We start from the raw sequence: 72,089 nt of genomic DNA on the forward strand, positions 1-72,089 counted from the left end.
TTGCATGTACCATTTTAATTATGTGATGCTTATATGTTCTTTGTATTGTCATTGATGCATGTCATGTATGCATGTGATGTCCATTACACTATATTATGAATGAAATGAAATGTCATGTGTGAAATGTTATGTCTTACCATGTAAAGTTATGTGATGGATTACGTGAAGTTTTTCATGTATACATGATGCATATATGAAATATGTTATGAGCAAAAGGAGAAAGGAAATGAAATATGTTATGTTATGAATTAAAATCATGGAACCTCATGCTTGTATGTATGTCACATGCATCGGGATACCTCCCTATTATGTTATACTAGTACGATGCGTATCTTCGATACTTGTAGTTGTCATGATATCATGCGGGCCTTTTCTTTTCTAATGCGTTCGGTGACGTGCAATGTGCTGTGTCCGATCAAGAGAATACGTATACGAGCACGCCTGGTGGGTCCATGTGTGCGTATGTGAGCCGTGTGTGGAGAAGCACCATGCATCCAACCCTGCCTAGAACTAAAAAGTGCCCAAGGTCATGTTACGTGTTTTAAATGATATGTCTCGTTCATGTTTTGTGTGTGATTGCGTTACTAACCCATATAGTGGGGTGACTTACTGAGTATTTCTTAAAATACTCAAGCCACGTGTTACCTTATATTTTTTAGGTAAAGTTAAAGTTAAAGCTCCAATGCATGGATAACGATAAATGCTGCAAAAGTCATGGAAGTGAGGATAGATCATGATAGAGAAGTAGTATTGAATTTAATTAGTAGATATTAGGTGTTTTTAATGCAATTTGTTTTATGTTAAAAAAACAATGTTATTTTAATTGTTATTTTGAATTGAATAGGTAAGTCCATGACTTTATTTTAAAAATATTTATTATGAATTTTCGCATATATAATTAAAACATGCGTGGGGTGACGTAACTAATTAACCTAAAAGAATTAGAAGTGTTACATTATCCTTCAACTCTTCTATCCTTCAACACTTCTATTCATTAGTCTGTAATGTCTTGTTAAGTCATTTCAATCCTTTATTTATGTCATTTCTTTGGAGAGAAACCTTGAGGAATGGAAATTGGTTTGGAATTTTAGACTTCAGTTGCATATTTCGCAAATTGTGTAAGTGATTTCCTTATTTACTTCATTTTGTTGATGTTAAAAAATTATCATTGTGATTGCATACACGAACATGTTTTTAGCACGACTTTGTGAAATGACTTGAGAGGTGTAGGATAAGTAGGAGCCGAAAGGCGAAAGTGAAATGTCACTACTTTTAACGTTATTTTACTTATTCCGTGAATCGGAAGCGGGGCACTGCCCCTCTTTTTGGACCCAATGCCTACCTCGGTGGGCGATCCGGGCGGAAGACATTGTCAGTTGGGGAGTTTGGCTGGGGCGGCCCATCTGTTAAAAGATAATGCAGGTGTTCTAAGATGAGATCAACGAGAATAGAACTCTCGTGTGGAACAAAAGGGTAAAAGCTCGTTTGATTCTGATTTTTAGTACGAATACAAACCATAAAAGCGTGTCCTATCGATCCTTTAGACCTTCGAAATTTGAAGCTAGAGGTGTCAGAAAAGTTACCACAGGGATAACTAGCTTGTGGCAGCCAAGCGTTCATAGCGACATTGCTTTTTTATCCTTCGATGTCGGCTCTTCCTATCATTGTGAAGCAGAATTCACCAAGTGTTGGATTGTTCACCCACCAATAGGGAATGTGAGCTGGGTTTAGACCGTCGTGAGACAGGTTAGTTTTACCCTACTGATGACAGTGTCGCAATAGTAATTCAACCTAGTACGAGATGAACCGTTGATTTGCCCAATTGGTCATCGCGCTTGGTTGAAAAGCCAGTGGCGCGAAGCTATTGTGCGCTGGATTATGACTGAACGCCTCTAAGTCAGAATCTGGGCTAGAAGTGATGCATGCGCCCATTGCTTGATTGCCGACTAGCAGTAGGGGCCTTTTGGCCCCAAAGGCATGTGTCGTTGGCTAAGCCCTTGTGACGGATGAGTCTCAAGGGCCGCCTTGTAACGTAATTCCCACTGAGCGATGGGTAGAATCCTTTGCAGACGACTTAAATATGCGACAGGGTATTGTAAATGGCAGAGTGGCCTTGCTGCCATGATCCATTGAGATTCAGCCCTTCGTCCCTCCCCACACAATAAACCAATTTATTTATTTGAAGTGTCATGGAGGTTGTAGGCAAAGTAATGATTTTGCATGTTAAGTGTTGATGGATTGGACATGCTCCAAATCAAGGCCATCTATGCTATGTGTGATACATGCCGTACCAACACCTCATGCACCCTTACACACCCATAATGTCCACCCACCCCTCCAACGCAAACACACCTACAAGAATATCAAAAGTGTTAGATGTTACCTCCATAAAAAAGCATCAGACTCAATACCTATGAAGCGTGATACACGTATAAAGCCTTGAAGGTTAGCCTTTAAACAATTCATCACACCTAACATCTGTGGAAAGTACGAACATGTATAAAGCCTTGGACTATTAAAAATATCATCAAACCCAATACCCGTGAAAAGTGAATGTACATTTATAATGTTTTATTGTTGTGTTTTATTTTTTTGGGAACTAAGAAATGAGTGATGCCCGTAAAATTTATTTTTTTTTTTTTTATCTTTTGGTCATTTAAAACAAAAAAAAAAATGAAGAGTTTTGATGCTAGAGCAAGTACATTACACCAAGACACCCACCATGACGTTGTTTTTACACCCATCACCCATTAATTGTGAAAGTACATGTGTAGTGGTTATTAATTGTAAACTGCATTCTTTTCAAAAGTTTAGACCACCAATGAAGTCACATGTGGATGATCTCCCGTAAATTTTAATTGTATCAGTGCTCCACGCTTTTGGCAGTGAGTGAAGAGAGCGAGAAAAATCTTGTCAGTGACCATGTCTAGGAAGAAATAATTAATATGAACATTGAAATAAAATGCTAGAAGGGAAATGGAGGGACATTGGGGAACAAGCTTCTTATGCTACTAAAAAAAACAAACTTATGAAACTATCTACGTCCCAACCGTTCCAAATCTCTTATATTTCAAGAGACAAAAAGAATTGCGAAAACAATCTTAGCAAATAGACTAAAACAAAAATGGTGAATCAACAACTAAAAGATAGAATTGGAACCTCGTTTCTAAACTCGTGATTCGAATATCAACAAGCCAAAAAACTAGAAATGGAAAAGGGCGCTACAATAGGAAAGTTAAAAGCTCTCATTAGTAAAAGACTACAATAGAAAAGTTAAAAGCTCTCATCAGATACGAACCTATGGTTTGGGTTCTGCTAATCTCCGAGGCTGAGCTTCAGTTTTAAGCTTGAATTTCGACTATTTCAACGCTTTCCTTTTTTTTTTTTTTTTTTTTTTTTTTTTTTTTTTTGCATTTGCATTTGCTTCTAGTTTTTGGACCTATTTCCTGTCGATTTTGGCTAAGTTTTAATTATTCTTGCATAGTAATTTACTAGAACATTAGCCAACTTTTATATTTAGTTTTTTTTTTTTTTTTGTAATTATCTATATTTCTCTAATCCCAAAATTGAAAATACAGTCAACTATTAGAGTGATGTATCATAATTTTGATATCAAAGTTCTAATCCAAAGATCTAAATTCCTATAACATAGAGGTCTACTCCATAGTCAATTTCTAATCTTAGATTAACATCATATTAATACATGCTTAATTCTTGAAATTTTATTTTTTAGTTTAAAACATACGCTATTCGATATGGGATCTAAAAAAAATGCATGGGATTTACACCGTTGACGAAGAAGAAGGTTTGAGAACAAGACTTTACTGCACTGGGGTCCTTTCATGTCGATCTATTCTCCCTTGTGTTGAAATATTGTGGCTCGTGACCCACACATGGCCAGTCAACTATTCTAAATCTTGCGACAAATGATTTTGTGATAAATGGAAATGTAAAATATTTACATAAATATGAGAATCAGTATTTGGTTTACACACCCTTGAAAAGAATGCTTCATTCTCCTCAAACCAATGAGGGATCTCAGTAGATAATATCTACTAGTGTTGGGAGGCTTGGGTTGAAAGTATCATTAGCTTACCAATCAATGATAAGAACTTCGTAGATTTAAACATTTCAAAGTTAAGTCATGGAAGAAAACTACCATCGTGGATATCAATTGAACTCACTAGAGTTTTAGAAGTGTGAAAACATGATTTTTAAAACTTCAAATTTTGAGAATGTATCAAAGTTCCAGTTAGTTCTCTTACACGCCACGTCACAAAACCAAGTTGATTGAAAATTTCTACTAGGGAGAAGAACAAACATCGTTATAAGTTACGCTTCATTCCCATCACTAGAAGAAGGGCTTGACGACCTCCGACCTTGTGGTTAACAGCCACACGCTCTAACCAACTGACCTATTCCAGCCAATCATTTGTTACAATCCAAGTCCACCACTAGTTGATATTGAATGGTTTCGTTCGTTACGTATCGCTGTCAGCCTCACAATTTTAAACCGTATCTAATAAGGAGAGGTTTTTAGACCCTTGTAAGAAATGTTTCTTCACCTCTCCAATCGACGTGTGATCTACTTATCCAACCCTTCTGAGAGCCAAGCGTCCTCACTCGCATATCGCTTAGTGATTAGTTCTGATATCATTTGTAATAGTCCAAGCGCACTGCCCATTAGATATTGGCATCAGCCTCACAGTTTACACACCCATATAAAGAATGTTTCATACCCTCTCAAACCAATGCGGGAGTGGATAATATCTACTATCGTTGTGGGCTTGGGTCAAAAGCATCATTAGTTTATCAAATGATAATAAGATAAGAAATTTGTAGATTTTAACTTTTCAAAGTGATATGGAATCAACCGAAGGGAAAGTATGGAACCTCGTTTCTAAACTCGTGATTTGAATATCAAATGTATAATAAGAAATTTGTAGATTTTAACTTTTCAAAGTGATATGGAATCAACCGAAGGGAAAGTATGGAACCTCGTTTCTAAACTCGTGATTCGAATATTAAATGATAATAAGAAATTTGTAGATTTTAACTTTTCGAAGTGATATGGAATCAACAGAAGGGAAAGTATGGAACCTTGTTTCTAAACTCGTGATTCGAATCACTCCACAAGAGTTTTGATCAATACCGCTTGAATAACTCTAGCATGCTCTCATCAAAGCATTTTTTTTTTTAATTCCAAAATGTGATGTCTAGAAAACAAGGCTTATAGAGCCTTTACAAAAAAGAAATTCTATTATTTTTTTAATTAAAAAATGTCTCTAATCAAAGAAAAGAAGGCTTATATAGCCTTTACAGTAACGAAGACTTATATAGCCTTTACAGAAAAGAAGTTAATGGTGGGTTACAATCTAACCTTTAAAGACTTATATAGCCTTTACAGAAAAGTTAATGGTGGGTTACAATCTAACCTTTAACTCCTGTATTAAAAATTAGTTTAAATATGACCAACAAATATTTAAATTATAATTAAATGGTGCAAGGAATGAAACACATAAATATTGCTTATTAGTCAAATATTTAAATTATAATTAAATGGTGCACTAAACTAGTTCCTAAATTACTAGTCACATAAATTCCGTGGAGTTCATTAAATGCAACTTAAAATGTATTTAATGCATCTCTTTCTTGACGCTCAATTTTGCACAACATTATAAGAGAGGTCTCCAACGATTTCTAGACTTTCCTTTGATGAGCTCACCATCGCTTGAATATAAGTGAACAAGGTTTGTTGTAGCTTCTTGGCTCTCGTCCTTGTAATTGGACCTTGAGGTATGGAAATTCCTTGGTCGTGGTTCATATCATTCTCCCTCTCTTGAGAAGGATTCATCCTCGAATCCCAGCCATCACCTACATCAAAAGGACTCAAATCAACAACATTAAAAGTTGCACTAACACCATACATACCTGGTAAATCAATTTTATAAGCATTGTCATTGATACGCTCAAGAACTTGAAAAGGTCCATCTCCTCATGGTAAAAGCTTAGATTTTCTTTGAGTAGAAAATCTTTCTTTTCGGAAATGCACCCAAACCCAATCTCCTAGCTTGAAGATAACAATCTTGCGTCCTTTATTAATTTGGGTGGCAACCTTGGAATTTTGCTTCACAATTTGTTCTTTTACTTGCTTGTGTAGTTTATAAACAAACTCAACCTTGAAATTTGCATCGAAATTCACAAACTCTTATGACGGCATAGGTAACAAGTCAATGGGGGGTTAAAGGATTAAAGCCATAAACAATTTCAAAAGGTGTGCATTTAGTAGTGGTATGAACAACCCTATTGTATGCAAATTCTATAAATGACAAACAATCCTCTTAAGTCTTAAGATTCTTATCAATAATAGCCCTAAGCTCAGTAGTCATTGTTCCGTTAACAACTTCAGTTTGAGGATGACAAGTAGTTGAATATACTGGCTCACTTCCTAACTTACCCAATAAAACATGCCAAAAATGGCTTCAAAATTTTACATGGCGAATATGCAACTCATCCCCAATATACATGCGAATTTGATGATAACCCAATTTTAAATTAATCTTAGTAAAAAGACGGCATCCATGCAACTCATCAAGCATATCATCTAATCTAGGAATTTGATGCCTATACTTTATAGTTATCTTGTTTATAGCCCTACAATCAACACACATACGCTAAGAACCATCTTTCTTAGGTACAAGAATAACTGGAACAAAACAAGGACTCAAACATTCACGTACATACCCTTTAGCAAGGAGTTCACTTACTTGCCTTTGTATCTCTTCGGCCTCCTTTGGATTAGTCCTGTTGGTTGGTTTGGAATGGGCTCGCTAGGAATGAAGTCAATCTTGTGTTCAATCCCTCTAAGTGGTGGAAAACTACTAGGCATCTCCTCGAAAAAGAAATCTTCAAACTCTTGCAAAAGCACAACAAAATCACTAGGCAAAGAAGGATTCAGTGTGTTAGTAAAGTTACAAGACCCTTTGCACATAAGTACAAGAATAGTCTGGTTAGAGAGCAAAACATTCCTAGCCTCACTTGATCTAACATACAAGCTTATAGATTTGACTTTTCTCTCTTTTTTTTTTTTTTTTTTTTTCTCTCTAGGCTGGGTCCTACTCTTGCTTTTCACTTAAGCTCTTTTTTTCACTTGATTCTTTTTCAATCTTTGCTTTTGCATCCGCCTCTTGCATTTTCTTTTCAAGTTTGCAATGATCAATAAGTACATCTTTTGGAGACAATGGAAAAAAAGTAGTTTTTCTACCCTTGTGAGTAAAAGAGTATCGATTTGCATACCCATCATACATTACCCGACGATCAAATTGCCAAGCCTCCCCAGTAGTAAATCTCCAACATGCATGGATACAACATCACATAAAATATCATCAACATATTTTCCAATATTAAAAGAAACAAGAGCTTGTTGAGTTACCCGTACTTCCCTACGATCACTCAACCATTGAAGCTTGTAGGATCTTGGATGTGGTTGTGTCTTTAAATTAAATCTTGTGACTAGAATGGAACTCACAACATTGGTGCAACTACCGCTATCAATGACAACACTACAAGGTACTGATTGAACAAGGCACCGAGTTTGAAATAAGTTCTCTCATTGGTCTAAGCCGTCCTCCTTAATGTGGGTGTTTAGAGCTCGTCGAGTAACCATAGATATATGTGTAGGGTCCTCTTCACTAAACTCCTCACTCTCATCATTTTCCTCATTTATGTAGTCATGTGCCTCGTCATCTATAACAATTTCTCCCTCCTTAATGGTCATAATTCTTGTATTTGGGCAATCTCTACTCTAGTGTCTACCCCTTGACATCTCCAACACTTTAGATCCCTATTTCGAACATTAGACTTTTCTATTTTTTCTTTCACTGTTCTAGAATTCTCACCTTTCTCAAATTTAGCATGAGGCTCCTCATGAATCTCTTGATTTCTATGCTTATAATCAATGTTCTTACTATCCTTTTTTCATGTAGAAGTAGAATTGGAATATGTTTTTGTAATACCGAAAAAAGATAAATAGAAATAGAAAAAGAAAAAAAAAAGGAAAAGTCAGGGGAAAATATGTAAATTTGCCCCTCCAACCACCTAAGTGGTCCAAATGAAACCCCATACAGAGTACTGCAAAAGAGAAATAGTGAGAGAAAGGGGTTGAGAGAACCTAGAGAGAGGAGAAAGGATGAACCGCGGGAAGACTCACCAAAAACTACCGTCGCAATCTATTACGGTGAAGATCATGATGCAAGGAGGTGAAGATCATGATGGAGTGAGACTTTCTTGGAATGGAAAAAAGAATGTGGGTGGCCGGAGTCCCATTTTTCATCCAGAAATCGAAAAACCCGCCAGGTAAGGATCTTGAACGTTTTCTTAGATCTACGGTTTTCCTTTGTGAATCAAGATCTGAAATCTTGATATATTCATCTAGGAACAACTCTACGCATGATCTGTGAAGAAGTTTGGCCGAGATCTCAACCTAAAGGCGGAGGTCCGAGAGTCATCTGAGAACGGTGAGTGAAATTCCGACGTTCTGAACTCGTCTAGTAGTCAAGCAAAAAATTACAAAAAAACAAAATACTAGGATGTAGCCCGTAACACGATCTAGAACTTTGCCGAAGGAATCATATCGATCCGATCTACGGATCAAAAGATATGAAAATCGGAAAAGGGGACTGTGTTTCGGTTTTCAGAGGACAGAGAAGAAAGAAGAAGAAAAAAAGGGGGGCGGCCGGCGAGCGGCAACAGGCGCCAGACATGCGTCGACCATCGACTGGAGCAACGCAGCTCCAGCGAGGCGTCGACACGTGTCGCCTGCAAGCCGGGCCAAACCACAAACGCGAGCCGAGCTGACCAGAGCGACTGACCCGTGACTACGCGGAAGCGGGCGCGCATGCAGCCTGTGACTAGCGCCTTCCCGCGCGCGTGACCACGCACTCCCAGTGCGCTGCTGGCGCGTGAGCGCGCGTGGAACGGCCAATTTGGCCCGGTTGCTTTCTGTTTGCCTGATTTTTGTCCCCATTCCAGTTCTAATACTTTTTTTACATGAATAGGGATCTAATTTAAAGAAATCAGTATTTTTGGACACCTCACGGGCAAAGAAACACTAGCAAAAAGGGCACGCGTCAACCAGGTAAGTCACCACCCGGTATTTAGGAAGAAATACTTATAGGATTCGCTTGGATTGCATGCATGCTAATATTTTTACTTCAGATTAGCTCTCCATGTAAATTGTTAGTCAGAGTATTTGATATGATTGTATTGGGTGAATTACATGAGTGTTGTTGTATGCTTCATGCTTCCGCTGTATGTATGCATGCATTTAATTTATGTTGCAATTGTGTATTCCGTGTTCCGGATGCTTGATGGACGAATTCGCCCCATTGAGCGTGAATTTCGTGCTCTGGGTGCTTGATGAAGGTCATCGCCTCGTTGAGCCGGTATGCCTAGTTTGCATGATTATATAGTATGATGTTAGAAGACGATTGCATGCACACTATGTTAATTTCTAGGGCCCATTTCTATGATAAACTTAGGGAATTATTGTTAGGAGCGATATGTCGCTCCAGCCAGATTTAATTTTCCCCTAGGAACTTAGCGGTTTACCACGGCAAGAAGGTACCTCGGAGTGTTCATAGATTGCTAGCGTGAGAATGGTATCTATAGCTTCGTGGGAGGACCAAGGGACCCTGACCAGTCCTTATTACTCTTAGCCATTTCGCATGGGAAATGTGTCCCCACATCGTACAACCCATTAGCTGCATGGGAACGGGTTGGGTCGCGCCCCCCATAGGGGGGACTTTATGGGCGTAGGGGTATTCAGCACACCCCTAGGCTAGATACCATGTAGTCCTAGATAGCCATGTAGAAGTAGCACCTCATAGAGAGATACCGACCACATTAGCTTGGCATAAGGAACCTCTAGGCGTTTAATGAAAGGACGATGAGCCGCTGAAACCCAAGAGGCAAGCCCCAAGGGACTAAGATTCGAACCAGATGTCCTAGAACCGAAGTAGGAAACCGTGGGAATTCTGTTAAATTAAGATGCGAATAGAGCCTACAAGTAGGTGACTTACTGAGTATAATTTTTATACTCATTATTTTCTACTTTTTTTTGTCAGGTGTCGGTCGAGGTGGAGGAACGTTCAAGAGCTGTGCGGTCACAGAGGGGGTCGTTCTGGAGCGTCAGTCCCTTTTCGGTCTTTTGGAGTCTTTTGCGAATTCATTTTAATTTTGTATTTGTAATTCCTTTTATATTTGTATTTTAACAAAACTTTTCTAGATTTTGTTTTAATTAAATGGTATTTTTACCTTTCATTTTTTTTGCGATTTCATCTTTTTAGTCACGATTCGATTTTTCGAAGCCTCAAAAATCGAGTCGTGACAGTTTTAGAAGAATACTGTTGAGACCTTCGTTGGATTTGCCTCTCGATCTTAATTACAATGTGCAACAACTCCTCGATATCAGAATAAGTCTGTAAATCAGTCTTGTCTGCAATCTCTGTGTTTAACCCATTAAGAAATCGCGCCATGAGAGTTTCGATGTCCTCATCGAGATCAAGTCGATCCATCAATGTATCCATCTCCTTGTAATAATCCTCCACAGATTTGCGTCCTTGTTCAATGCTTGAAGCTTTTGCACCATGTCTCATTAAAAATAATGTGGAACAAAACACTTCCGCATGAACTCTTTGAACTCGTACCATGAATTAATTGGTGCTTCAAGATTTCTTCTCCTACTTGACATCTAACCGTACCTTCTTTTCATCACTACAATTATGACAATTGAACACCGACTCCACCGTTTTCTCCCATTCAAGGTACTCCTCTGGATCGATTTTGCCATAAAACTTGGGAAGTTTTAATTTGATTCTCCCCACGTTACGATCAATTCTATTGTCATAAAGAACTCATTGTGGTAAATTATGATACCTTCTTCCACGGACTCTCCCTTGCATCAAGCCACGACCAACCGCATGTGGATTATGCTCGTGTTGTTCAGAATTATCTTCCTCATATTGATCAGTAGATTGGGCAGGTAGTGGAATCCTCTCTTGAGCTTGATTTTGAATTTAAAATCTACTTATTTGATTGGTCAACTCTTCTATTCCTCAAATTAGTCTTTCCATGGTTCGTTGTTGTGCTTCTCTCAATCGTGCATCAATAATGTTAGGATTGTCGTCTGGATTTACCATGCTACAAAAGAAAGTTAAAAGAAAAAAAAAAAAAAAAAAGGATCTCACAAGTGCTCCCTCACGTGTGTTCACACGTAAATGTAGTTCACTCGTGCTTAGCACTCAACACTCGAATCAATGTATTATTCCCTTACAATCTCACCCTCACAATTGAGCACAAACAAATCACACTCCAAAAAAAATTGGGATGTGAGACAAGTTATGTTATAGAGGTGAGTGCAATTCAAAGTGAATACACACCACGCTCAACACATAAACAAGGGTATTAGGGGAGCAATCCAATAACATATTAGAGTTACATATACTAATAAAGAGGAAAAAAAAACATTTAACATCAATAAGCTTTCTTTTTTTTTTTTTTTTTTTTTTATTCCGTAATATTGGCAAAAATGTAATAAATTTACCGAAAATTGATTTAGAAGATCTTAAAGAAGAACAAAGTGTTGATAAGATCCAGATCTAACGCTTTATAAAATATGTCAACATGAATTAAAGCACAAAAATAATATTTTTATTTTGTTATTTTTTGTGCTTTATATTTTTTTTAGACAGAATGTGAACATACTATACAAATTGAATATATATATGGAATCAACCTAAGGGAAAGTATGGAACGGATTACCTTGATGATCAAGATCAAGAGTAAAAAAAACTTGTTTCTCAACTCATGATTCGAATCACTTCATAAGAGGTTTGATCAATACCACTTGATTGACACTAGCATAGCATGCAAATTCTAACCACTTGAATTTGCAAAGAAAATCTTAGTTCTCACCAATGCTAAAAAAAAAAAAAGAAATTCTATTCTTTTTTTATTCCAAAAATGTGATGTCTCTAATCAAACGAGAGAAGGCTTTATATAAGCCTTACAACGTTAATGTATGTGACACATAACTCCCAAATTAAATTGGCTAGTAAATGAGAAATACCATGACCTCTATATTAAAATGACTAATTAATGGTGGAAGATTGTAACCTATGTGGGTTACCATGTAACTTAATTCCTATATTAAAAACTAGCTTAAATATAACAAATAATCCAAGCCCACCACTAGTTTATTTTGTCTGCTTTCGTTCATTAAGTATTGCTATCAGTCTCACGATTTTAAACTGCATCTGATAGGAAGAGGTTTTCAGACCCTTGTAAGAAATGTTTCTTCACCTCTCCAATCAATGTGGGATCTCACTATCCACACATTCTGAGTGCCAAGCATACTCACGGGTACATCGCCTAGTGACTAGCTCTAATATCATTGGTAAAAGTCCAAGTGCACTGCTAGCAGACATTGTCCATTTTGGCCCATTATGTATTGTCGTCAGCCTCAAAGTTTTAAAATGCGACTATTAGGGAGAGGCTTCAGTACCTTTATTAGGATTGTTTCGTTCCTCTCTCCAATCGCTAGTATATATTATCTATTTTAATCTATTACGTATCGTCGTCAGCCTCACAATTTTAAAATGCGTCTACTAGGGAGACGTTTACACACCCTCTTTCTACTATCGTTCAGGGCTTGGGTTGAAAGCATAATTAATTATCCAAAAATGATAAGAACTTCCTAGAATTTAACTTTTCAAAGTTAAGAAATAGAACTTGATGGATATCAATTGATCTCACTAGAGTTTTAGAAGTGTCAAAATATGATTTTTAAAACATCAAATTTTGAAAATATCTAGAAGTTCTATTACACGCCATGTCACGAGCCCAACTTCATTAAAAAAAATTTGTATGCTTCATTCCCATCGCTAGAAGGAGGGCTTGAACCTTGTCACACGCTCTAACCAACTGAGCTATTCCAGCCAATCATTTGTTACAATCCAAGACCACCATTAGTTGATATTGTCTGCTTTCGTTCGTTACGTATCGCTGTCACCCTCATGGTTTTAAACCGCATCTACTAAGGAGAGGTTTTCAAACCCTTGTAAGAAATGTTTCTTCACCTCTCCAATCGATGTGGGATCTCACAATCCACTCTTCTGAGGGCCAAGCGTCCTCACTGGCGCATCGCCTGGTGACTAGCTCTGATATCATTCGTAAAAGTCCAAGCGCACTACTAGCAAACATTGTTCATTTTTTCAAAATAGGTATTGCCATCAGCCTCACAGTTTTACAAGTCTATTAGGGAGAGGTTTTCGCACCCTTATTAGGATTGTTTCATTCCTCTCTCCAACAGTTAGTACATATTATCTATTTTAATCCATTACGTATGGTTGTCGGCCTCACAGTTTTAAAACGTGTCTATTATGGAGATATTTACACACCCATGTACGGAATGCTAAACTCCCCAATCAAACCAATTCGGGAACACACCAATAGCAGTCAGGATGGCCGAGTGGTCTAAGGGGCCAGACTCAAGTTTTGGTCCTCGTAAGAGGGCGTGGTTTCTCAAATCCCACTTCTGACATTTCATATTATTGTGAGGCAAAATACGAGCCGAAGTAGATAAAATCTACTACTATTGTGGGCTTTAGGTCGAAAGCATCATTGTTTATCAATGATAAGAACTTCCTACCATGGTGGATATCAAATGACAAGCCAGTGTTTTCTGAAAGTGAAAAAATGATTTTTTGAGAATATCTGTAAGTTCAAGTTAGTTCATCACAAACCGAAGTTGATTGAAAATTTATACCAGAGAGAAGGCACCAACACCCATTATGATAAGGTATGCTTCCTTTGCATCGCTAGAAGGAGGGCCTGAACCTCCAACCTTGTGGTTAACCACATGCCCTAACCAACTAAACTATTCCAGCCAATCATTTGTTACAATCCAAGACCACCATTAGTTGATATTGTCTGCTTTCGTTCGTTACGTATCGCTGTCACCCTCATGGTTTTAAACTGCATCTACTAAGGAGCGGTTTTCAGACCCTTGTAAGAAATGTTTCTTCACCTCTCCAATCGATGTGGGATCTCAAAATCCACCCCTTCTGAGGGCCAAGCGTCCTCACTAGCGCATCGCCTGGTGACTATCTCTGATATCATTCGTAAAAGTCCAAGCGCACTGCTAGCAGACATTCTCCATTTTTTCCCATTAGGTATTGTCGTCAGCCTCACAGTTTTAAAACGCGCCTATTAGAAGGTAGTTTTCGCCGCTTGTTAGGATTGTTTCGTTCCTCTCTCCAACAATTAGTAGATATTATCTATTTTAATTTGTGATGTATCGTCGTCAGCCTCATAGTTTTAAAACGCGTCTACTATGGAGATATTTACACACTCATATACGGAATGCTAAACTCCCCTCTCAAACCAATCCAAGAACACATCATTAGCAGTCAAGATGGTTGAGTGGTGTAAGGCACCAGACTCAAGTTTTGGTTCTCATAAGAGGGCGTGGGTTTAAATCCTGTGGGTTTAAATCCCACTTCTGGCATCTCATATTATTGTGAGGCAAAATTGTCCATTTTTTCCCATTAGGTATTGCCGTCAGCCTCACAGTTTTAAACTATTAGAGAGAGGTTTTCGCGGCTTGTGTTACGATTGTTTAGTTCCTCTCTCCAACAATTAGTAGATATTAGAGAGAGGTTTTCGCGGGTTGTGATAGGATTGTTTCCTTCCTCCCTCCAACAAACAATTAGTAGATATTAGAGAGAGGTTTTAGCCGCTTGTGATAGTATTGTTTCGTTCCTCTCTCCAACAAACAATGAGTAGATATTAGAGAGAGGAGACAATTAGTAGATATTAGAGAGAGGTGTTCGCCCCCTTGTGTTTCCTCTCTCCAACAATTAGTAGATATTAGAGAGAGGCGACAATAAGTAGATATTAAAGAGAGATTTTAGCAGCTTGTGTAAGGATTGTTTTGGTTCCTCTCTCCAACAATTAGTAGATATTAGAGAGAGGTTTCAGCCGCTTGTGTTAGGATTGTTTCCTTCCTCTCTCCAACAATTAGTAGATATTAGAGAGAGGTTTTAGCCGCTTGTGTTAGGATTGTTTCGTTCCTCTCTCCAACAATTTAGTAGATATTAGAGAGAGGTTTTAGCTTCTTGTGTTAGGATTGTTTGGTTCCTCTCTCCAATAATTTGTATATATTATCTATTTTAATCCGTAACATATCTTCGTCAGCCTCACAATTTTAAAACATGTCTACAATGGAGACATTTACACACTCATATACAGAATGCTAAACTCCCCTCTCAAACCAATTTAGGAACACATCATTAGTAGTCAGGATGGCCGAGTGGTCTAAGGTGCCAGACTCAAAAGGAAAGAATGTGAGTTGTTTGAAAGAAAAACAAGAGTCCCGAAAAAAATAGAGAAAAGATAATGAAATTGAAAAAAAAAAAAAAAAAGGAAAGAATGTGAGTTGTTTGGCTAGAGTTGGAGAGGTTAGAAGGGCAATGTTCTCACAAAAAAATCATCATTGTACTTGTGTACAAGGAAGGATGTTTAGTCTCTAACGATAACAATTTGTCTTTTCCTAGTATGTTTCAATCTCTTTTACAGGAATTTGATGACGTATTCCAAGATGAAGTTCCTAAAGGACTACCTCCCATTAGAGGTATTGAACATAAAATAGAGTTCATTCGAGGGGCAGTCATTCCTAATAGGCCAGCTTATAGAGCCAACCCAACTGAGACTAAAGAAATTCATAGGTCAGTAGAGGAGCTCATGGAGAAGGGCTATATACGAGAGAGTTTAAGCCCATGTTCTGTACCAGTCTTATTGGTCCCAAAGAAAGATGGAACGTGGCGCATGTGCGTGGATTGTAGAGCCATCAACAAAATCACAGTGTGGCAACACTACTTATGGCCTAGAGAATTTGTGATCTACTCTGATCATGAAAGCTTGAAGTATATTAAGGGTCAAAGCAAACTGAACCGTAGGCATGCAAAGTGGATGAAGTTTATTGAAACATTTTCGTATGTCATCAAATATAAGCAAGGTAAGGATAATGTGGTAGCTGATGCATTATCTAGAAGGTACAATCTTTTTACTTCTGTTAGTGCAAAAATTCTTGGATTTGAGCATATTAAAGAATTATATCGAGATGACCAAGACTTTGGAATTATTTATGCATCGTGTCTTACAAAAACAGCTGTGGATGATTATTATGTATTTCATGAATTCTTATTTAAGAAAAGTAAGCTTTGTATTCCTAAATGTTGTATCAGAGATTTGCTCGTAAAAGAAGCACATGGTGGTGGCTTAATGGGACATTTTGGGATTAATAAAACTTATAATATGTTGCATGAACACTTCTTTTGGCCGAAAATGAAGCATGATGTTCATAAATTTTGTAGTCAATGTTTTAAATGCAAAGAAGCTAAGTCTAGATCACGACCAAATGGATTGTACACTCCTTTGAATGTACCTAACGAACCTTGGACTAATATACCTATGGATTTTGTTCTTGGTTTACTGCACACTAAACAGGGTAAAGATAGTATTTTTGTTGTGGTAGGCAGATTTAGTAAAATGGCTCGTTTTATTGCATGCAACAAGATGGATGATGCAAAACATGTTGTTGACTTATTCTTTATGAAGGAGTAAGATTACATGGAAGCCCTAGAATAATTGTCAATGATAGGGATGTTAAATTTTTAAGTCATTTTTGGAAAATATTGTCGGGTAAAATGTGTACCAAGTTGTTGTCTTGAACTACATGTCATACTCATATTGGTGGGTAAACTAAGGTGGTTAATAGAATTTTAGGGGCATTGCTTAGGGCTATTATTTCTAAGAATGTTAAGTCTTGGGACGAATGTTTGCGAATTGTAGAGTTTGCATATAATAGAACAATTCATACTACCACTCATTGTTCTTCTTTTGAATTTGTTTATGGATTTAATCCACTTATGCTTCTTAATTTGCTCCATATTTCTTCTAATATTTTTGTGAGTGAAGCAGCCACAAGTCAGACAGATTTGATAAAAACATTGCACAAAAAGGTGAAAGAGCAAAATTTGAAATAAAATTTCAAAGTTGTTTCAAGAATTAACAAAGGACGGAAGGAAATCATTTTTCAATCTAATGACTTGGTTTGGGTACATTTTTGCAAGGAATGATTCCTATCTCAAATGAAAATAAAGTTACATCCAAGAGGGGATGACCCTTATCAAGTCCTTGGAAGAATTAATAACAATGCATATAAAATTGATCTTTCCATAGAATTACCAGTATATTCTACTTTCAATGTCACTGACTTGAGTCTTTTTGTTGTAGGGGATGATTTTTCTGATTTGAGGATGAATACTTATGAAGAGGGGGAAGATAATAAGGATCATAGTGTTCCAAATGTTCAAATTGAACCTATTACACGATCCAAGGCTAAAAAGATTCAACAAACATTCATTCTCATCTACAAAATTGGATAGGCTTGGTTCAACCATCATTTCATGTTTTACAAGATTTGATTGAGGAATGACAATTTGGAACTTCATGAGTGATTATTGTTGGGTTTTATGTCCTAAAACTCATAGTTTGTAAACAAAAACATATTCTATTTTCAATAAAGTTATTATTGTTGTTTATTCAGTAAAGATTGTTATTGAATAAAGTGACCTTTACGATCATTAATCTAAATCCAATAAACTAAGAACACTCTGGCTATAGTATGATTACTTGAACTATATGTAGAGACATAAGAGTGGATCAAGTTCAAGTATATAGTCAAAATGATCTATAGTATAAGGATAAGGCTGAGTACTTTATTCTGGGGACACTATGGATGCGGCCCACTTTTGTATATGATATAAACAATGTGATCACTAAATTGTACATGTGGAGACATGTGAGTGGGGGCGTCCTATGCAATGAGTATTGCATAAGATCGGACCATGAAGAAAACCACTATCACTTTATAATATCGTTTACTATTGAGACTGATTTTCTTTTCATTCGATAACCTAGGTAACTCGGTTTTAATCCTGAGCTAACCATGAACTCCTGTTTATTCGGAATTATCCTTAGATTGACATGGGTGAGAGTGACTCTAGTTCGCCGACTCAATAGGCCTCCCATTTCAGGGGTAAGACTGGGTGAATGGCTGGGGACGTCGGGTGCAAGATGGAATTCACTCCTACCCACTCTTAAGGATAGAAGAGAGGTAGTTCCCTTAAGCACTGACTCTAGGTCTTGAACAAGGGGCCCCACCCTTTCATTGGCCTAAGAGGGATTCAGTTTACTGGTTGGACTACAAACCAATTGTTCATTAGAGGATCAGTGAGACATAAGGAACAAAAAGTAACTTTAGGGGTAAAACTCAACATCTTGACCCATGTTTATTATGTTGATCAATGAATCTTGACCCAATTCAATTTAGTGGGATCTTTCATTCACTTTTTTTTTTCCATTAAGAACGTTTTATAAACCTCTTAGACTTCCGAATTTGGAGTATCCTACTTTCACGCAATTTACACAACAAGCAATCGATATTTGTAGTGTAGTTCTATTTGTAGTAGCGGTCCTTGTATATCGTATTAACAATCGAAAGATGATCAAAAGAAAAATCTCTATTTGACCAGGTTTCTTCCTTTACCTATGAATTTCATTGGATATTTAATTGAACCATTGGGGTATGGGAGAAGAAGAAAGGGAAGAAGAAGAGAGAGGCCAATGAGGGAAGGAATGAACTATTATAACCTTTGAACGGAGTAAATATTTACAAGCCTAAAACAATAGGGAAAGTTGTGTCAAATCTCAAGAACACAAAAGGGAAAATGATATCAAATCTAAAAACCTAAAAACCTAAAAAGCAAGATGTTCTAACAAGTAACTTGAACAGCGAGCCGATTACGTTTCTTGCAACCAGTTGTCCCAAGATTCTTTTCTGAAACATTAATGGAGCATTTCCCTTTGTCCAAGACATGCGTGTAATTTCAATCAAAATTCTAACAAACTCATCAGAAAAACCCAAAACCCAAAACCCACAGTGTCATCCATTAGAAAAAAATCCAAATCTATTTAACAAAAACAGAGTTATACCTTCTTGATGACTAATAAGACAGTGGAGGACTAGCAGGAACCCTTCTAGAAATTATCACAAGTGCCATGGGGTTCCAAAAGCTCACAAATTTGATACCAGAGATGGTTCGATCATGGCATGATAGCTCCAACGTGCTTCCAGCATAAGGCATTGCACATACCTTTTTCACCCTCGTTGTTTAGATATCTATATCCAATGGCGTCCCACCAAACTTTTCGAATAAAATCAGTGTGTTCTCTTCCCCATAATTCAGGTAAGATCTTGGGATATGGTACCTGAAAGTTTAAAAAAAACAAGATATTCACTTAAGCTAAAAGTTGTAGGATGTTGAATAGATAGTTCAAAATCTAAGAACTCCTCAAGAACATACCATCTTTGAATAGGTTTTCCACCGTTAGTGGCACACTTGCCATCAGGGTAAGCCCCACGGAAGTCACAATTTGAAGAGCAGCCATTCTCATTTGAAAGATAACTTGGCCAATACCTTCCAATGCTTAGTCCATTAACCCAAGCATGGCCCTTCCCCATGCCCATCAAATCCATTATCATTGCGTCACTTCCGCTTGGAGTTTGGAAAGTAAACATACAAAAAAAAAAAAAAAAAAAAAGAACCAATCATAAATTTACGAACATTTCAAATTATTATACTAAGAAGAACACTTCAAAACTGAAGCGATTCAGTACCTTATACCAAATGAAAATTTTAATCAATGGGAGATTGCCACAGTCCCAGGGCTCCCTTTATTGACAATTGGGATTGAAAAATTCGAACTTTTCACCATCCAAACCAACCTTGTAATACAAATCATCGCTTGAAAAATTCATTATTGTTTCTCCATCAATTCAACTGGTCCATGAACTCCTACATCAGAATTCTCAAAGTGTGCTCCATAATTTTGTTCATCAATTCAAAATCTCAAGTTGGTATGGAAGAGTTTGAGAAGGGTTGTTTTCAAATTTCATTCAACTTTTCATGTACTTGCAATCAAACTATGGCACTTAGTAGAGAAATTTGGTTGTATCCATACAATAGATCGTTGATTTTCTTCTCAAATAAGAAACTATATTTGTCCTTTTGAGCATGTTGTGATCTTGGAATTGAATTATGAAGCAAGTTATCATGTCATTTGATGAACATAAATGATCTAAGAGTAGTGAGTTTATAAATATGCCTCCTGTTCAAAAATGCATGGAAGTATGTAGCCACTAGTCTTAACACAATGGAAGCTGAAGGTAGGATTATTCTAATGAGTATGATTAAGATTAATTAAGTGAGATTTGAGAAATGATAAAACCAAAAAAAAGTTTACCGGGTGATGTACCAGGTTTCTCCCTTATTGTTGTTTGAGTACGCCTCCTCCCTTATTGTTGTTTGAGTGTTTAAGGCACCCGTCTCAAATTTGGGGTCTAAGGACCAAAAAAAAAGTTTACCTAGTGATGTAAAAAAGTTTACCTAGTGATGTACCAGGTTTCTCCCTTATTGTTGTTTGAGTACGCCTCCTCCCTTATTGTTGTTTGAGTGTTTAAGGCACCAGTCTCAAATTTGGGGTCTAAGGCACTCGTCTCAAATTCTGGTTAAGAGGGCGTGAGTTTATATCCCATTTTTTACAACTTTATATAGTTGTGAGGCTGATGCTGAGCCAAAGTTTCACGTTAGACGCCTTCTCTCTTATTGTTGTTTGAGTGTTTAAGGCACCCGTCTCAAATTCTGGTTTAGAGGGCGTGAGTTTATATCCCATTTTTGACAATTTTATATAATTGTGAGGTTGATGCTGAGCTAAAGTGGATAATATCTACTTGCGTTAGGTGATTGGGTTGAAAGAATCATTATCTCGAAGTTCCAGTTAGTTCTCTTACACACGTCACAAACCCAAGTTGATTCAAAATTTCTACTAGGAAGAAGCAAAGGAGGGCTTAAACCTCTAACCTTGTGGTTAACAACCACACGCTCTAACCAACTGAGTTATTCCAAGCAATCATTTGTTATAGTCCAAGCCTACCACTAGTTGATATTGTCCGCTTTCGTTTGTTACGTATTGCCGTCAGCCTCATGGTTTTAAACCACATGTACTAGGGAGAGGTGTTCAAACCCTTGTAAGAAATGTTTCTTCCCCTCACCGGTAGATGGAGGATCTCACAATCCACCCCTTCTGAGGGCCTCCAGTAGATGTGGGATCTCATAATCCACCCCTTCTGAGGGCCTAGCGTCCTCACTCGCACATCGTCTGGTGACTAGCTCTAATATCATTTGTAAAAGTCCAAGCTCACTACTAATAAACATTGTTCAGTTTGGCCCATTAGGTATTTCCATCGGCCTCACAGTTTTAAAACCTGTCTATTAGGAAAAGGTTTCCGCACCTTTACAAGGATTCTCCGTTCCTCTCTCCAACAACTAGTGGATATTGTCTATTTTAATCCGTTACGTATCGCCATCAGACTCAAAGTTTTAAAATGCGTCTATTAGAGAGACGTTTACACACCCTTATAAGGAATGCTTCATTCCCCTCTCAAACCAATGTGAAATCTCACACTAAGCAGTCAAGATGGCTGAGTGGTCTAAGATGCTAGACTTAAGTTTGGTCCTTGTAAGAGGGTGTGGTTTCATATCCCACTTTTGACAATGCATATTATTGTGAACTAATTTTTCGCAGATGGCTAAGTGGTCTAAGGCGCTAGACTTAAGATTGGTCCTCGAGGGTGTGGTTTCATATCCCACTTTTGACAACTCATATTATTGTGAACTAATTTTTGCAATGCGAATCTATGGACGGTGTATCTCATCTCTTGGGTGAACTAATTTTTAATTCCTCAGAATTAGTCAGTTTGCGTTGTCACAATAGTGAATAGGTTGGCACAGTAGTAGGTTCGATCTAAGTTGTTGAATAGTGCTACTGAGGTGTAGAGGAAATACGAGGTGGTCGGGCTTTAGTGACATTGTTCACCCTGTTAATGGACTTGTAAGCTATCTTAAATTTTCTTAGGCATAGTGGAGATTTACATAGTTTTTAGGGTATCTAAGTAGTTTAAATCACATCTCAATTTCTACGTCGCTCGGGACTAGCTTTTTAAGGCCAATCCAATTTCTACGTCGCTCTTTCCTATTTTTCAATGAAATTTGGTGAAAAAATTTGTTGTTGAAGGGAGATTTGCTGCTGAAAAAAAATTAGAAAAATTAATTCTAGTGGAGGTCCTATAAAAATGATTTAAGGTTATTTTTATCTTAAAAAAATGTACTCCATAAAATTCTACCGATAGAATCAATGATTTTTCTTGATTATTATCTCATTAAATTCATCTAGATGTGCACTATACTTTGGGTGAAGGCATCAACTAAGGTTAGAATCGAGCTTGATGATATGAAAATTGGAAATTGAAGGAAAATGACACCTCCGACCTCCATTTGTGAAAATGAAGGTTGAATAACCAGTGTTGGTTGAATTGAATCGGATCAGTTGGACTATTTTTATCTATTTTGATTCACTTTGACATCTTTGTTTTACCATTTTTTTGAGTTAAATGCAACTATTATACTTTTTATTTTAAAAACTAATCAGAAGATTTTGAAAAATTTATAAGAGGAAAATATTTTGAATCAAACTTAGATTGCGGTAACTATTTGGATTTCTCCATTTCAATATTGCTTATGGATTAAACACATTTATGAATTGATATTTAATTTAATATCTGTTATATGGTTGAATGGATGAATTTAATGTGTTAAAGCATGTTAAATGGCAAAGGGTTTATATAAAGTTAATTGAAGTTTTATACTTGAGTTATATTTATAAATTAGACTTGAAAATTCATTTATTTAAGCATGTTTGTAACTATTAACATATATAGTTGAACTAATATAGTTGAACTAATTAGAATTGTAAGCATGTTATTTAAGCATGTTAGTGATTGAATGATACTTGATATATAGTTGAACTAATTGATATTGATTTGATAAAGTACATCAGTGCTTATAAATAAGTGAAATATCAATGTTCGATTGAATGATAGCATGAGATCCCACATCATTAGAGAGGGGAACAAAGCTGTAAGGACCGGGCTGACTCGATGACTCTAAAAGATGGGTAAATTTTTCGTGAAATAAAACAAAAGAAGTTAAAACATTATATATACATTATATCAAAATAAAGTTTGTACATAAGTATTTAAAACACAACATACTAGTTAAAACACAAAATAACTAACGAACACAAAACATTTTAAGACAAAAGGGTTGAGGACGACGGGTGAGATTAGTATATGGCACCTGCTCCCGACCTCAACTAGCTCCTTATTACCTGAAAAAAAAAAAAAAAAAAAAAAAGGAGAATAAGGAATGAGTACAAAGACTTAATAAGTAGCCTACTTGTAGGCTCTTAATCGTGTACTTGATAGGTTAGGGTACCACATTATTTGTTCTTGTCTTGTTCTTGTTTTTGTTTTTGTTCTTGTTCTTGTTCTTGTTGTAAGTACTTATGCCATCTACTTCTTGTTCTTTACTTCTTGATTATCCTTTAAGGGCCTTAGTACCATGGTTCTTGGTTTTTGTCCTCAGAACTAGGATATCGATCCATGTTCTAGTCCTTGATCTTTCTCTTATTCTTGGTACTTTCTTGGTTCTTGATTCGTTCTCCAAGACACTCCCCCTAGGATTTACGGCACTAGCCATGCACTTGACAATCCTATGTCCAAGGCTTCATGTGTTCTAAGTGACATAGCCTTAACCTACGTCCAAGGCTTCATGTGCTCCAAGCGACGTAGTCTTACCCACATCATAGGGCTTACCCTTTGATACGGTCTTCTAACCTATGCCCAAGGCTTCATGCGTTCCAAGCGGCATAGTAAAAAAATCTACATCCAAGGCATCTTGCGTTCCAAGCGATGCAGTCTAATCCACAATTAAGGGCTTGCCCTATAATACAGTCTAAATACCTATGCTCAAGGCTTCATGCGTTCCAAGCAGCGTAGTCTAAGTCATGAGCATGCTGTACCGTGGGAGATCTTAGGTGGTTCTTGATTCTTGGTTAAGGTAACTTACTCTCTTCTTGTTCCCCCGTGACCTTAGACTACTCCCCATGATGGACCATAAAGGTCACATGGTCGGTGCATACATGAACATTGCATCCTGCAAATCTTTTGGGTACCCATAACATGGTGCAGGACATCTCATCTAGGTAAAGGAAACTTGAGGCCAAACATGACATCCTACAAAGGAAACATGGTGCAAGGCATCCCACCTAGAAGAGGAATTCTTAGGCCTCTAAAAGTACCGCTTGGTGGGAGGTCACAGGTCACTATGTATATGATTAGAGTATTACGTAGAGTTTCTGAGTTTGGGGACCTTGGTCCCTCGTCCTTGAGTCAACCTAGTAAAGCTTGTGTGATGTTGTTCTTGGTTCTCAATCTTGTAAGTTTTTAAGGTCCATAATTTCTTGAGGTGTAAGTTGCAACTTTCATTTGTAACCATATGAACCCATCTTAGCGTGAGTCGTTCTAGAAGGTCATAGATTCCTAGGAGTTTTTTGGAGGGTTCTAGAAGAGTCTTGATTCTTGTGGTGCTTCTTGGGTCCTGACTTGGTTTAGGTTCCAAACTTGCTCCAATCAACTTGAAATCTCAAACATATCTTCATGTCCTTGAGAATAAATCTTATAAGAATTATCAAATCATTTGAAGCACGTATAGACCTTGAATTATCATAAGTAGTCCTAGGGGCATTTTAGTCATTTACCCCTAATTCTTGGTTTTGCTACTGAACAAGCTCCAATAGTTTTCAAACTTGACCACATCATCAAGCATCATAAAATAAGATCTAGTTAAGTGTTTCATAATATTTGGAGGTCATCTAGGTCATGAACCCGAGGTAGATATCCTTAGGGGCATTATGGTCATTTTGTACCGTTTCTTGGTTTACCTACTTATCCTTATCCAATGACTACCAAATTTCATATATAACCTCGACATGCTATAATATGCTAAGCATTAAAGTTTCATAGGTAGCAGAGTTCATTTAGTCAGTTATTTTAGTGTTACCTAATTTTCGAGCAATTTGATTGGTTTAAGGCCTTAACTCATGCTCCTTTGAGTTTTTCTTTCATATATCCTTAATTCATACTTTGTTTAAGGTTCATATGGAAATCCAAGTAATTCCTACAAGTATTTCTTAACAAAAAGTTCAAGGTGGCTACTTACCTCATCGTTGACGTTCAGGACCTTCGTTCTTGAGCTTCCGATATCTGAATTACCTCAAATTTCCTTACACAAACTCCTTATTGTGTCTAGTTTCTGGAACCATAAAGATTTTTGAGAGCCAGCCTGGAAGGGAGTTAAAATTGAGAAAGACAAAGGGAATATTGAGTTTTGGGTCGACATGGCCGGTTCAACTGAACCGGCCATGTCATCGTCTTCTTCCTCTAGACGAGAAGAAGACGCGCATGACATATAGCACCCCCGTCTGAAACTGAACCTCCGTAGCTCCAATCACGTAATTTTTCTCCTCTATTTCTTCACGAAACTTAAAGATGGTGTTACAAGGAAGAGCTAGGAATTGATTTCATACATTCTCGTGGATTGTAGCCTAAGATATTTGCTTCCAAAGTTCGTCTAAAATATGATTTGTCGCCGAAGCAAAAACAGAGGATTTGTTATTGGGTATCCGATTCTAGGGGTTTCAAGACTCGATTTGTTCATGAAACCTCTTTCTTATTCTTTCCTCAAGCAACATGAATTGGTTTGGAGGAACGAAGTTGAGTGTGTGTTCGCAATTTTGGAGAATCGTCCTCGGTCTACAAATTAGCCAAAACGCCAGAAAATCGATCTCTTGGGTAGCTTGTTTTACGATGTTTCAGCTCTCGATTCCTTCATTAAAGTTACTCAACTTCTTCCTCTGAAACTAAAAGAATCCTTAATTTTAAGGAAAATGGACCATAGATAGGAATTCGAAACTTACCACCGATTTGAGCCCAAAACGGATTTTCTTCAATTGGGCACGTTCCTGAGGTTATTTCTCTTTGTGGTCTTCTATGGAAACATTCCTTGAAGGTGTAGAAACTTATTGGGATCGTCCTAGCTCGATGGATTCTTGTGTATCCTCGGATTGGAATTTTGAGTTTTCCTTGAAGCTCTTTAGTGGCGGATTGGATTGGGGGACGGGTTTCTAGTCACTTTCAGCACTCAATTCCTTCATAGAACTTGTGGTTAATCTTGTTTAGAAACTATAGGAACAGGTTCGAAAGGAAATGGTGGGGAATTGCTCCAAAATTTGGAAGAAATCCAAGAGTAGGAGACCTAAAATCTAAACGCTTATTGATTACGATTGGGAGCTCGACCTTGCTCGATTCTTGTTTCAAACTATTCCTCAACTTCAAACTTTATAGGGGAAGCTTAAATCGAGATTGAGAGCTCCCAAAGCGTTGTTAATTAGAGGTTGGATTTTCTGGAAAACCAATCGGAAATATCATCTCCGATCAGCGAGCTACCGACCTTGGTTTTGAATCCTAGTCGTTGGATGTGATGATCTATGAGTGTTCTAGAATTATCCAATTTTGGAGGAGATCCAACGGCTAAGAGTCAATATTCGATGGATTTTGTGCAGGTGGTCATTGTTGATAATCTGATTCTTGCCCGAATGACAGTTTCGTAATTATCCATATCTTGAAGGGTAAATTAAAGTATCCTAGCTATGATTCATGGTTATAGGCTTCGTAACCAAGTTATAATGTAGGTTCTTTTAAGGGTTAGTTAAATAATCTTTAATATGAATTTGTCTTGAAGGGAAAGAGATGACATAGTATCGTGTAGCTGATAAAGGCACTAAATCACTTCCCATATAATTATATTGATAGGTTAAATACATGTTATTCGTAAAGGGTAATAGTTAAACTTTAATAGTAAACATTGTTAATGTATAGTATACATATTTGTATCAAAAGAGCTTGTTGAGCTAGGGGCGTGCCCGAGGTGCATGTAATATCCAGTGCTATCAAGTTGTTATACAAAAACACCTCATTTTTAGGGCCTTCAAGACTTACATTTCTATATGATTTCGGTTGTCCCTTCCTTCTAATGGGTTTTGAATATAAAAAATAGTTTGTTAGTCTAACCTAAATAAATATTATGAACTAAATACAACAAATAAGAGTATCGTTCTTGTCTCAATTGTTTTCATGTTATTCGATTAAAAATTGAATGTGTATCAATATGTTAATATTTGGTATATAGAGTCGCTATTTGACATACAATCTATCTTCTATTTTTTTATAGATAGAAAACATCTCATTTTATAGAGATATAATTTATTACCTCCAAGAAGTTCCTTATCTTATCGATCGATCTCCGTAGTCAAGAAGTTCCTTCGAGCTATTCTCCTAAGATTCATGCAAATTGTTACCTCCATCGAGCAGTCCGGCGACCTTATCAAGGTTTTTGGTCGTTTTAAGGTCCATGAGGAGACAATTTTTGTTATGAAGACAAAAAGGAGGAGAAACACCTCTTACTCACATATGTGGAGTGGCTCACACAGACGAAAAGGAATGATGTGGTTGACTCTTTTTTTTCAAGTACGAGGGGATGTGGTAGCCATAACGAGAAAAAAAAAAGGTCTTGGGTCTGGTCATAGACATGGATGTGGACGTGGTGGCAGAGGAGGCTGTGACAATAGCTCACAAACCCACGATAATTCCAACCCTGAGAAGGACAATAGTATGATCAAGTGTTACTCTCGTGGAAAATATGGGAACTATGCAGTAGAGTGCCGCAAGAAGAAGCGCGATGTGGAGGGAAATCTCACACTCACCGGGATCAAGAGCTTGCACTGATGTTAGTTGAGAAGATGCCTAACCTGTTGATGCTCAACGAAGAGAAGGTTATTGTAAACCTTCTCAAAAAAGGAGAAGACCAAGTGAAGACCAACATGTGATACCTTGACAATGGAGCAAACAACCACTTGACCGGAGATCAAACAAAGTTCAAGGAGCTTGATGAGAAGTCATTGGAAATGTGAAGTTTGGCGATGGATCAATTGTACTGATATAAGGCAAATGATCCATCTTGTTGCAGTGCAAGAATGGTGACCAATGTTTACTGACCATGGTATATACTATATCCCAAACTTGAAGAGTAACATTATTAGTCTTAGTTAGAGGACGAAAGGAGGAAGCAGAGGGGAGCTAGTTAGCTTGTCCCTTAAGATGTTCGACAGAAATGGAACTGATGGTGTTAATATAACACATGCAGAAGCAATTTGGATCTTTGGCAGTTTAAGTACATCAATTATAATAAATTGGCTAGCATGTTGAAAAGCATTAAAATCAATGAGTTTGAATATTAACATGTTGTAGTTTAAATCCTTTTTCCTCACGAACCAGTTTCGAACCACCACTAGTTTCTTCCCTACTATTCTCCGGCCTTAGAACGAGATTGTGGAATCCAGTGAGTGACTAATTTTAAAAGAAATTTAGTAGATGTAAAGAGAGTTTTGAGAGAATTTCTCAAAGTTTTCAAGAACCCTTATACATGTACCTTGATCACTCTATTTATAGAGTGATATTTGCTTCTTCATGCAAATTTGCGATCACCAACACTCAAAATTCCACTCAATTTGTGGGATTACGTGGCAAGCATGCAAGTTTGAATTAACCAAATGTTGACACTCAAAATTCCACTCAAATTTTTGGAGTTTATTTGGCAAACATGCAAGCTTGGTTAAACCAAATTTTGAAACATGCAAGTTTGATCAAACAAAATTTTGACACTCAAAATTCCACTCAAATTCGTGGGATTATGTGGCAAACATGCAAGTTTGTTAAACCATATATTGACACTCAATATTTCACTAACTCAAACATGGATTAAGTGAAGTCAACATTTTGACTTTTTCTATTTTAATTCAACAATTAATTTGAATAATTAATTTCAAATCAAAATAATATTAAAGAATTAACTAAACAATTTAATTAATATTTAACATTAAATCAAATGCCAATCTCAATCAATTTCGGCACATATTGATTATGAATCCCTATTCATAATTAAAATATTTAAATCTTATTTAAATATCTCAAATTCTCTCATTTTGTTTAATTCATAATTAAATCAAAATACGGTTAAACATATCGAATATATTTAGCGCATATTTCCTAATTTGAGTTCGAATACTTCAAACTCACTCGTCACACTGTTCTAAGGTTTAGTACGATATGAGCTAGCAGGAGGACCTAATGGACCTACAGATCATGGGCTCCAACGATTCAGGAATAACCGGCAAAACTCATTAACCTTTTAACCAACATTCGTTAACTACTAGGACACTCCACTATTAGTAGTTGCACTTCCCTCACTATAGATATATTTTTGTCCATTAGATATAACCATGATTAGTAAGTCGATCCTTCACCAGTTGTTCGTAACTAGAGTTGGGTCAATTTACCGTTTTTACCCTTAAAGTTACTTCTTGTTCCTGAAGTCCCACTGATCCTCTAATGAACAATTGATTTGTGGTCCAACCAACAAACCGAATCCCTCTTGGGCCAATGAGAGGGTGGGGCCTGTTGTTCAAGACCTAGAGTCAGTACTTAAGGGAACAACCTCTCTACTGTCCCTAAAAGCGGGTAGGAGTGAATTCCATCTTGCACCCTATGTCCCTAGCTATTCACCCAGTCTTACCCTTGAAATGGGAGGCTTATTGAGTCGGCGAACTCGGGCCACTCTCACCCATGCAAATCTAAGGATAATTCTGAATAAACAGGAGTTTATAGTTAGCTCAAAATTAAGGTCGAGTTACCTAAGTCATCGAGTGAAAAAATTAGTCTCAACAGTAAACGACATTATAAAGTGAGAGTGATTTTCTTCATGGTCCGATCTTATGCAATACTCATTGCATAAGACGCCCCCACTCCCATGTCTCCACATATACAATTTAGTGATCATATTGTTTATATCATATACAAAAGTGGGCCGCATCCATAGTGTCCCCAGGATAAGGTACTTAGTCTTATCCCTATACTATAGATCATTTTGACTATATACTTGACCTTGATCCACTCTTATGTCTCTACATATAGTTCAAGTAATCATACTTAGCCAGAGTATTCTTAGTTTGTTGGATTTAGATTAATGATCGTAAAATTCACGTTATTCAATAACAATCTTTACTGAATAAACATCAATAATAACATTATTGAAAATAGAATATGTTTTTATTTCCAAACTATGTGTTTTAGGACATAAAACCCAACAAAGTTGGAATAGACTCATAATGGAGATGACGAGATGCATGCTTCATGAGAAGGATCTTCCAAGACGTTTTTGGGGAAAAGCAGCAGACATTGTTGTGTGCTTGGAAAATCGAATTTCATCAAAAGCTGTAGAGAACCTGATACCATTTGAAGTTTGGTAAAGTTCCTTAGAGTATTTGGGTGTCTTTGCTTTACTTACATTCCACAGGTCATGCGTGATAAGCTTGACAAAAAGGTAGAATCTGGCATCTTTATTGGGTATAGCCCTATATCCAAAGCTTACAGAGTTTTTCAACCACACACTAGTCGTGTTATTGGGAGGCGAGATGTTCATTTTGCTGGAAATGAGCAATGGAATTGGGAAGAAATGACGAAGGTGAATAAGATTTCTAATGCACCAAACAATTTAATCTTTGGTAGCATGTTTGAAGAGTCTGAAGATGAATGACTAGAAAAGTCTGAAGATGAATGACAAGAAGAGTCTGAAGATGAACGACAAGAAGAGTGTGAAGATGAACGACAAGAAGAGCCTGAAGATGAACGATAAGATGCTTTGGTTGATGATGCACCTGTCAGAGGAGGAGGCTTTCAGTGATCGAGAAAAACAAAACCTGGGCGTTGGTTGATCGACTTATAAACAGAAAGATAATTGGAGTAAGATGGGTGTTCAGGAAAAAGCTTGGAGTTCACCGCATCTAAATAAGGAGGAGTGTTAAAAATCACATGTTTGTTTAGATTGTTGTCAGTTAGTATCTGATTAAATCTCCTTATAGTTTGGAGTTGATTTAGTTTTGATTTGTTTACTGGTTTGCTACCAGATTTTCTGTAGATTTTTAGATATTCTCTGTATATATAGAGCCTTCTTGCTCTTCATAATACAATCTTCTCATCAACCATTCAATCACTCACTCTTTTCACTAACAGTATGGAACAGATTACCTTGATAATCAAGATCAAGAGTAAAGAAAACTCATTTCTAAACTCGTGATTCGAATCACTCCACAAGAGGCTTGATCAATACCATTTAAATGACTCTCGCATGTAAGTTCTAAATAAAAGAATTTGCAAAGAAAATCTTAGCTTTCATCAAAGCTAAAAAATAGAAATTCTATTCTTTTTTTTAGTTCCAAAATGTGATCTTTCTCATCAAAGAAAAGAAGGTTTTATATCGTGTTTACAACCTTAAACTATGTGACACATAACTCCCAAATTAAATTCGCTGGTAAATGAGAAATACTCATAACCTAGTATTAAAATGGCTAGTTAAGGGTGGGTTACAATATAACCTAACTCCTATATTAATAGCTAGCTTAAATATGACAAACAAATATTTAAATTATATTTAAACAGTGCAATGAATGAAATGTGCTTATTAGTCATCCTTAGACTAGTTCCATAAATTCAGTGAGTTCGTTAAATGCAACTTAAAGTGCATTTAATGCATCTCTTTCTTGAAGCTCAACTTTGCACAACATATAAGGAAGATCTCCAACGTCTTCTAGAATTTCCTTTGATGAGCTCACCATAGCTCGAATATAAGTGTACAAGATTTGTTGTAGCTTCTTGGCTCTCGTCCTTGTAATTGGACCTTAAGGTATGGAAATCCCTTGGTCGTGGTTCATATCACAAATTAAGACATGGAACTTCCTACCATGCTGGATAGAAATTGAACTCACTAAAGTTTTAAAAGTGTCAAAACATGATTTTTAAAATTTCATATTTTGAGAATATCTCGAAGTTCGAGTTAGTTCTCTTACACGCCACGTCACAAACTCAAGTTGATAAAAAATTTCTACTAGGGAGAAGCACCAACATCGTTATAAGTTATGCTTCATTCTCATCTCTAGAAGTAGGGCTTGACGACCTCCGACCTTGTGCTTAACAGCCACACGCTCTAACCAACTGAGCTATTCTAGCCAATCAGTTGTTACCATCCAAGCCCAGTAGTTGATATTGTCTACTTTCGTTCGTTACGTATCGCTGTCAGCCTCACGATTTTAAACCGCATCTAGTAGGGAGAGGTTTTCAGACCCTTGTAAAAATGTTTCTTCACCTCTCCAATCGATGTGGGATCTCACTATCCATACCTTCTGAGGGCCAAGTGTCCTTACTAGTACATCGCCTAGTGACTAGCTTTGATATCATTTGTAAAAGTTCAAGTGCATTGCTAGCAGACATTGTCCATTTTGGCCCATTAGGTATTGTCGTCAGCCTCACAGTTTTAAAACGGGCCTATTAAGGAGAGGTTTCTGCACCCTTATCAGGATTGTTTCGTTCCTCTCTCCCACTGCTAGTAGATATTATCTATTTTAATCCGTTACGTATTGCCGTCAGCCACAAAGTTTTAAAATGTGTCTACTAGGGAGACGTTTACACACACATATCAGAAATGCTCAATTTTCCTCTCGAACACATGCGGGATTGCACAATAAGCAGTCAGGATGATCGAGTGGTCTAAGGCACCAGATTACCTTGATAATCAAGATCAAGAGTAAAGAAAACTCATTTCTAAACTCGTGATTCGAATCACTCCACAAGAGGCTTGATCAATACCATTTACACACCCAAATACGGAATGCTAAATTCTCCTCTCAAAACAATCCTGGAACACATAATAAGCAGGATGGGTGAGTGGTCTAAAGTGCCAGACTTAAGTTTTGGTGCTCATGAAGAGGGTAACTTTTTTCAAAGTTAAAGGCATGGAACTTCCTACCATGGTGGATATCAATTAAACTCATTAGAGTTTTAAAAGTGTCGAAACATGATTTTTTAAAACTACAAATTTTGAGAATATCTCAAATCAGTTCTCTTAAATTTCTACTAAGGCAAAGCACCAACACACTTATAAAGTATGAGAGTTTTAAAAGTGTCAAAACATGCTTTTTTTAAAACTACAAATTTTGAGAATATCTCAAATCAGCTCTCTTACATGCCACGTCACAAATGAAAGTTCATTGAAAATTTCTACGAAGGCAAAGCACCAACACACTTATAAGGTATGCTTCATTCCTAAAGCTAGAGAAGGGCTTGAACCTTCAAACTTGCCACGTCACAAATGAAAGTTCATTGAAAATTTCTACGAAGGCAAAGCACCAACACACTTATAAGGTATGCTTCATTCCTAACGCTAGAGAAGGGCTTGAACCTTCAAACTTGCCACGTCACAAATGAAAGTTCATTGAAAATTTCTACGAAGGCAAAGCACCAACACACTTATAAGGTATGCTTCATTCCTAAAGCTAGAGAAGGGCTTGAACCTTCAAACTTGTAGTTAATAGCCACACGCCCTAACAAACTAAGCTATTCCAGCCAATCATTTGTTGCGATCCAAGAAAACCATTAGTTGATATTGTCAGATTTCGTTCGCTACATATTGCTGTCACCCAAATGGTTTTAAACCGCATCTACTAAGGAGAGGTTTTCAGACCCTTGTAAGAAATGTTTCTTCACCTCTCCAATTGATATAGGATCTCACAATCCACCCCTTCTGAGGGCCAAGCGTCCTCACTAGCGCATCGCCTGGTGACTAGCTCTGATGTCATTCATAAAAGTCAAAGCGCACAACTTGCAGACATTGTCCATTTTTTTCCGTTAGGTATTGCCATCAGCCTCACAGTTTTAAAACGCGCCTATTAGAGAGAGGTTTTCGCCGTTTATTAGGATTGTTTCGTTCCTCTCTCCAACAATTAGTAGATATTATCTATTTTAATCCGTTACGTATCGTCATCGGCCTCACAATTTTAAAACGCATCTACTATGGAGACATTTACACACCATATATGAAATGCTGAACTCCCCTCTCAAACCAATCAAGGCACACACCATTAGTAGTCAGGATGGCCGAGTGGTCTAAGGCGCCAGACTCAAGTTCTAGTCCTCGTAAGAGGGCGTGGGTTCAAATCCCACTTCTGACATCTCATATTATTGTGAGGCAAAACGCGAGACACAGTGGATGATATCATTGTTTACCATTAAATAATAAGAACTTCCTACCATGGTAAGAACTTTTGCTAAAAAAATGATGGAACCTGCACCCCCTACACTCTCTCTTAGGATTGTGCGGCTACCTTCGGGTGTTGAAAAACTCATTGATGGAGCCGAGCTACTACTACTAAAGGAGGTAGACCTTCGGTGTCACCATGAGGGAAGCCAACAAGGGATTTCGGGCGGGGGCGGAATCGAAGCGAAGAAATTCTGAGTTCATGCCATGACGATATATATGGAAGGGCAGTTTTGTTGATGCATTCCTGTTGAGAATGAAGAAGAGAGATCCTCTTTTGAACAGAAAAATTTGGTCACGTAGATCTTCGATTTTGCTGAAATTCGTTGATAGCTCCGTACGAATTTACAATGGAAAATCTTCTGTTTGTTGTAAGATCACTAAAGTAAGGGTTGGTCATAAATTTGGAGAGTTTGCTTCGACACGGAAATGAAGACTTTCAAGAACAAATATTGGACCGGGAAAAAAAGGGGAGAAAGTCAAGGCGAATATGGCACGAAAAGGAAATCCGATTTCGGTAAGACTTGATCTGAATCGTAGTTTAGATTCAAGTTGGTTCAGTGAGGGCGGCCGCGAAAGTCACTGAATAGGTCAGTCTTTTCCTTTTGTTCTATATTGAAAATCAAAAAAGCGTGGGAGGACATTGCACAAATGTCGAGGACGGACACGACTTCTTCTAATGCTAGAAGACCACAGGAAGACACCCGGGACCAGAGCATGTCGTGAAGAAGCACACTGGCCGTGCTTCGACCGTATCTCCGGGGCACAGTTGAATGTAGATATCATGAACGCGAGGTGCAGGATACTAGGCTGAGAAACCCGGGCAACCACTACCCTATGTTCTCATTAAATAATAAGAACTTCCTACTTCCTACCATGGTGGATTTAAAATGACTCGCCAATGCTCTTTAAAAAGTGTCAAAACAAGATTTTTGAGAATATCTGTAAGTTCGAGTTAGTTATCTTAAACACCACGTCACAAACAACCGAAGTTGATTGAAAAAATATATTATTAAAGGGAAGCACCAACACCCCATGCTTCATTTGACTTCGCTAGAAAGTGGACTTGAACCTCCGACCTTATGGTTAACAACCACATGCTCTAACCAACTGAGCTATTCCAGCCAACAATTTGTTAAATACCAAGACAATCATTAGTTGATATTGTCTGCTCTCGTTCGTTACTTATCGCTGTCACCCTCATGGTTTTAAACTGCATCTACTGTGGGACAAGCGTCCTCATTGGCGCATCGCCTGGTGACTAGCTCTGATATCATTCATAAAAGTCCAAGCGCACAACTAGCAAACATTGTCCATTTTTTCCCGTTAGGTATTGCCATCAGCCTCACAGTTTTAAAACGCACCTATTAGAGAGAGGTTTTCGCCACTTATTAGGATTTTTTCATTCCTCTCTCCAACAATAAGTAGATATTATCTATTTTAATCCGTTACGTATCGTCGTCAGCCTCACAGTTTTAAAACGCGTCTACTATGGAGACATTTACACACCATATACGGAATACTGAACTCCCCTCTCAAACCAATCAAGGCACACACCATTAGCAGTTAGGATGGCTGAGTGGTCTAAGGCGCCAGACTCAAGTTCTGTTCCTTGTAAAAGGGGTGTAGGTTCAAATCCCACTTCTAACATCTCATATTATTGTGAGGCAAAATGCGAGACACAGTGGATAAAATCTACTAGTGGTTGAAACGTAACGTATCATTGTTTATCATTAAATAATAAGAACTTACTTCGACTCGCCAATGCCTTTTAAAAAGTGTCAAAACATGATTTTTGAGAATATCTGTAAGTTCGAGTTAGTTATCTTACACACCACGTCACAAACAACCGAAGTTGATTGCAAAATACACTATTAGAGGGAAGCAGCACCAACACACAATGCTTCATTCGACTTCGCTAGAAGGAGGGCTTGAACCTCCGACCTTGTGGTTAACAGCCACACGCTCTAACCAACTGAGCTATTCCAGCCAACAATTTGTTACAAACCAAGACCATCATTAGTTGATATTGTCTGCTCTCGTTCGTTACGTATCGCTGTCACCCTCATGGTTTTAAACTGCATCTACTAAGGATGAGTTTTCAGACCCTTGTAAGAAATGTTTTTTCACCTCTCAATCGATGTGGGTTCTCACAAAGCAACCATTCTGTGGGCCAAGCGTCCTCACTGGCGCATCGCCTGATGACTAGCTCTTATATCATTCGTAAAAGTCCAAGCGCACAACTAGCAAACATTGTCCATTTTTTCCCGTTAGGTATTGCCATCAGCCTCACAGTTTCAAAACGCGCCGATTAGAGAGAGGTTTTCGCCGCTTATTAGGATTGTTTCGTTCCTCTCTCCAACAATTAGTAGATATTATCTATTTTAATCTGTTACGTATCGTCATCAGCCTCACAGTTTTAAAACGCGTCTACTATGGAGACATTTACACACCATATACGAAATGCTGAACTCCCCTCTCAAACCAATCAAGGCACAGAGCATTAGTAGTCAGGATGGCCGAGTGGTCTACGGCGCCGACTCAAGTTTTGTTCCTCGTAATAGTGGTTGAAACGTATCATTGTTTATCATTAAATAATAAGAACTTCCTACTTCCTACGTTGAAATAATAAGAACTTCCTACAAACGTATTTATTGAATAATAAGAACTTCCTACTTCCTACGTTGAAATAATAAGAACTTCCTACTTCCTACGTTGAAATAATAAGAACTTCCTACTTCCTACGTTGGTGGATTTAACTTGACTCGCCAATGACGCTTTTTAAAAAGTGTCAAAACATGATATTTGAGAATATCTGTAAGTTCGAGACAAACAACTGAAGTTGATTGAAAATATATATTAAAGGGAAGCACCAACACCCATGCTTCGTTCGAATGGAGGGCTTGAATAATATAACAATTTATATACTCATGGAACCCTAAACATGCATACTATACATTATAACACTTATAACATACTTGGAATGAATGAAACATGCTTAGCCTATGGTGGGATTTTAAATCTATATGACATACTTTATGCATATACATTTTCTATTTAATTAAAACATATATTCATAATGCATAATTAATTAAACACACTAAAGTTGGTTGGTTTTGGCATTTTAAAGCAAGCAATTAACTAAATTATTACACTAATAATTAAAAATAACTTGAGCCGCTCCCGAGGATCACGAACTGGGCGAACCAACCCTTAAAAACGTTGAATCGGACCCCAACGGCAGAAAAAATACCCGAACCGCCTCTTCCATCTTCTTCGGTTCAGCTTGCTATCTCTTCCATTTTCGATCAATTACAACCTAAAATGGACTCTAATGACTCCATAAAAATTACAGACCTTTCTTCATTCATTAAAGCCGATACACATTAGGCTTATTACAATAATTGTATCAAATGGAAGTATAAAAAAAATGCCAAAACCAAAATCATCCACTTTAGCAACCACAAATTTCATTCATAAATAGGTACCCACCATGATCAAATTAATGTAAATAAAGTGCCTAAAACTTGCTCTGATACCAATTGATGGTGTTAATATAACACATGCGGAAGCAATTTGGATCTTAGGCACTTTTAGACATCAATTATAGTAAATAACTAGCATGTTCATAAGTATTGAAACTTAATGAGTTTGAATACTAACTTTTTGTAGTTCAAACTTCTTTTTCCTCACGAACCGGTTTCGAACCACCACTAGTGTCTTCTCTACTATCCTCCGGCCTTAGAACGGGATTGTAGAATCCGGTGAGTGACTAAACTTGGGAGGGATTTTGTATATGTGAATTGAGTGTTTGTGAGAGGTTTTTCTCAAGGTTTTTCACCAAGAAGAAGAAGAAGACCTTCCATGTACCATGATCACTCTATTTAAAGAGTCATGTTTGCATGTTCATGCAAATTTGAGATCACCAAATTTTGACACTTAAAATTCCACTCAAATGTTTGGGATTATGTGGCAAGCATGCATGTTTGAGTTAACCAAATTTTGACACTCAAAATTCCACTCAAACTTGTGGGGTTTATTTGGCAAGCATGCAAGTTTGGTTAAACCAAATTTTGACACCTTAAAATTCCACTAACATGGATTTTTTTCCATTAAATGAAGTCAACATTTTGACTTTCTTCATTTTAATTCAACAATTAATTTGAATAATGAATTTCAAATTAAAGTAACATTAAATGATTAATTAAACTATTTAATTAATATTTAATATTAATTCAAATGCCAATCCCAATCAATTCCGATACATAATTGATTAAGATATTTAAATCTTATTTAAATATCTTAGATTCTCTCCTTTTGTTTAATTCTTAAATAAAACAAAAATGCGGTTAAATATATCGTATATATGTAGCGCATATTCCCTAATTTGAATTCGAACACTTCGAACTCACTCGTCACACTGTTCTATGGTTTAGTCTGATATGAGCTAGCAGAGGGACCTAATGGACCTATAGATCATGGGCTCCAACGATCCAAGATTAACCGGCTAAACTCATTAACCTTGTTAACCAACATTCGTTAACTACTAGGACACTCCACTATAGCCTTGTAGTTGCACTCCCCTCACTATATATATATTTCTGTCCATTTGATATAACCATGATTAGTAAGTCGATCCTTCATAGGTTGTTCATAACTAGAGCTGGGTCAATTTACCGTTTTACCCCTAAAGTTACTTCTTGTTCCTTATGTCTCACTGATTCTCTAATGAACAATTGGTTTGTGGTCCAACCAGTAAACCGAATCCCTCTCAGGCCAATGAGAGGGTGGGGCCCCTTGTTCAAGACCTGGAGTCAGCGCTTAAGGGAACTATCTTTCTTCTATCCCTAAAACTGGGTAGGAGTGAATTCCATCTTGCACCCCACGTCCCCAGCCATTCACCCAGTCTTACCCCTGAAATGGGAGGCCTATTGAGTCGGCGAACTAGAGCCACTCTCACCCATGCAAATCTAAGGATAATTCCGAATAAATAGGAGTTCATGGTTAGCTCAGGATTAAAACCGAGTTACCTAGGTTATCCAATGAAAAGAAAATCAGTCCCAACAGTAAACGACATTATAAAGTGAGAGTGGTTTTCTTCATGGTCCGATCTTATGCAATACTCATTGCATAGGATGCCCCCACTCACATGTCTCCACATGTACAATTTAGTGATCACATTGTTTATATCATATACAAAAGTGGGCCGCATCCATAGTGTCCCCGGAATAAGGTACTCAGCCTTATCCTTATACTATAGATCATTTTGACTATATACTTGAACTTGATCCAATCTTATATCTCTACATATAGTTCAAGTAATCATACTATAGCCAGAGTGTTCTTAGTTTATTGGATTTAGATTAATGATCGTACAATCACTTTATTCAATAACAATCTTTACTGAATAAACAACAATAATAACTTTATTGAAAATAGAATATGTTTTTGTTTACAAACTATGAGTTTTAGGACATAAAACCCAACAAACTCCCACTTGGACTAAAACTCTAGTGGGGTTTTATAACGTTGAGTAGAGAGAAATACAATAAACTAGGGCATCACATACTCATGCCATTTCTCCCACTTGCCCTAGATTACATAACTCGTAGTCCTAGACTCACTAGGTGCCCTTCAAACACTTTAGCCGTGAGGGGCTTTGTAAATGGATCAGCAATGTTGTGCTCTGAAGCTATCTGTGTAACGATCACATCTCCTCGTTGCACAATCTCCCTTATGAGATGATATTTGCGCTCAATATGTTTTCCTCGCTTATGGCTTCTTGGTTATTTTGAATTTGCAACTGCTCCACTGTTATCACAATAAAGAGTGACGGGAAGATGCATATTTAGAACGACTTCCAAATCAGTTAAGAACTTCCTAATCCATACATATTCTTTCGCTGCTTCACAAGCAGCAACATACTCAGCCTCCATGGTGGAATCAGCAATGCAACCTTGCTTTATGCTTCTCCATATTATTGCTCCTCCGTTCAGAGTGAAGACAGATCCTGGTGTCGATTTCCTCGAATCTACATCGGTCTGAAAATCTGAGTCAGTGTAACCTGTAAGGATCAGATCCTTAGCACCGTACATTAGCATATAGTCCCTCGTTCTCCTAAGATACTTGAGGATATTCTTAACGGCAGTCCAATGAGCACGTCCCGGATTGGACTGATATCTGCTGACAATTCCCACAGCATAGCATATGTCGGGTCGAGTACATAGTATGGCATACATCAGACTGCTGACCGCTGATGCATAGGGAATGTGTCTCATATCCTCAACTTCTTGAGGTGTCTTAGGACTTTGTTCCTTCGACAAATGAACTCCATGCCTGAAAGGTAATAATCCTTTCTTGGAGTCCTGCATCTTATATCGAATCAACATTTTGTCGATGTACGATGCTTGAGACAATGCTAGTGTTTTGTTCTTGCGATTTCGAACAATTTGGATTCCAAGAACAAACTGAGCCTCTCCCAAATCTTTCATTTGGAATTGTGTCGCTAGCCAATGCTTAATGTCAGTCAGAAATCCCACATCATTTCCAATGAGTAGGATATCGTCAACGTACAACACCAGGAAAGCTACTGTAGAGTTGACTATCCTTTTATAAACACAAGGTTCGTCAACATTTTGTTTAAAGCCATAAGATTTGATCGCAGTATCAAACTTTATATTCCAGGATCGAGATGCTTGCTTCAACCCATAAATGAATCTTTTAAGCTTGCAAACCCTTTGCTCGTGATCCTGTTCAATGAACCCCTCTGGTTGAGCCATATAGATACTCTCTTCAAGATTGCCGTTTAGAAAGGCTATCTTAACATCCATTTTCCAAATTTCATAATCATAAAATGTGGCAATAGACAAGAGTATTCTAATCGATTTAAGCATAGCAACAGGAGAGAAGGTTTCTTCATAGTCCACCCCCTCTCTTTGGGTATAACCCTTTGCTACTAGTCGAGCTTTAAAGGTCTGTACCTTATCGGTTTGGTCTCGTTTCCTCTTATAGATCCATTTGCAACCAATAGGTTTTACCCCATCTGGTTGATCTACAAGTTCCCAGACTGTATTGAAGTACATTGACTCCATTTCAAGATTCATGGCTTTAATCCACTGATCTCTATCTCCATCATTCATTGCCTGTTTATAGGTCAATGGATCCTCATCGCCATCATCAGGTATGATGACTTGAGTTTCTGCCAAACCCAAGTAACGATCGGGTTGAGTTATAACCCTCCCACTACGTCGAGGCATTCTCAACTCTTGAGAAGGATGTGATTGACCAGAAGTATCAGCTCCATCAACAACTCTTGTTGAAGGACCAGCTTGATCAACAACTCTTGTTGTTTTATCAGTAGCTTCTTTAGAAATCTCACTTAATACTAGTTTGCTATGAGGTTGATGATTTCTTACGTGGTCTTCCTCTAAGAATGTAGCGTTTGTTGATAAAAACACTCTATTTTCTTGAGGGTCATAAAACAAACCACCTTTCGTCTCTTTGGGGTATCCTACGAATAGACATAATTTTGAACGACGTTCTAATTTATTGGGGTTTTGCAACAACACATGTGCTGGACATCCCCTCTCAAACCAATCAAGGCACATGTCATTAGCAGTCAGGATGGCCGAGTGGTCTAAGGTGCCAGACTCAAGTTTTGGTCCTCGTAAGAGGGCGTGGGTTCAAATCCCACTTCTGACATCTCATATTATTGTGAGGAAAAAACGCAGGACACAGTGGATAAATTGTTTATCATTAAATAATAAGAACTTCGCCAATGCATTTTAGAACTTCCTACTTCCTACCATGGTGGATTTAACTTGACTCGCAAATACTTTGGATAAATTTTTTATCATTAAATAATAAGAACTTCGCCAATGCATTTTAGAACTTCCTACTTCCTACCATGGTGGATTTAACTTGACTCGCAAATACTTTTTAAAAAGTGTCAAAACATGATTTTTGAGAATATCTTTCAGTTCGAGTTAGTTATCTTACACACCATGTCACAAAAAGCAACCGAATTTGATTGAAACTATTATATTAATGGGGAAGCACCAACACCCATGCTTCGTTCAACTTCGCTAGAAGGAGGGCTTGAACCTCCGACCTTGTGGTTAACAGCCACACGCTCTAACCAACTGAGCTATTCCAGCCAACAATTTGTTACAATCCAAGAGCATAATTAGTTGATATTGTCTGCTCTCGTTCGTTACGTATCGCTGTCACCCTCATGGTTTTAAACCGCATCTACTAAGGAGAAGTTTTCAGACCCTTGTAAGAAATGTTTCTTCACCTCTCCAATCGATGTGGGTTCTCACAAAGCAACCATTCTGTGGGCCAAGCGTCCTCACTGGCGCATCGCTTGGTGACTAGCTCTGATATCATTCGTAAAAGTCCAAGCGCACAACTAGTAGACATTTTCCATTTTTTCCCGTTAGGTATTGCCATCAGCCTCACAGTTTTAAAAGCGCCTATTAGAGAGAGGTTTTCGCCGCTTATTAGGATTGTTTCGTTCCTCTCTCCAACAATTAGTGGATATTATCTATTTTAATCTGTTACATATCGTCGTCAGTCTCGCAGTTTTAAAACGCGTCTACTATGGAGACATTTACACACCATATACGGAATGCTGAACTCCCCTCTCAAACCAATCAAGCTACACACCATTAGCAGTCAGGATGGTCGAGTGGTCTAAGGTGCCAGACTCAAGTTCTGGTCCTCGTAAGAGGGCGTGGGTTCAAATCCCACTTCTGACATCTCATATTATTGTGTGAGGCAAAACACGAGACACAGTGTATACAATCTACTAGTGGTTGAAACGTATCATTGTTATTCATTATTTGATATTGTCCGCTCTAACCAACTAAGCTATTCCAAGCAATCATTGTCACAATTCAAGCCCACCACTAGTTGATATTGTCCGCTTTCATTCGTTACTTATGGCCGTCAGTCTGACCGCATGTACTTGGGAGAGGTTTTTAAACCCTTGTTATAAATGTTTATAAATGTTTCTTCCCCTCTCCAGTAGATGTCGGATCTCACAATCCACCCCTTCTGAGGGCCTAGCGTCCTCACTGACACATTGTTTGGTGACTAGCTCTAATATCATTTGTAAAAGTCCAAGCTCAATGCTAGTGTCTATTAGGAAGAGGTTTCCACACCCTTATAAGGATTGTTTCGTTCCTCTCTCGAACAGCTAGCGGATTTGTCTATTTTAGTCTGTTACGTATCGCCGTCAGCCTCACAGTTTTAAAACGCGTCTACTAGAAATAGTATTAGGGGATAGGGTCGAAAGTATCATTAGTTTATCAAATGATAAGTATTTCGTAGTCATGGAAAAAGTACCATGGTGGATATCAATTGAACTCACTAGAGATTTAAAATTGTCAAAACATGATTTTTAAACATCAAATTTTGAGAATATCTCTTGGAGTTAGTTCTCTTACATGTCACAAACCCAAGTTAATTTAAAATTTATGTTAGAAGGATGCAAAGGAGGAGGGCTTGAACCTTTGACCTTGTTGTTCACTCTAACCAACTAAGTTATTCCAAGCAATCACTTGTCACAATTCATGCCCACCACTAGTTGATATTGTCCATTTTCATTCGTTATGTATGGTCGTCAGCCTCACGGTTTTAAACCGCATGTACTAGGGATCGGTTTTCAAACCCTTGTAAGAATGTTTCTTCCCCTCTCCAGTAGACGTGGAATCTCACAATCCACCCCTTCTGAGGGCCTAGCGTCCTCACTAGCACATCGTCTGGTGACTAGCTCTAATATCATTTGTAAATGTCCAAGCTCAGTGCTAGTAGACATTGTTCATTTTGGCACATTAGGTATTTTCATCAGCCTCACAGTTTTGAAACGTGCCTATTAGGAAGAGGTTTCCGCACCCTTATAAGGATTGTTTTGTTCCTCTCTCGAACAGCTAGCGGATATTGTCTATTTTAGTCTGTTTCGTATCGTCGTCAGCCTCACAGTTTTAAAACGCATCTACTAGAGAGACGTTTACACACCCTTATAAGGAATGCTTCATTCCCCTCTCAAACCAATGTGAGATCTCACAATAAGCAGTCAGGATGGCCGAGTGGTCTAAGTCGCTAGACTCAAGTTTTGGTCCTCGTAAGAGGGTGTGGTTTCATATACCACTTCTGACAACTCATATTATTGTGAACTAATTTTTTCAATGCGGATCTACTGGACCGTGTATCTCATATCTAGGGTGAACTAAATTTTAATTCCTCAAAATTAGTCAGCTTGCATTGTCACAATAGTGAATAGGTTGGCGCACTACGAGGTTCGATCTAAGTTTTTGAATAGTGCTACTAAGGTGTAGAGGGAATAGAAGGTGGTCCGGCTTTAGTGACATTGTTCACTCTATTAATGGACTTGTAAGCTGTCTTAAATTTTCTTAGGCGTAGTGGAGATTTACATGGTTTTTAGTGTATCTAGGTAGTTTAAATCACATCTCATATTTATACGTCGCTTTTTAAGGCTAATCCAATTTCTGAGAGCACAAAGGTCTACGTAACTAATTATCGCTCACGATCCTAGAATGCTCAGTCTACTAAAAATATAGTGACCTAGGTCATGTGAAACAAGTCTAGCTCTTGTGCCCTACTCTAAACAAGCCTAGCTCTTTCCTATTTTTTTTTCATTGACATTGGGAGACAAAATTTTGTGTTGAAGGGAGATGGCTATTTTTAGGTTTTCTAAAAAAAAAATATTTAAAATGGATTTTTGAAACAATCGTAAAGATTAAGAAGGGAAAGAATGTGAGTTAAAAATTTCAATAGTATTTTTTATTTTTGACTATTTTCTTTTATATTCTTCTTGAGTTCTTAAGAATTTGTAAAGCATTTTTTCCTTCTAATCTCATTTCAAAATTCAGCCTTTAAGACACTCAATAAAATCTCACTTAGAAAAATTAGAAAAATTAATTCTGGTTAGGGTTTTAGTCTAACAAAAATGATTTTAGGTTATTTTTATCTTCTAAAATGTACTCCAAAAAATTCTACTCTTAGAGTTAATGATTTTTCTTGATTATTATCTCATTAAATTCATCTGGATGAGCACTATACTTTTGGTGAAGGCATCAACTAAGGATAGAATCTAGCTTGATGATATGTAAAATGGAAATTGAAGGAAAATGACACCTCAACATCCATTTGTGAAAATGGAGGTTGAATAACTAGTGTTGTTGGTTGAATTGAATTGGACCCGTTGGACTATTTTTTATCTATTTTGATTCACTTTGACATCTTTGTTTGTTAAATGCAATTATTATAATTTTTTATTTTAGAAACTAATTGAAAGATTTTGAAAAATTTAAAAGAGAAAAATAGCTTGAATCAAACTTAGATTTTGCGGTAACTATTTGGATTTCTCCATTAAAGTATTGCTTATAGATTAAACACTTTTACGAATTGATATTTAATTTATATCTGTTATATGGTTGAAATGATGAATTTTACGTGTTAAGGCATGTTAAATTGCGAAGGGTTTGTATAAAGTTAATTGAAGTTTATAGTTAAAGTATCCTAGCTATGATTCATGGTTATAGGCTTCGTAACCAAGTTATAATGTAGGTCTTTTAAGGGTTAGTTAAATAATGTTTAATATGAATGTCTCAAAGGGAAAGAGATCACGTAGTATGGTGTAGCTGATAAAGGCACTAGATCACTTCTCATATGATTATATTGATAGGTTAAATATATGTTATTCGTAAAGGGTAACAGTTAAACTTTAATAGTAAATATTGTTAATGTATAGTAACATATTTGTATCAAAAGAGTTTGTTGAGTTAGAGACGTGCCCTAGGTGCATGTTATATCCAATGCTATCAAGTTGTTATACAAATACACCTTAGCATTTTTAGGGCTTTCAAGACTAACATTTCTATATGATTTCTAATGTCCCTTCCTTCTAATGGGTTTTGAATATAAAAAATACTTTTTTAGTCTAACCTAAATAAATATTATGAACTGAATACAACAAATAAGAGTATCGTTCCTGTCTCAATTTTTTTCACGTTGTTCGAACAAAAATTGAATGTGTATCAATATGTTAATATTTGGTGCACAGAGTCGCTATTTGACATACAATCTATCATCTATTTTTTTTATAGATAGAAAATATCTCATCTTATAGAGATAGAATTTATTACCTCCAAGAAGTTCCTTATCTTATCGATCGATCTTCGTAGTCAAGAAGTTCCGTCGAGCTATTCCCCTAAGATTCATGCAAATTGTTACCTCCATCGAGCAGTTCGATGACCTTAAGAACATGTTAGTTGAGAAGGTTTTTGTTCGTCTTAAGGTCCATGAGGAGACAATTTTTTGTTATGAAGACAAAAAGAAGAAGAAACACTTCTTACTCACATATGTGGAGTGGCTCGCACAGATGAAAAGGAATGATGTGGTTGACTCTTCTTTTTCAAGTACGAAGGGATGTGGTAGCCATAACAAGAAAAACAAGGGTCGTCGGCGTGGTCGTAGACATGGATGCAGACGTGGTGGCAGAGGAGGTCGTGACAATAGCTTACAAACCCACGATAATTCCATCCCTTAGAAGGACAATAGTATGATCAAGTGTTACTCTTGTGTTAAATATGGGCACTATGCAGTAGAGTGCCGCAAGAAGAAGCTCGAGAGGAGGGAAACCTCACACTTACTAAGATCAAGAGCCGTACTGATGTTATTCAAGAAGATGCCTAACCTGCTGATGCTCAATGAAGAGAAGGTTATGGTGAACATTCTCACAAAAGGAGAAGATCGAGTGGAGACGGACATGTGGTACCTTGACAATGAAGCAAGCAACCACTTGACCGGAGATTGAACAAAGTTCAAGGAGCTTGATGAGAAGTTATTGGAAATGTGAAGTTTGGCGATGGATCAATTATACTGATCTAAGGCAAAGGATCCATCTTATTCCAGTGCAAGAATGTGACCAATGTTTACTGATCAATGTGTACTATATCCCAAACTTGAAGAGTAACATTATCTGTCTTGGTCAGCGGACGGAAGAAGGAAGCAGAGTGGAGTTAGCTAGCTCGTCCCTCAAGATGTTCGATAGAAATGGAACCTTGTTGATGTAGGTAAAACGATCGCATAACCGTTTATACAGGATACTATTGTAGACCAACCAACCCACCTCTCTACTGATGAAATTTGCAGACCCAGTTTGGCTATGACATGCAAGACTTAGGCACGTGAACTTTCAGATGCTCAAAATGACGGGAGAGAAGAAGATGGCTACGGGGCTACCTAAGATCATACATCCTAACAGCTATGTGAATGTTTTCTAGTCTGCAAACAAGCACGACAGTTGTTCCCAACTCAAACAAGCTTCTGTATTGAGTGATACTGCAACTGGTTCATGCAGATTTGTGTGGTCTGATCACCCCATCATCATTGGGGGTAATAAGTATTTTCTTTTACTTTTCGATGATTATAGTTGTTGGATGTGGTGTACATTCTCAAAGAAAAAGGAAAATGTATGTTCAAGAAATTCAAAAGATTCGTTGAAAATGGGTATGATCAGAAGTTGAAAACCTTTGGCACTAATCGAGATGGCGAGTTCTTATCCCAAAACTTCTCAAATGGAGGAAGGTATCAAACGTCAACTCACTGCTCTGTACACTCTACAACAAGATGGTGTAGTCTACCAAAGAAATCGCATCATAATGAACACTACAAGAAGCTTACTCAAGAGCATGCAAGTCCTAGCGATTTTCTGGGGCAAGGCGATACGACATGCGGTTTATCTTATAAATCGTTTACTGACAGAGGCGCTGGAAGCTTGCATCTCCTACGAAGGATGGTTTGACAAGACACCTCACTTTGAGTACCTAAGATTCTTTGGTTGTACAACATATGTTAAGACTGCAAAACCATATATAACAAGGCTTGATAATAGAAGCCAAAAGATGGTGTACTTTGGCGTAGAGGATGGAACCAAGGCACACAGATTATATGATCCGCAACATTAAGAAATTAATGTAAGTAGGGATGTCGTATTCAAAGAAGATAAGAAGTGGGATTGGTGCAGCGTTGGCGATAACAAGCAGACTGTTATAGAGTTCATTACTCTAGAAGAAGAGGGAGATTGTAGAAATTGAACGCAACTCTAATGCCAACTAATGCTGCCTGATACCAATTTGTTAGAATTGAAATCGCCCTGATACCAATTTGATGAAGTAAGCTAAAGTTGCTCCGATACCAACCTCGAAATAAAACGCTCGCTCTGAATCTAACTCGTTTAGATAATTCTCACGAAACTTTTAGAAAGGAGGTGTCGTAGGGGGAGACAGAGACAAGGAGACAAAGAAATTCTCAAGAGGTTATTACACACTAATTCAGACAGTAAATATTTTTCTTCTCTTTCTTGTTGTTACTTCTCTCTGCACTATTACTTTGAACACATGAGGCTTTTTTATAGCATTTCCTGAGGCAAATTTGGCTTTAACTACCCACGATTTTTTTTTTCACCCATTTACTTTCCCTTCGGTAAATTTCTCCCCTATTTGCTCTCCCTCCCTGGGATAATTATGCCCTCGTAATTAAATCGTTTAGACTGAATTAAAAAAAAGCAAAAAAAAACAAAAAAAAACATTTAAGTTTATCTTCCAACAGAGATGCAACAGACTTAGAAAATGCCCCTAAAGCAACACCAACAAATCCATACATGTCATCATCGATGACATCTGCTGTCTTTTGACTGAGCAGCTCACCGCGGGTGAGAACAGGAAGAAAATAACCGAAAGTGCAAGAGAGCAAAAACCTTGGATTTTGTTGTTGCTAAAAACTAGTACATTTGTTCCTTGTTTGATTGCAATATTTAAATAACAAACCTAGACTAAAAATGGCAAAAGTGGCCAAATGAATTTGCACCACTCTACCCTCTAAAAATGGCTGGAGTGGCCAATTGAATTTTTGCCACTCGAGGGCAAGTTCTTTGCACAGGCTTTATTTAACAATTTTCTTCTAAAACCTATGGTATATCTACCTTATTGATTGAACTCCGATCTTTGAGCATAGTTCCTCAAATTTCACTCGCATCAGATAGTTGGTGAAGATGTCTCCAAGCTGTTCCTTTGTTCGAATGTCAATCTTGATAAGTCCCCGATCTGCACACTCCCAAATGTAATGGAATCTGATCTCTATGTGCTTGCTCCGGTTGTGCAAAACTGGGTTTTTAATCAAGGAGATTGTATCCTTGTTGTCCATGTATAGTATTGGTGGATTGCCTTCTTTTCCGATCAGCTCCTCCAATAGTCGCGCAAGCCAGACCCCCTATGTGGCCGCCATCGTAGCGGCAATGTACTTTGCTTTGCAAGAAGACAAAGCAACTACCTTCTGTTTAATTGATTGCCAGCAGATCACGCCACCTGAGAGGAAGTAAATCATCCCATGGTTGCTCTTATGATCATCAACGTCACCGGCCATGTCACTATCACTATAGCCGACCAGCTTAAGCTTCTCTCTTCCTCTCCCAGTATCTCACACCCTAGCCTCTGGTTCTAGCCACATAGCGCAAGATGTGCTTGACAGCTACAAGATCCTCCTTCGTTGATGCTTTAATAAACTTACTTACATATCCAATGGAATAGGCAAGGTTAGGGCATGTGTTTACCAGATAGCGCAGACTCCCGACGATGCTGCGATAATTGGTGGTGTCACCGCCAGCGTAGTGCCGACTTTCCTTAGCTGGAGACGGGCCTCCATTGGCATCCTTGTAAGATTACTGTTTACCAGCCCAACTATGTCTAGTAGCTTCTTCGCATACGCACCTTGACAGATGGTGATGTCGGTAGTACTCTACTGCACTTCGATGCCGAGGTAGTAGCTAAGCACGCCAAGGTCGCTCATCTTGAAGGTCTTTAACATCTCCCTCTTGAATCTTCTAAGAACTTCCATGTCGCCTCAAGTGATTATGAGATCATCGACTTACACTCCCATGATCAACCGCTTCTTGCCGTGGTCGCACGTCTACATCCCATGCTAAGAGGCTCAACGCTTGAACTTGAGCGACAACAGGATACTATCGAGCTTCTTGTTCCAGGGTCGTGGTGCTTGTCGAAGCTGGTAGAGCACCTTGTGCAGGTGCAGTACCTTGCTGGGGTGTCATTATCGATGAAGCCAGGTGGTTGTCAGACGTAGATGATCTCCTTCAGCTCTCCGTTAAGGAAAGCGAACTTCACATCCATGTGGTGGACTTCCCAGGAGTGATGTCCGCGATCGCCAACAACAGGTGGACAGATTCCAACCCTACCACCGGCGCGAACACCTCTTTGAAGTCCACCCCTTGCTTCTGGCGTAGCCCTTTGCCACAAGACGGGCCTTGTGCTTTACAACTTCTCCCTCTTCGTGACGCTTCAGCTTGAACACCCATTTGAGCCCTATGGCTCGATGTCTTGGCGGCATATCCTCTAGACTCCACGTCTTGTTGTCAATGACAGACATCATCTCTTCCTACATGGCCTTCAGCTAGCACGAGTTCTTCTCTTGTTTGGGGAAAGATTTCGTTTCATCCGCGCTGATGGCATGCAATTCGACACCTCTTCTTCGAGCTCGCGCGCCGCCAGTCCCGGTGGTTCACCTTCTCCTAATAGGTCTTCAATATTTCGGTGCCTGGCTGTCAGACCATCATCGTGATCGGCATCCATAAATAACTAGAGCAACTAGTCACAATGTCCATTCCTCCATTATAGCACAACCGAAAGCATTAACTTCAAAATGCATCATAAATTCTCACCCTAGGGTTATTTCGATAATTTTTTTAATATACATAACAATCATCCAGATTGCCTTTGGAGCTACCACACGTGCCTAAATGAGTCTTACGCACAATTACGCTTGTTTTGTGGCACAATCGCACTCTTACGACAGTGGGATAGCGATTGTGCAACACTTGTTCTAGCCCAGAAAATAAGTCGGTCGTGTTAAATTCAAACTTTCCAAACAATATTGGTGTATGCTCGCGACACGGGTCACGTTTAATTTTTTTTTTTAGAAAACAGGAGCAAATAAATGCGTTGAAAACAATTTTAAAGAAATCAATGTTATAAGCTAAAAGCGAGTAGGCAACAACAACAACTTTGATAGCATATAACCTATGTACGAAGAATTGACACCTATTCAAATTCTCCTATAGTACATTTTGGGGTGTTTTAGCCCTACGGGTGTAGATATAATTTTGGTGACCGGTCATACACCCCGTATTGACACAACGATAATAGTAAAGCCCTATCTAACTTGAAAAAATTAAAAAAAAAAAAAGGTTTGGAACAGGCATACGCCCATGAACAAAAAGTCCTAGACAAGCATGACCAGGATATCGGACATGCGCCCATAGGCAACACGTCTTGAAAAAGTATGACCGTGACATCCTCCCTCAATTGGTTGACATCTTTGACAATCGACTCTTAACAAACTCAGTGTTGTAGGATGAGGTTGACTTCAAGTCCATGGATGCACTTCCCACTGATCTTAGTATTAACGATTCTCTTCCAATATGATAGGAACTATTGAAACCCACTTCTTGATTTGTTGACTCTTCGCGTGTTCTTAGTTGGTGTATGTTCTACTTTCTTAGCATGAAAATTTTTCGTCTTTGCGTGAGGTCGCACCACCTCCTTGTGCTTGATGTCTTTTTGGTCGAGATAGTAACATTTCAAGTTACTAATGTGGACAAAAGGGCTAGTCTGCATCTATGGGAGTAGTTGAATCCTATATTATACCTTCTCAACCTTGTGGATAACTTCGACTAGTCCATAGTATTTTCGCACCAGTCTTTGGTTCTTGTTGCTTTGAACTCAGAATTGGTTATTTGTAACTGTACTAGTCAAGATGTGTTTAATAAGGATTTTGGTATTAATTATTGAGTCTTTGTAACTCCTGAAGTCATTTTTTGACCTTATTTAAGGCATTTGAGGTCGGTAAGACTCCTATTTATCACATTTTAGTTAGTTTTAGGGCGTGTATTGGAATTAATCATCCTATTTAGCTAGGTTAAGATGTTTATATGACCTAAGAATGTCATATGAATTGATATATGTGAGAATTAAGCATTGAAGTATAGCTTTTGAGGTGACTATCGAATAATTAGTAACTTCGGCAAAGGCCAACCAAGTAAGTGACTTACTGATTGATGTATGATGGTGCATTCCATGTGGCTCTTGCATGTACCATTTTAATTATGTGATGATTATATGTTCTTTGTATTGTCATTGATGCATGTCATGTATGCATGTGATGTCCATTACACTATATTATGAATGAAATGAAATGTCATGTGTGAAATGTTATGTCTTACCATGTAAAGTTATGTGATGGATTACGTGAAGTTTTTCATGTATACATGATGCATATATGAAATATGTTATGAGCAAAAGGAGAAAGGAAATGAAATATGTTATGTTATGAATGAAAATCATGGAACCTCATGCTTGTATGTATGTCACATGCATCGGGATACCTCCCTATTATGTTATACTAGTACGACGCGTATCTTCGATACTTGTAGTTGTCATGATATCATGCGGGCCTTTTCTTTTCTAATGCGTTCGGTGACGTGCAATGTGCTGTGTCCGATCAAGAGAATACGTATACGAGCACGCCTGGTGGGTCCATGGGTGCGTATGTGGGCCGTGTGTGGAGAAGCACCATGCATCCAACCCTGCCTAGAACTAAAAAGTGCCCAAGGTCATGTTACGTGTTTTAAATGATATGTCTCGTTCATGTTTTGTGTGTGATTGCGTTACTAACCCATATAGTGGGGTGACTTACTGAGTATTTCTTAAAATACTCAAGCCACGTGTTACCTTATATTTTTTAGGTAAAGTTAAAGTTAAAGCTCCCATGCATGGATAACGATAAATGCTGCAAAAGTCATGGAAGTGAGGATAGATCATGATAGAGAAGTAGTATTGAATTTAATTAGTAGATATTAGGTGTTTTTAATGCAATTTGTTTTATGTTAAAAAAACAATGTTATTTTAATTGTTATTTTGAATTGAATAGGTAAGTCCATGACTTTATTTTAAAAATATTTATTATGAATTTTCGCATATATAATTAAAACATGCGTGGGGTGACGTAACTAATTAACCTAAAAGAATTAGAAGTGTTACATTATCCTTCAACACTTCTATCCTTCAACACTTCTATTCACTAGTCTGTAATGTCTTGTTAAGTCATTTCAATCCTTTATTTATGTCATTTCTTTGGAGAGAAACCTTGAGGAATGGAAATTGGTTTGGAATTTTAGACTTCAGTTGCATATTTCGCAAATTGTGTAAGTAATTTCCTTATTTACTTCATTTTGTTGATGTTAAAAAATTATCATTGTGATTGCATACACGAACATGTTTTTAGCCCGACTTTGTGAAATGACTTGAGAGGTGTAGGATAAGTAGGAGCCGAAAGGCGAAAGTGAAATGTCACTACTTTTAACGTTATTTTACTTATTCCGTGAATCGGAAGCGGGGCACTGCCCCTCTTTTTGGACCCAATGCCTACCTCGGTGGGCGATCCGGGCGGAAGACATTGTCAGGTGGGGAGTTTGGCTGGGGCGGCACATCTGTTAAAAGATAACGCAGGTGTCCTAAGATGAGATCAACGAGAACAGAACTCTCGTGTGGAACAAAAGGGTAAAAGCTCGTTTGATTCTAATTTTTAGTACGAATACAAACCGTAAAAGCGTGTCCTATCGATCCTTTAGACCTTCGAAATTTGAAGCTAGAGGTGTCAGAAAAGTTACCACAGGGATAACTAGCTTGTGGCAGCCAAGCGTTCATAGCGACATTGCTTTTTTATCCTTCGATGTCGGCTCTTCCTATCATTGTGAAGCAGAATTCACCAAGTGTTGGATTGTTCACCCACCAATAGGGAATGTGAGCTGGGTTTAGACCGTCGTGAGACAGGTTAGTTTTACCCTACTGATGACAGTGTCGCAATAGTAATTCAACCTAGTACGAGATGAACCGTTGATTTGCCCAATTGGTCATCGTGCTTGGTTGAAAAGCCAGTGGCGCGAAGCTATTGTGCGCTGGATTATGACTGAACGCCTCTAAGTCAGAATCTGGGCTAGAAGTGATGCATGCGCCCATTGCTTGATTGCCGACTAGGAGTAGGGGCCTTTTGGCCCAAAGGCATGTGTCGTTGGCTAAGCCCTTGTGACGGATGAGTCTCAAGGGCCGCCTTGTAACGTAATTCCCACTGAGCGATGGGTAGAATCCTTTGCAGACGACTTAAATATGCGACAGGGTATTGTAAATGGCAGAGTGGCCTTGCTGCCATGATCCATTGAGATTCAGCCCTTCGTCCCTCCCCACACAATAAACCAATTTATTTATTTGAAGTGTCATGGAGGTTGTAGGCAAAGTAATGATTTTACATGTTAAGTGTTGATGGATTGGACATGCTCCAAATCAAGGCCATCTATGCTATGTGTGATACATGCCGTACCAACACCTCATGCACCCTTACACACCCATAATGTCCACCCACCCCTCCAACGCAAACACACCTACAAGAATATCAAAAGTGTTAGATGTTACCTCCATAAAAAAGCATCAGACTCAATACCTATGAAGCGTGAGTACACGTATAAAGCCTTGAAGGTTAGCCTTTAAACAATTCATCACACCTAACATCTGTGGAAAGTACGAACATGTATAAAGCCTTGGACTATTAAAAATATCATCAAACCCAATACCCGTGAAAAGTGAATGTACATTTATAATGTTTTATTGTTGTGTTTTATTTTTTTGGGAACTAAGAAATGAGTGATGCCCGTAAAATTTAATTTTTTTTTTTAATCTTTTGGTCATTTAAAACAAAAAAAAAAAAAAATGAAGAGTTTTGATGCTAGAGCAAGTACATTACACCAAGACACCCACCATGACGTTGTTTTTACACCCATCACCCATTAATTGTGAAAGTACATGTGTAGTGGTTATTAATTGTAAACTGCATTCTTTTCAAAAGTTTAGACCACCAATGAAGTCACATGTGGATGATCTCCCGTAAATTTTAATTGTATCAGTGCTCCACGCTTTTGGCAGTGAGTGAAGAGAGCGAGAAAAATCTTGTCAGTGACCATGTCTAAGAAGAAATAATTAATATGAACATTGAAATAAAATGCTAGAAGGGAAATGGAGGGACATTGGGGAACAAGCTTCTTATGCTACTAAAAAAAACAAACTTATGAAACTATCTACGTCCCAACAGTTCCAAATCTCTTATATTTCAAGAGACAAAAAGAATTGCGAAAACAATCTTAGCAAATAGACTAAAACGAAAATGGTGAATCAACAACTAAAAGATAGAATTGGAACCTCGTTTCTAAACTCGTGATTCAAATATCAACAAGCCAAAAAACTAGAAATGGAAAAGGGCGCTACAATAGGAAAGTTAAAAGCTCTCATTAGTAAAAGACTACAATAGAAAAGTTAAAAGCTCTCATCAGATACGAACCTATGGTTTGGGTTCTGCTAATCTTCGAGGCTGAGCTTCAGTTTTAAGCTTGAATTTCGACTATTTCAACGCTTTCCTTTGTTTTTTTTTTTTTTTTTTTTTTTTTTTTGCATTTGCTTCTAGTTTTTGGACCTATTTCCTGTCGATTTTGGCTAAGTTTTAATTATTCTTGCATAGTAATTTACTAGAACATTAGCCAACTTTTATATTTAGTTTTTTTTTTTTTTTGTAATTATCTATATTTCTCTAATCCCAAAATTGAAAATACAGTCAACGATTAGAGTGATGTATCATAATTTTGATATCAAAGTTCTAATCCAAAGATCTAAATTCCTATAACATAGAGGTCCTACTCCATAGTCAATTTCTAATCTTAGATTAACATCATATTAATACATGCTTAATTCTTGAAATTTTATTTTTTAGTTTAAAACATACGCTATTCGATATGGGATCTAAAAAAAATGCATGGGATTTACACCGTTGACGAAGAAGAAGGTTTGAGAACAAGACTTTACTGCACTGGGGTCCATTCATGTCGATCTATTCTCCCTTGTGTTGAAATATTGTGGCTCGTGACCCACACATGGCCAGTCAACTATTCTAAATCTTGCGACAAATGATTTTGTGATAAATGGAAATGTAAAATATTTACATAAATATGAGAATCAGTATTTGGTTTACACACCCTTGGAAAGAATGCTTCATTCTCCTCAAACCAATGAGGGATCTCAGTAGATAATATCTACTAGTGTTGGGAGGCTTGGGTTGAAAGTATCATTAGCTTACCAATCAATGATAAGAACTTCGTAGATTTAAACATTTCAAAGTTAAGTCATGGAAGAAAACTACCATCGTGGATATCAATTGAACTCACTAGAGTTTTAGAAGTGTGAAAACATGATTTTTAAAACTTCAAATTTTGAGAATGTATCAAAGTTCCAGTTAGTTCTCTTACACCACGTCACAAAACCAAGTTGATTGAAAATTTCTACTAGGGAGAAGAACAAACATCGTTATAAGTTACGCTTCATTCCCATCACTAGAAGAAGGGCTTGACGACCTCCGACCTTGTGGTTAACAGCCACACGCTCTAACCAACTGACCTATTCCAGCCAATCATTTGTTACAATCCAAGTCCACCACTAGTTGATATTGAATGGTTTCGTTCGTTACGTATCGCTGTCAGCCTCACATTTTTAAACCGTATCTAATAAGGAGAGGTTTTTAGACCCTTGTAAGAAATGTTTCTTCACCTCTCCAATCGACGTGTGATCTACTTATCCAACCCTTCTGAGAGCCAAGCGTCCTCACTCGCATATCGCTTAGTGATTAGTTCTGATATCATTTGTAATAGTCCAAGCGCACTGCCCATTAGATATTGGCATCAGCCTCACAGTTTACACACCCATATAAAGAATGTTTCATACCCTCTCAAACCAATGCGGGAGTGGATAATATCTACTATCGTTGTGGGCTTGGGTCAAAAGCATCATTAGTTTATCAAATGATAATAAGATAAGAAATTTGTAGATTTTAACTTTTCAAAGTGATATGGAATCAACCGAAGGGAAAGTATGGAACCTCGTTTCTAAACTCGTGATTTGAATATCAAATGTATAATAAGAAATTTGTAGATTTTAACTTTTCAAAGTGATATGGAATCAACCGAAGGGAAAGTATGGAACCTCGTTTCTAAACTCGTGATTCGAATATTAAATGATAATAAGAAATTTGTAGATTTTAACTTTTCGAAGTGATATGGAATCAACAGAAGGGAAAGTATGGAACCTTGTTTCTAAACTCGTGATTCGAATCACTCCACAAGAGTTGATCAATACCGCTTGAATAACTCTAGCATGCTCTCATCAAAGCATTCTTTTTTTAATTCCAAAATGTGATGTCTAGAAAAGAAGGCTTATAGAGCCTTTACAAAAAAGAAATTCTATTATTTTTTTAATTAAAAAATGTCTCTAATCAAAGAAAAGAAGGCTTATATAGCCTTTACAGTAACGAAGACTTATATAGCCTTTACAGAAAAGAAGTTAATGGTGGGTTACAATCTAACCTTTTAACTCCTGTATTAAAAATTAGTTTAAATATGACCAACAAATATTTAAATTATAATTAAATGGTGCAAGGAATGAAACACATAAATATTGCTTATTAGTCAAATATTTAAATTATAATTAAATGGTGCACTAAACTAGTTCCTAAATTACTAGTCACATAAATTCCGTGGAGTTCATTAAATGCAACTTAAAATGTATTTAATGCATCTCTTTCTTGACGCTCAATTTTGCACAACATTATAAGAGAGGTCTCCAACGATTTCTAGACTTTCCTTTGATGAGCTCACCATCGCTTGAATATAAGTGAACAAGGTTTGTTGTAGCTTCTTGGCTCTCGTCCTTGTAATTGGACCTTGAGGTATGGAAATTCCTTGGTCGTGGTTCATATCATTCTCCCTCTCTTGAGAAGGATTCATCCTCGAATCCCAGCCATCACCTACATCAAAAGGACTCAAATCAACAACATTAAAAGTTGCACTAACACCATACATACCTGGTAAATCAATTTTATAAGCATTGTCATTGATATGCTCAAGAACTTGAAAAGGTCCATCTCCTCATGGTAAAAGCTTAGATTTTCTTTGAGTAGAAAATCTTTCTTTTCGGAAATGCACCCAAACCCAATCTCCTAGCTTGAAGATAACAATCTTGCGTCCTTTATTAATTTGGGTGGCAACCTTGGAATTTTGCTTCACAATTTGTTCTTTTACTTGCTTGTGTAGTTTATAAACAAACTCAACCTTGGAATTTGCATCAAAATTCACAAACTCTTATGACGGCATAGGTAACAAGTCAATGGGGGGTTAAAGGATTAAAGCCATAAACAATTTCAAAAGGTGTGCATTTAGTAGTAGTATGAACAACCCTATTGTATGCAAATTCTATAAATGACAAACAATCCTCTTAAGTCTTAAGATTCTTTTCAATAATAGCCCTAAGCTCAGTAGTCATTGTTCCGTTAACAACTTCAGTTTGAGGATGACAAGTAGTTGAATATACTGGCTCACTTCCTAACTTACCCAATAAAACATGCCAAAAATGGCTTCAAAATTTTACATGGCGAATATGCAACTCATCCCCAATATACATGCGAATTTGATGATAACCCAATTTTAAATTAATCTTAGTAAAAAGACGGCATCCATGCAACTCATCAAGCATATCATCTAATCTAGGAATTTGATGCCTATACTTTATAGTTATCTTGTTTATAGCCCTACAATCAACACACATACGCTAAGAACCATCTTTCTTAGGTACAAGAATAACTGGAACAAAACAAGGACTCAAACATTCACGTACATACCCTTTAGCAAGGAGTTCACTTACTTGCCTTTGTATCTCTTCGGCCTCCTTTGGATTAGTCCTGTTGGTTGGTTTGGAATGGGCTCGCTAGGAATGAAGTCAATCTTGTGTTCAATCCCTCTAAGTGGTGGAAAACTACTAGGCATCTCCTCTAAAAAGAAATCTTCAAACTCTTGCAAAAGCACAACAAAATCACTAGGCAAAGAAGGATTCAGTGTGTTAGTAAAGTTACAAGACCCTTTGCACATAAGTACAAGAATAGTCTGGTTAGAGAGCAAAACATTCCTAGCCTCATTTGATCTAACATACAAGCTTATAGATTTGACTTTTCTCTCTTTTTTTTTTTTTTTTTTTTTTTCTCTCTAGGCTGGGTCCTACTCTTGCTTTTCACTTAAGCTCTTTTTTTCACTTGATTCTTTTTCAATCTTTGCTTTTGCATCCGCCTCTTGCATTTTCTTTTCAAGTTTGCAATGATCAATAAGTACATCTTTTGGAGACAATGGAAAAAAAGTAGTTTTTCTACCCTTGTGAGTAAAAGAGTATCGATTTGCATACCCATCATACATTACCCGACGATCAAATTGCCAAGGCCTCCCCAGTAGTAAATCTCCAACATGCATGGATACAACATCACATAAAATATCATCAACATATTTTCCAATATTAAAAGAAACAAGAGCTTGTTGAGTTACCCGTACTTCCCTACGATCACTCAACCATTGAAGCTTGTAGGATCTTGGATGTGGTTGTGTCTTTAAATTAAATCTTGTGACTAGAATGGAACTCACAACATTGGTGCAACTACCGCTATCAATGACAACACTACAAGGTACTGATTGAACAAGGCACCGAGTTTGAAATAAGTTCTCTCGTTGGTCTAAGCCGTCCTCCTTAATGTGGGTGTTTAGAGCTCGTCGAGTAACCATAGATATATGTGTAGGGTCCTCTTCACTAAACTCCTCACTCTCATTTTCCTCATTTATGTAGTCATGTGCCTCGTCATCTGTAACAATTTCTCCCTCCTTAATGGTCATAATTCTTGTATTTGGGCAATCTCTACTCTAGTGTCTACCCCTTGACATCTCCAACACTCTCTACTCTAGTGTCTACCCCTTGACATCTCCAACACTTTAAATCCCTATTTCGAACATTAGACTTTTCTATTTTTTCTTTCACTGTTCTAGAATTCTCACCTTTCTCAAATTTAGCTTGAGGCTTCTCATGAATCTCTTGATTTCTATGCTTATAATCAATGTTCTTACTATCCTTTTTTCATGTAGAAGTAGAATTGGAATATGTTTTTGTAATAACGAAAAAAGATAAATAGAAATAGAAAAAGAAAAAAAAAAAAGGAAAAGTCAGGGTAAAATAGGTAAATTTGCCCCTCCAACCACCTAAGTGGTCCAAATGAAACCCCATACAGAGTACTGCAAAAGAGAAATAGTGAGAGAAAGGGGTTGAGAGTGTTGGATTTCGATAATCGCCAGTGAAATCCTTTATTTTCGGTGAGAGGAAATTGTGGACAGGAGGTTGTTGGAAGAAAAATAAAATGCGTAAAATAAGAGAGAGAAGGTCTGAAAGTTTGACTGCTCTTCAAAATCAGATGTTGAAATTTCTGAACAGATTTCCTATTTAAATATAACCTATCCTAAAAATGGGTGGAGAGTGGCCAACTGAATGTGTGCCACTTCCTAGAAAATTGCGGTCTAAGAATTCGCTAATCGATTCGACGTGTTTGTCAAATGGTCAAACGGAGAATTAAATGTAAACGTGTGAATCTAAATAAGGAAAAACAAAGGTTTTATCTAACAGAGAGAACCTAGAGAGAGGAGAAAGGATGAACCGCGGGAAGACTCACCAAAAACTACCGTCGCAGTCTATTCCGGTGAAGATCATGATGCAAGGAGGTGAAGATCATGATGCAGTGAGACTTTCTTGGAATGGAAAAAAGAATGTGGGTGGCCGGAGTCCCATTTTTCATCCAGAAATCGGAAAACCCGCCAGGTAAGGATCTTGAACGTTTTCTTAGATCTACGGTTTTCCTTTGTGAATCAAGATCTGAAATCTTGATATATTCATCTAGGAACAACTCTACGCATGATCTGTGAAGAAGTTTGGCCGAGATCTCAACCTGAAGGCGGAGGTCCGAGAGTCATCTGAGAATGGTGAGCAAACTTCCGACGTTCTGAACTCGTCTGGTAGTCAAGCAAAAAATTACAAAAAAAAAAAAAATACTAGGATGTAGCCCATAACACGATCTAGAACTTTGACGAAGGAATCATATCGATCCGATCTACGGATCAAAAGATATGAAAATCAGAAAAGGGGCTGTGTTTCGGTTTTCAGAGGACAGAGAAGAAAGAAGAAGAAAAAAAAGGGGGGCGGCCGGCGAGCGGCGGAGGGCGGCAACAGGCGCCAGACATGCGTCGACCATCGGCTGGAGCAACGCAGCTCCAGCGAGGCGTCGACACGTGTCGCCTGCAAGCCAGGCGAAACCACAAACGCGAGTCGAGCTGACCAGACCGACTGACCCGTGACTACGCGAAAGCGGGCGCGCATGCAACCTGTGACTGGCGCCTTCCCGCGCGCGTGACCACGCACTCCCAGTGCGCTGCTGGCGCGTGAGCGCGCGTGGAACGGCCAATTTGGCCCGATTGCTTTCTGTTTGCCTGATTTTTGTCCCCATTCCAGTTCTAATACTTTTTTACATGAATAGGGATCTAATTTAAAGAAATCAGTATTTTTGGACACCTCACGGGCAAAGAAACACTAGCAAAAAGGGCACGCGTCAACCAGGTAAGTCACCACCCAATATTTAGGAAGAAATACTTATAGGATTCGCTTGGATTGCATGCATGCTAATAGTTTTACTTCAGATTAGCTCTCCATGTAAATTGTTAGTCAGAGTATTTGATATGATTGTATTGGGTGAATTACATGAGTGTTGTTGTATGCTTCATGCTTCCGCTGTATGTATGCATGCATTTAATTTATGTTGCAATTGTGTATTCCGTGTTCCGGGTGCTTGATGGACGAATTCGCCCCATTGAGCGTGAATTTCGTGCTCTGGGTGCTTGATGAAGGTCATCGCCTCATTAAGTCGGTATGCCTAGTTTGCATGAATTATATAGTATGATGTTAGAAGACGATTGCATGCACACTATGTTAATTTCTAGGGCCCATTTCTATGATAAACTTAGGGAATTATTGTTAGGAGCGATATGTCGCTCCAGCCAGATTTAATTTTCCCCTAGGAACTTAGCGGTTTACCACGGCAAGAAGGTACCTCGGAGTGTTCATAGATTGCTAGCGTGAGAATGGTATCTATAGCTTCGTGGGAGGACCAAGGGACCCTGACCAGTCCTTATTACTCTTAGCCATTTCGCATGGGAAATGTGTCCCCACATCGTACAACCCATTAGCTGCATGGGAACGGGTTGGGTCGCGCCCCCCATAGGGGGGACTATATGGGCGTAGGGGTATTCAGCACACCCCTAGGCTAGATACCATGTAGTCCCAGATAGCCATGTAGAAGTAGCACCTCATAGAGAGATACCGACCACATTAGCTTGGCATAAGGAACCTCTAGGCGTTTAATGAAAGGACGATGAGCCGCTGAAACCCAAGAGGCAAGCCCCAAGGGACTAAGATTAGAACCAGATGTCCTAGAACCGAAGTAGGAAACCGTGGGAATTCTTTTAAATTAAGATGCGAATAGAGCCTACAAGTAGGTGGCTTACTGAGTATAATTTTTGTACTCATTATTTTCTACTTTTTTGTCAGGTGCCGGTCGAGGTGGAGGAACGTTCGAGAGCTGTGCGGTCACAGAGGAGGTCGTTCCGGAGCGTCAGTCCCTTTTCGGTCTTTTGGAGTCTTTTGCGAATTCATTTTAATTTTGTATTTGTAATTCCTTTTATATTTGTATTTTAACAAAACTTTTCTAGATTTTGTTTTAATTAAATGGTATTTTTACCTTTCATTTTTTTTTCGATTTCATCTTTTTAGTCACGATTCGATTTTTCGAAGCCTCGAAAATCGAGTCGTGACAGTTTTAGAAGAATACCGTTGAGACCTTCGTTGGATTTGCCTCTCGATCTTAATTACAATGTGCAACAACTCCTCGATATCAGAATAAGTCTGTAAATCAGTCTTGTCTGCAATCTCTGTGTTTAACCCATTAAGAAATCGCGCCATGAGAGTTTCGATGTCCTCATCGAGATCAAGTCAATCCATCAATGTATCCATCTCCTTGTAATAATCTTCCACAGATTTGCGTCCTTGTTTCAATGCTTGAAGCTTTTGCACCATGTCTCATTAAAAATAATGTGGAACAAAACACTTCCGCATGAACTCTTTGACTCGTACCATGAATGAATTGGTGCTTCAAGATTTCTTCTCCTACTTGACATCTAACCGTACCTTCTTTTCATCACTAAAATTATGACAGTTGAACACCGACTCCACCATTTTCTCCCATTCAAGGTACTCCTCTGGATCGATTTTGCCATAAAACTTGGGAAGTTTTAATTTGATTCTCCCCACATTACGATCAATTCTATTGTCATAAAGAACTCATTGTGGTAAATTATGATACCTTCTTCCACGGACTCTCCCTTGCATCGAGCCACGACCAACCGCATGTGGATTATGCTCGTGTTGTTCAGAATTATCTTCCTCATATTGATCAGTAGATTGGGCAGGTAGTGGAATCCTCTCTTGAGCTTGATTTTGAATTTAAAATCTACCTATTTGATTGGTCAACTCTTCTATTCCTCAAATTAGTCTTTCCATGGTTCGTTGTTGTGCTTCTCTCAATCGTGCATCAATAATGTTAGGATTGTCGTCTGGATTTACCATGCTACAAAAGAAAGTTAAAAGAAAAAAAAAAAAAGGACCTCACAAGTGCTCCCTCACGTGTGTTCACACGTAAATGTAGTTCACTCGTGCTTAGCACTCAACACTCGAATCAATGTATTATTCCCTTACAATCTCACCCTCACAATTGAGCACAAACAAATCACACTCCAAAAAAAATTGGGATGTGAGACAAGTTATGTTATAGAGGTGAGTGCAATTCAAAGTGAATACACAGCACACTCAACACATAAACAAGGGTATTAGAGGAGCAATCCAATAACATATCAGAGTTACATATATAAAGAGGAAAAAAAAAACATTTAACATCAATAAGCTTTTTTTTTTTTTTTTTTTTTTTTATTCCATAATATTGGCAAAAATGTAATAAATTTACCGAAAATTGATTTAGAAGATCTTAAAGAAGAACAAATTGTTGATAAGATCCAGATCTAACGCTTTATAAAATATGTCAACATGAATTAAAGCACAAAAATAATATTTTTATTTTGTTATTTTTTGTGCTTTATATTTTTTTTAGACAGAATGTGAACATACTATACAAATTGAATATATATATGGAATCAACCTAAGGGAAAGTATGGAACGGATTACCTTGATGATCAAGATCAAGAGTAAAAAAAACTTGTTTCTCAACTCATGATTCGAATCACTTCATAAGAGGTTTGATCAATACCACTTGATTGACACTAGCATAGCATGCAAATTCTAACCACTTGAATTTGCAAAGAAAATCTTAGTTCTCACCAACGCTAAAAAAAAAAAAAAAAAAATTCTATTCTTTTTTTATTCCAAAAATGTGATGTCTCTAATCAAACGAAAGAAGGCTTTATATAAGCCTTACAACGTTAATGTATGTGACACATAACTCCCAAATTAAATTGGCTAGTAAATGAGAAATACCATGACCTCTATATTAAAATGACTAATTAATGGTGGAATATTCTAACCTATGTGGGTTACCATGTAACTTAATTCCTATATTAAAAACTAGCTTAAATATAACAAATAATCCAAGCCCACCACTAGTTTATTTTGTCTGCTTTCGTTCATTAAGTATTGCTATCAGTCTCACGATTTTAAACTGCATCTGATAGGAAGAGGTTTTCAGACCCTTGTAAGAAATGTTTCTTCACCTCTCCAATCAATGTGGGATCTCACTATCCACACATTCTGAGTGCCAAGCATACTCACGGGTACATCACCTAGTGACTAGCTCTAATATCATTGGTAAAAGTCCAAGTGCACTGCTAGCAGACATTGTCCATTTTGGCCCATTATGTATTGTCGTCAGCCTCAAAGTTTTAAAATGCGACTATTAGGGAGAGGCTTCAGTACCTTTATTAGGATTGTTTCGTTCCTCTCTCCAATCGCTAGTATATATTATCTATTTTAATCTATTACGTATCGTCGTCAGCCTCACAATTTTAAAATGCGTCTACTAGGGAGACGTTTACACACCCTCGTTCCTCAATCCAATTGCTAGTAGTTATTATCTATTTTAATCCATTACCTATCGCCGTCAGCCTCACAGTTTTAAAACGCGTCTACTAGGGAGACGTTTGCACACCCCCGTTCCAAAATCCAATCGCTAGTAGTTGTTATCTATTTTAATCCGTTACGTATCGCCGTCAGCCTCACAATTTTAAAACACGTCTACTAGGGAGACGTTCGCACACCCATCTAAGAAATGCTAAATTTCCCTCTCAAACAAATGCGGGATTGCACAATAAGCAGTCAAGATTATCGAGTGGTCTAAGGCGCTAGACTCAAGTTCTTGTCCCTGTAATAAAGCGTGGGTTGTTCAGCATAATTAATATCTACTATCGTTCAGGGCTTGGGTTGAAAGCATAATTAATTATCCAAAAATGATAAGAACTTCCTAGAATTTAACTTTTCAAAGTTAAGAAATAGAACTTGATGGATATCAATTGATCTCACTAGAGTTTTAGAAGTGTCAAAATATGATTTTTAAAACATCAAATTTTGAAAATATCTAGAAGTTCTATTACATGCCATGTCACGAGCCCAACTTCATTAAAAAAATTTGTATGTTTCATTCCCATCGCTAGAAGGAGGGCTTGAACCTCGTCACACGCTCTAACCAACTGAGCTATTCCAGCCAATCATTTGTTACAATCCAAGACCACCATTAGTTGATATTGTCTGCTTTCGTTCGTTACGTATCGCTGTCACCCTCATGATTTTAAACCGCATCTACTAAGGAGAGGTTTTCAAACCCTTGTAAGAAATGTTTCTTCACCTCTCCAATCGATGTGGGATCTCACAATCCACTCTTCTGAGGGCCAAGCGTCCTCACTGGCGCATCGCCTGGTGACTAGCTCTTATATCATTCGTAAAAGTCCAAGCGCACTACTAGCAAACATTGTTCATTTTTTCAAAATAGGTATTGCCATCAGCCTCACAGTTTTACAAGTCTATTAGGGAGAGGTTTTCGCACCCTTATTAGGATTGTTTCATTCCTCTCTCCAACAGTTAGTACATATTATCTATTTTAATCCATTACGTATGGTTGTCGGCCTCACAGTTTTAAAACGTGTCTATTATGGAGATATTTACGCACCCATATACGGAATGCTAAACTCCCCAATCAAACCAATTCGGGAACACACCAATAGCAGTCAGGATGGCCGAGTGGTCTAAGGGGCCAGACTCAAGTTCTGGTCCTCGTAAGAGGGCGTGGTTTCTCAAATCCCACTTCTGACATTTCATATTATTGTGAGGCAAAACACGAGCCGAAGTAGATAAAATCTACTATTATTGTGGGCTTTAGGTCGAAAGCATCATTGTTAATCAATGATAAGAACTTCCTACCATGGTGGATATCAAATGACAAGCCAGTGTTTTCTGAAAGTGAAAAAATGATTTTTTGAGAATATCTGTAAGTTCAAGTTAGTTCGTCACAAACCGAAGTTGATTGAAAATTTATACTAGAGAGAAGCACCAACACCCATTATGATAAGGTATGCTTCCTTTGCATCGCTAGAAGGAGGGCCTGAACCTCCAACCTTGTGGTTAACCACACGCCCTAACCAACTAAACTATTCCAGCCAATCATTTGTTACAATCCAAGACCACCATTAGTTGATATTATCTGCTTTCGTTGTTACGTATCGCTGTCACCCTCATGGTTTTAAACTGCATCTACTAAGGAGCAGTTTTCAGACCCTTGTAAGAAATGTTTATTCACCTCTCCAATCGATGTGGGATCTGAAAATCCACCCCTTCTGAGGGCCAAGCGTCCTCACTGGCGCATCGCCTGGTGACTATCTCTGATATCATTCGTAAAAGTCCAAGCGCACTGCTAGCAGACATTCTCCATTTTTTCCCATTAGGTATTGTCGTCAGCCTCACAGTTTTAAAACGCGCCTATTAGAAGGTAGTTTTCGCCGCTTGTTAGGATTGTTTCGTTCCTCTCTCCAACAATTTGTAGATATTATCTATTTTAATTTTTGACGTATCGTCGTCAGCCTCATAGTTTTAAAACGCGTCTACTATGGAGACATTTACACACTCATATACGGAATGCTAAACTCCCCTCTCAAACCAATCCAAGAACACATCATTAGCAGTCAAGATGGTTGAGTGGTGTAAGGCACCAGACTCAAGTTTTGGTTCTCGTAAGAGGGCGTGGGTTTAAATCCCACTTCTGGCATCTCATATTATTGTGAGGCAAAATTGTCCATTTTTTCCCATTAGGTATTTTCGTCAGCCTCACAGTTTTAAACTATTAGAGAGAGGTTTTCGCGGCTTGTGTTACGATTGTTTCGTTCCTCTCTCCAACAATTTTCGCGGCTTGTGTTACGATTGTTTCGTTCCTCTCTCCAACAATTAGTAGATATTAGAGAGAGGTTTTCGTGGGTTGTGATAGGATTGTTTGGTTCCTCCCTCCAACAAACAATTAGTAGATATTAGAGAGAGGTTTTAGCCCGCTTGTGATAGTATTGTTTCGTTCCTCTCTCCAACAAACAATGAGTAGATATTAGAGAGAGGAGACAATTAGTAGATATTAGAGAGAGGTGTTCGCCCCCTTGTGTTTCCTCTCTCCAACAATTAGTAGATATTAGAGAGAGGTTTCAGCCGCTTGTGTTAGGATTGTTTCCTTCCTCTTTCCAACAATTAGTAGATATTAGAGAGAGGTTTTAGCCGGTTAGGATTGTTTCGTTCCTCTCTCTAACAATTTAGTAGATATTATAGAGAGGTTTTCGCTTTTGTGTTAGGATTGTTTCGTTCCTCTCTCCAACAATTAGTATATATTATCTATTTTAATTCGTAACATATCTTCGTCAGCCTCACAATTTTAAAACGTGTCTACAATGGAGACATTTACACACTCATATACAGAATGCTAAACTCCCCTCTCAAACCAATCCAGGAACACATCATTAGTAGTCAGGATGGCCGAGTGGTCTAAGGTGCCAGACTCAAAAGTTTTGGTCCTCGTAAGAGGGCGGCATGGGTTCAAATCCTTTGGAGAAATTCTTTGTAATGTTTTACCAATGCATGCTAGAGACATTGCTTGGCCGATCATGACAATTTGACAGGAAGGGTTATGTATGATGGCTATTTAAATAGGTAATTCTTTTGTAAAAGATGGTAGAAAAACCACTTTGACAGGAAGGGTTATGTATGATGGCTATTTAAATAGGTAATTCTTTTGTAAAAGATGGTAGAAAAACCACTTTGTACCTGCAAATATATTTGCTGATCATGAATAGGTATTCTTTTGTAAAAGATGGTAGAATAGAAAAACCACTTTGTACCTGCAAATATCACTTTGTACCTGCAAATATATTTGCTGATCATGAATAGGTATTCTTTTGTAAAAGATGGTAGAAAAACCCCTTGATGGTAGAAAAACCACTTTGTACCTGCAAATATATTTGCTGATCAATTAAAGTTTGAAGGGAAAAAGAGTTGAAAGAAAAACAAGAGTCGTGAAAAAATAGAGAAAAGATAATGAAATTGAAAAAAAAAAAGGAAAGAATGTGAGTTGTTTGAAAGAAAAACAAGAGTCCCCATAAAAATAGAGAAAAGATAATGAAATTGAAAAAAAAAAAAAGGAAAGAATGTGAGTTGTTTGGCTAGAGTTGGAGAGGTTAGAAGGGCAATGTTCTCACAAAAAAATCATCATTGTACTTGTGTACAAGGAAGGATGTTTAGTCTCTAACGATAACAATTTGATGACGTATTCCAAGATGAAGTTCCTAAAGGACTACCTCCCATTAGAGGTATTGAACATAAAATAGAGTTCATTCGAGGGGCAGTCATTCCTAATAGGCCAGCTTATAGAGCCAACCCAACTGAGACTAAAGAAATTCATAGGTCAGTAGAGGAGCTCATGGAGAAGGCCTATATACGAGAGAGTTTGAGCCCATGTTCTGTACCAGTCTTATTGGTCCCAAAGAAAGATGGAACGTGGTGCATGTGCGTGGATTGTAGAGCCCTCAACAAAATCACAGTGTGGCAACACTACTTATGGCCTAGAGAATTTGTGATCTACTCTGATCATGAAAGCTTGAAGTATATTAAGGGTCAAAGCAAACTGAACCGTAGGCATGCAAAGTGGATGAAGTTTATTGAAACATTTTCGTATGTCATCAAATATAAGAAGGTAAGGATAATGTGGTAGCTGATGCATTATCTAGAAGGTACAATCTTTTTACTTCTGTTAGTGCAAAAATTCTTGGATTTGAGCATATTAAAGAATTATATCGAGATGACCAAGACTTTGGAATTATTTATGCATCGTGTCTTACAAAAACAGCTGTGGATGATTATTATGTATTTCATGAATTCTTATTTAAGAAAAGTAAGCTTTGTATTCCTAAATGCTCTATCAGAGATTTGCTCGTAAAAGAAGCACATGGTGGTGGCTTAATGGGACATTTAAGGATTAATAAAACTTATAATATGTTGCATGAACACTTCTTTTGGCCGAAAATGAAGCATGATGTTCATAAATTTTGTAGTCAATGTTTTAAATGCAAAGAAGCTAAGTCTAGATCACAACCAAATGGATTGTACACTCCTTTGAATGTACCTAACGAACCTTGGACTAATATACCTATGGATTTTGTTCTTGGTTTACTGCACACTAAACAGGGTAAAGATAGTATTTTTGTTGTGGTAGGCAGATTTAGTAAAATGGCTCGTTTTATTGCATGCAACAAGATGGATGATGCAAAACATGTTGTTGACTTATTCTTTATGAAGGAGTAAGATTACATGGAAGCCCTAGAATAATTGTCAGTGATACTGATGTTAAATTTTTAAGTCATTTTTGGAAAATATTGTCGGGTAAAATGGGTACCAAGTTGTTGTCTTGAACTACATGTCATACTCATATTGGTGGGTAAACTAAGGTGGTTAATAGAACTTTAGGGGCATTGCTTAGGGCTATTATTTCTAAGAATGTTAAGTCTTGGGACGAATGTTTGCGATTTGTAGAGTTTGCATATAATAGAACAATTCATACTACCACTCATTGTTCTTCTTTTGAATTTGTTTATGGATTTAATCCACTTATGCTTCTTAATTTGCTCCATATTTCTTCTAATATTTTTGTGAGTGAAGCAGCCACAAGTCAGACAGATTTGATCAAAACATTGCACAAAAAGGTGAAGGAGCAAAATTTGAAATAAAATTTCAAAGTTGTTTCAAGAATTAACAAAGGACGGAAGGAAATCATTTTTCAATCTAATGACTTGGTTTGGATACATTTTTGCAAGGAATGACCCTTATCAAGTCCTTGGAAGAATTAATAACAATGCATATAAAATTGATCTTTCCATAGAATTACTAGTATATTCTACTTTCAATGTCACTGACTTGAGTCTTTTTGTTGTAGGGGATGATTTTTCTGATTTGAGGATGAATACTTTTGAAGAGGGGGAAGATAATAAGGATCATAGTGTTCCAAATGTTCAAATTGAACCTATTACACGATCCAAGGCTAAAAAGATTCAACAAACATTCATTCTCATCTACAAAATTGGATAGGCTTGGTTCAACCATCATTTCATGTTTTACAAGATTTGATTGAGGAATGACAATTTGGAACTTCAGGAGTGAATATTGTTGGGTTTTATGTCCTAAAACTCATAGTTTGTAAACAAAAACATATTCTATTTTCAATAAAGTTATTATTGTTTTTTATTCAGTAAAGATTGTTATTGAATAAAGTGACCTTTACGATCATTAATCTAAATTCAATAAACTAAGAACACTCTGGCTATAGTATGATTACTTGAACTATATGTAGAGACATAAGAGTGGATCAAGTTCAAGTATATAGTCAAAATGATCTATAGTATAAGGATAAGGCTGAGTACTTTATTCTGGGGACACTATGGATGCGGCCCACTTTTGTATATGATATAAACAATGTGATCACTAAATTGTACATGTGGAGACATGTGAGTGGGGGCGTCCTATGCAATGAGTATTGCATAAGATCGGACCATGAAGAAAACCACTATCACTTTATAATATCGTTTACTGTTGAGACTGATTTTCTTTTCATTCGATAACCTAGGTAACTCGGTTTTAATCCTGAGCTAACCATGAACTCCTGTTTATTCGGAATTATCCTTAGATTGATATGGGTGAGAGTGACTCTAGTTCACCGACTCAATAGGCCTCCCATTTCAGGGGTAAGACTGGGTGAATGGCTGGGGACGTCGGGTGCAAGATGGAATTCACTCCTACCCACTTTTAGGGATAGAAGAGAGGTAGTTCCCTTAAGCACTGACTCCAGGTCTTGAACAAGGGGCCCCACCGTTTCATTGGCCTAAGAGGGATTCAGTTTACTGGTTGGACTACAAACCAATTGTTCATTAGAGGATCAGTGAGACATAAGGAACAAAAAGTAACTTTAGGGGTAAAACTCAACATCTTGACCCATGTTTATTATGTTGATCAATGAATCTTGACCCAATTCAATTTAGTGGGATCTTTCATTCACTTTTTTTTTTCCATTAAGAACGTT

General features: G+C 37.7%; 7 non-coding genes and 2 pseudogenes across 7 annotated transcripts; 7 read left to right on the forward strand and 2 right to left on the reverse strand.

Moving 5' to 3' along the window:
* Positions 1–1,160: 1,160 nt before the first annotated feature.
* LOC147788928 (25S ribosomal RNA) lies at positions 1,161–2,154 on the forward strand (annotated as a pseudogene; the record flags this gene model as incomplete).
* A 32,019-nt stretch (positions 2,155–34,173) lies between these two features.
* On the forward strand, positions 34,174–34,257 carry TRNAL-CAA (transfer RNA leucine (anticodon CAA)). The gene has a single exon. It is a non-coding gene; the product is annotated as a tRNA-Leu (tRNA).
* Positions 34,258–35,908: 1,651 nt separating this feature from the next.
* Positions 35,909–35,993, forward strand: TRNAL-CAA (transfer RNA leucine (anticodon CAA)). Its single transcript has one exon. It is a non-coding gene; the product is annotated as a tRNA-Leu (tRNA).
* Positions 35,994–36,259: 266 nt separating this feature from the next.
* Positions 36,260–36,333, reverse strand: TRNAN-GUU (transfer RNA asparagine (anticodon GUU)). Its single transcript has one exon. It is a non-coding gene; the product is annotated as a tRNA-Asn (tRNA).
* Positions 36,334–41,960: 5,627 nt separating this feature from the next.
* Positions 41,961–42,044, forward strand: TRNAL-CAA (transfer RNA leucine (anticodon CAA)). Its single transcript has one exon. It is a non-coding gene; the product is annotated as a tRNA-Leu (tRNA).
* Positions 42,045–42,425: 381 nt separating this feature from the next.
* On the reverse strand, positions 42,426–42,499 carry TRNAN-GUU (transfer RNA asparagine (anticodon GUU)). The gene has a single exon. It is a non-coding gene; the product is annotated as a tRNA-Asn (tRNA).
* Positions 42,500–43,018: 519 nt separating this feature from the next.
* On the forward strand, positions 43,019–43,102 carry TRNAL-CAA (transfer RNA leucine (anticodon CAA)). The gene has a single exon. It is a non-coding gene; the product is annotated as a tRNA-Leu (tRNA).
* Positions 43,103–53,685: 10,583 nt separating this feature from the next.
* Positions 53,686–54,678, forward strand: LOC147788935 (25S ribosomal RNA; annotated as a pseudogene; the record flags this gene model as incomplete).
* A 12,041-nt stretch (positions 54,679–66,719) lies between these two features.
* On the forward strand, positions 66,720–66,805 carry TRNAL-CAA (transfer RNA leucine (anticodon CAA)). The gene has a single exon. It is a non-coding gene; the product is annotated as a tRNA-Leu (tRNA).
* The last annotated feature ends 5,284 nt before the right edge of the window (positions 66,806–72,089 follow it).

Source organism: Cucurbita pepo, chromosome 16, assembly GCF_057944985.1.
Source record: "Cucurbita pepo subsp. pepo isolate OVF chromosome 16, ASM5794498v1, whole genome shotgun sequence".
NCBI classification, from domain to species: Eukaryota; Viridiplantae; Streptophyta; class Magnoliopsida; order Cucurbitales; family Cucurbitaceae; genus Cucurbita; species Cucurbita pepo.